At 56.5% G+C, this 60,948-nt stretch overlaps 2 protein-coding genes and 4 long non-coding RNA genes across 13 annotated transcripts; 4 read left to right on the forward strand and 2 right to left on the reverse strand.

The window, feature by feature from the left end:
- Positions 1 to 2,060: 2,060 nt before the first annotated feature.
- On the reverse strand, positions 2,061 to 4,496 carry LOC123386189. 2 transcript variants are annotated; one of them, XR_006599945.1, is made up of 3 exons: positions 4,376 to 4,496; positions 2,567 to 2,710; positions 2,061 to 2,355 (listed from the first exon to the last, which is right to left on the reverse strand). It is a non-coding gene; the product is annotated as an uncharacterized LOC123386189 (long non-coding RNA). The 2 variants fall into 2 exon arrangements; XR_006599946.1 differs by having other exon boundaries at positions 4,398 to 4,493.
- Positions 4,497 to 4,536: 40 nt separating this feature from the next.
- On the forward strand, positions 4,537 to 16,535 carry FAM181A (family with sequence similarity 181 member A). 5 transcript variants are annotated; one of them, XM_019833577.3, is made up of 3 exons: positions 4,537 to 4,673; positions 7,510 to 7,690; positions 12,175 to 16,535. In XM_019833577.3, the coding sequence occupies exon 3, from the start codon at positions 12,262 to 12,264 to the stop codon at positions 13,138 to 13,140; it is 879 nt and encodes a 292-aa protein (XP_019689136.2). In that variant the 5' UTR covers positions 4,537 to 4,673; positions 7,510 to 7,690; positions 12,175 to 12,261; the 3' UTR covers positions 13,141 to 16,535. The 5 variants fall into 5 exon arrangements, with proteins under 5 accessions (XP_019689136.2, XP_006933133.2, XP_044916401.1 ...); XM_045060466.1 differs by lacking the exon at positions 4,537 to 4,673 and adding an exon at positions 5,127 to 5,146; XM_019833578.3 differs by lacking the exon at positions 4,537 to 4,673 and adding an exon at positions 5,459 to 6,897.
- ASB2 (ankyrin repeat and SOCS box containing 2) lies at positions 16,429 to 45,186 on the reverse strand. Of its 2 annotated transcripts, none has more exons than XM_023255984.2 (9): positions 44,981 to 45,186; positions 38,241 to 38,330; positions 35,012 to 35,178; positions 34,046 to 34,201; positions 31,484 to 31,729; positions 28,393 to 28,564; positions 20,319 to 20,883; positions 19,333 to 19,486; positions 16,429 to 17,080 (listed from the first exon to the last, which is right to left on the reverse strand). In XM_023255984.2, the coding sequence occupies exons 1-9, from the start codon at positions 45,184 to 45,186 to the stop codon at positions 16,944 to 16,946; spliced, it is 1,893 nt and encodes a 630-aa protein (XP_023111752.1). In that variant the 3' UTR covers positions 16,429 to 16,943. The 2 variants fall into 2 exon arrangements, with proteins under 2 accessions (XP_023111752.1, XP_023111755.1); XM_023255987.2 differs by lacking the exon at positions 44,981 to 45,186 and adding an exon at positions 39,540 to 40,015.
- On the forward strand, positions 35,172 to 46,128 carry LOC109500995. The gene is made up of 2 exons (XR_002158938.3): positions 35,172 to 37,041; positions 43,865 to 46,128. It is a non-coding gene; the product is annotated as an uncharacterized LOC109500995 (long non-coding RNA).
- Positions 46,129 to 50,590: 4,462 nt separating this feature from the next.
- Positions 50,591 to 54,543, forward strand: LOC109500996. Of its 2 annotated transcripts, XR_002158942.3 has the most exons (3): positions 50,656 to 51,103; positions 53,888 to 54,034; positions 54,273 to 54,543. It is a non-coding gene; the product is annotated as an uncharacterized LOC109500996 (long non-coding RNA). The 2 variants fall into 2 exon arrangements; XR_002158941.3 differs by lacking the exon at positions 53,888 to 54,034 and having other exon boundaries at positions 50,591 to 51,103.
- Positions 54,544 to 58,821: 4,278 nt separating this feature from the next.
- Positions 58,822 to 60,674, forward strand: LOC111560917. Its single transcript, XR_002743247.2, has 2 exons — positions 58,822 to 58,960; positions 60,210 to 60,674. It is a non-coding gene; the product is annotated as an uncharacterized LOC111560917 (long non-coding RNA).
- The last annotated feature ends 274 nt before the right edge of the window (positions 60,675 to 60,948 follow it).

Below are 60,948 nucleotides of genomic sequence, written 5' to 3' on the forward strand. Positions count from 1 at the left end.
AGCAGCAACTCCAGCCTGCTCTCAGAGAATGCTCTCTGGAGGAAGTGTGTGTTCGGAAGAATCAGAGAATTACAAACCTGGTTAGGCATGGCAAGGCAAGGAGGGAAGACAAAACCAAGTGTTAGGTCCTGCAAGGACCACGGGTCCTGGAACGCGAATGTGCTTTCTGTGATGTCTAGAGCCGTCCTCTGAGGCTGTGGAGGGGGGCTGCTGGGGCGTGCAGGGGGCTCACCTCTCACCCCACTGTCACCCCAGACCCGGAGGACCCTGTTTGGAGAGGGAAACTTGGAAACAGCTTGTCATTTGTGTTGTCTGACAAGATGGAAAGGGGGGGGACCAGGCAATGCCAACATACAAACAGCGTTCTTCACCGCAGACTCTTCCTGGCCAGCACCCTGTGGGAGCAGGGGGCAGTGTGCCCACAGCTGCCTGGGGTCACTTTTGCAGATTTCAATCTTCCAGGAGCTCCGAGATGGCCTCCAGCGTCACCTGGCTTGTCTTCCTTCTGGCTCTGATTGTAACAAGCCTTAGGCAAGGACCTGAAAAGGACTCACGAAAACCAAGGTAAGGAAGAGGGGAGGGTGGCCCTGGCAGGGCCAGCAGCAGGAGCCCCCTGGGGACTCTCATCAGTCACCCAGGAGCTCGAGTGGCAGATGCATCTGTGAGCGGGTCAAGCGAGGGACTGTGCATGTGGGAGAATGTGAAGTGCGAGCTGACTGGATACAGCCAACGGCCAACCAGCGCTTGCTGGGAAGGGACAAAAATGCTGGTGCCGAAATATACACCCCGCATGTCCACATGGTATTTCAGCATCCAGCCTGCTTCCATTCTTATTCACACCAGAGCTTATTCTTTCATTCTTTGAGGGAATGGAAGAACAGGTATTATTGTCCCCATTTACAGATGAGAAGACTGTGTCCAGCATTGGGGGTGGGGGTCCCTCCTTCGGAAATGTAGGCCATCTTTGCCCAGTGTGAACCAACTGCTTGACAAAAACAACATGGGGTTTCTAAGGATCCCACATCTACTCAGGAAAAGGGGGATACATAATCCTGGGATGGGGGGGGCGGGTGGAGGGTGGAGACAGGGGAGAAGAATGAGCAGGGGCTCTGGAATATCTTCAAAGTGCTGGGGTGTGGAAGGGGGGCTTTGGTCAGAGTTCTTGAGGGGCAGGAGCCTCGGGCTGCAAGCCAGGGAGGCCATGAAGGTTGAAACTGAAAGGCTCCTTCCCTGGGAAGCGCAAGAGACCCCGAGGAATTCCCACGGCGCCCTCTTGTGGCCATTTGAGGCCAAGACTGGGCGCTCAGAGGAGAATCCTGCCTTTTCCTCTTAGCCAAGGTCATTATTGAAAGAGGGGGTGGGAGCCCTGATCTGGGGAGTCAGGATTTTAATCCTGACCATACCACTAGTTCACCGGCTTGCTTGGGCCAGCCACTGCACCTCTCAGCTTCAGTTTCTTCCTTTGCTAATGAGGGAACTGCTCTCACGAATGGAAATGCCGACCACAGGTGAGGCTAGAGCGGTGGGAGGTGGCGGGGGAGGGGGGGGGGGGTGGTGGTGGCGGATGGGAAGCACTCCCACCTGTTCACTGGGCCTCCTCTAGGAAGCTTCTAGGTCTCAGGTCTGCCAGTTCCTAGCTGAATGAAACTGAACAAATCACTGTGTGCCTCAGTTTCCTCCTCTGTGAAACAGGGGTACTCAGAGGAGCCCTAGAGTATGGCTGGAGGATCTGGAGAGTGAGCATGAGCCCCTCTGTGTCTCTTTCCAGTATATAAAGCGCTGGCCAGGGCTTACTGGTCTCAGAGAGCATCAGCTCCCGGTGTGGGGCTCTAGAAGCTTCTAGAGCTGCTAGGGGCTGGGTGTGGGGAGAGAAGACGATGCTGTGGCAGACCCTTCCCTGCACTGCCCCCAGGATGCTCACAGTGGGTGTTAGAAGGCGGCCCCACATTGAAGGTTTGTGCTCTTTTGGGGGGTGGGGAGCAGACTTCCGACACTCCCTCCACATGAGATGACCGTTTGGCAGAATTGAAGGGGGAAGAGGAAAGAGTGACTCTCCAATGTTCACTTGTGTCCTCCTGGGCACTGTTAATTAATATTTAAATTAACATTATATCCAGGGCAAAGCTTGGTAAAACTTCTCTGCGTGTGGGGAGGGGGACAGAGAGCCCAGTTAGGAGGCTCTGGAAGCGTCCGGGTGAGGCGAGAGACGGTGGGAGATGGGTCCAGGGTAGAGCAGAGGAACTGGTGATGAGGGGTCGGATGCTCGATATAGTTTGCGAGCAGAGTCCAGGGGGCGAGCTGATGGAAGGCTATGACTGCGGGGTCAGGGATGACTCTGAGGTCTGGCCTGAGCACCTGGGAGGAAAGAGCCGCGGTTATTTGAGAAGGAAAAGCCTGGGGAGAAAACCCGGAGCTCAGTCTTGGGTGTAGAAAGCTGGAGGATCTGGAAGATCCTTGGGGAGAGAGCAAGAGAGCGGCTGGGTGGGACTCTGGGGGTTAGGGGAGAGGTCCAGGCTGGAGACGGACGCGGGGAATGATCGGCTCACGACTGGTGCTGAAAACTCACGAGACGCATGGAGTTTTCCGGGCTGTGAGTGCAGAGGAGAGGAGCACACTGTTCCTGGAGCTGTGGCCGACGATCCAACTCCAGGCTTCACTGGGTGAATACCGAGCGCACATCTGCTGCCTCACTTCCCACTCTGGGCAGGACCTGCCGGAAAAATCCGCATCTCTGGCCCTGGGAGTGGCCTGCATTGTCCAGCCCTCGTCTCATGCTTCTTACCTCCCTCCTCTGCCCACACTCTCTCCTCCCAGAATCCACTGCATCCTGACAGAGATAAAGCCACCCGACACATCCTTTAGCCTGCGGGAAGGGATCGGTGGAGCTGGGGTCCTGTTTACATCACCCTTATCATCCATTCAAGGTCTGATGGGAACTGTCATTGCCAGCCCCTCACAGATGTCTTTGAACTGGAGCTAGATGTGGTCAAGCCCTTGGGCACTATTCGGGGTTCTCTCTCCCCCTCCACCACGCCTTGGTGCGTCTTAGAGCCCTGTCGGACCCAAGTCTTTCTCCAGGGTCCCAGCAAGCCAGCAGAGTGAGTAGAATGGCCCCCATCTTACAGATGAGAAAAGTGAGGTCCAGAGAGGTGAAATTATTTGCCCAGATTAGCAGAGGCAGGACTGGAATGTAATTGCCTGACTCTTAAGGTTCGTGCATTATCTCTGCTTCCAGGTGAGAAATGTGCTCCCAGGAGCACCTACCATGTGCAGGGCACTGAACGCCACCTGAGTTTGGCAGTGTTTGGCCTGAGCAACCCTGTCAGCCTTGTTACCCCAGAGGAGGTGAGGGGGCTCCTGAACTCACTGTAGTAACTCTTCTTATCTGAGCAGGACCGTGCTGGGGAGCCTGGGAGTTACTGATTGTGCAAACGTCTCTCTCTCTCTCGACAAGACAGTGTGTGGTTTGGGCTGGATTTGGGCTACAGACAGAGTTGTGATCAGAGGTCAGGAAATCACGAGTTGGCACTGGGACGGGTGACCCAGGGAGTAGGCCGAGGGCTGGGCTGTGAGGCCAAAGGCGACAAGCCAAGAGGGACAATATCCCCTGCCTCCTCTGAGGGGCGCTGAGGTATAGACACAAACTGAATCCAAACCCCAGGTCCTCTGCCACTTTGCTCAGAGGTCAGAGGAGAGCTTTTCTACCTCCTGCAGCCTCAGTTTCCTAATCTGTCAGATGGGAAGGATGACGCCCCCCTCAGAAAGTTTTATTTATTCAGTCATTGGTTTGTTACGGATGATTACGTTCTATCTGAGATAGCAGCTATAAAGCTCTCAGTGCATCATGGTATTTGAGGGGAGTGGGGCTCCTCCCCTGTCACCTTTCTCTTAGGAAATCCCAATTTGGGGAGGCAAGGGCTCCTCTCTGATGAGAGAGTGCATTGTTTATGTGGAACTGCCGGGGGACAGCTGTGGCCGGGAGGGCCACGGAGCATATGCTGTTCCCAGGATGTTTTATGACTGGCTACCGGAGCCCCCAACAGGACTCAGAAGCCAACCAGTCATTTTGCTCCATGTTGTGATTTGTTCAGCAAACCTTTATTATGTGCCTACTGCATGCAGAAGTACAGGGGGGATTCAACCGTTCTTCCTAACTTTATCTCTGCCCCCACGCCCTGCCGTGGCGACCTCCCCTCTCCATTGTCCTAAACGTCTCGGTGCCTCTATTCTCCAAAATGCCTACCCACTCTAGTCTCTGTGTACTGCACTGAGTCAATGAGCTCTGGTCTGGGAAGGGGGAGCGCTTGAGGACTTGGAAAATCAGTCTCTCTCTGGGACTCTGTTCCCTTGATTAAAATCCCAAGGGTCGGGTTACCAGAACGCCAAGCTTTGCACACCCTGGCTTCGCAGCCTGTGACTGGGAGCTGGAGGCAGGGACACCTGGCACCCAGCCAGCCCATCTCCATCCGCACCTACAGAAGGCATGACTAGCTGATCAGGGCATTCTAACTGCCGGGCCTGCGGGGCCCTCGGAATCCTTCCACAGGGCACCTGCCAGCCATCACCAATCAAATCCGAGGTGGCAGTTGAGATTAAACGGACTTTTCATTCCTGGCTGTGCCCTGCGTTGGGTGAAGAGACGCACCAGAAAGGCTCCCGGAGTCACAGGCAAGGTGACAGACATGTGGCACAGTAGCTGGGATCAGTGGGGGGCAGTGGTCCATGGGGATCACCCGACAGGGGCGTAAAGGCATAACTGCTGTGTTATTCCTGCCACATCAGCCCCTCTCTATGGGTGAGCCGTGCCCAGGCTGGGCTTCCCTGGGCAGCTGTGGACCCAGCCCAGAGGGGCAGAGCTGGGGGAAGGGCACAGACTCTGAGCCAGGCACTGTACTGGGCTTGGTCACAGATGATCTCTTTTTTTTTAATGTTTTTTTTAAATTTTTAATTTTTAACATTTATTCATTTTTGAGACAGAGACAGAGCACGTGTGGGGGAGGAACAGAGAGAGGGGGAGACACAGAATCCGAGGCAGGCTCCAGGCTCCGAGCTGTCAGCACAGAGCCCGACGTGGGGGCTCGAACTCAGGAACTATGAAATCATGACCTGAGCCAAAGTCGAACGCTTAACTGACCCAGCCACCCAGGTGCCCCAATGTTTCTTTCTTTTTTTTTTTTAAATGTTTATTTATTTTTGAGACAGAGAGAGACAGAGCATGAACAGGGGAGGGGCAGAGAGAGAGGGAGACACAGAATCTGAAACAGGTTCCAGGCTCTGAGCTGTCAGCACAGAGCCCGACGCGGGGCTCGAACCCACGGACCGTGAGATCATGACCTGAGCCGAAGTCGGACGCTTAACCAACCAAGCCACCCAGGCGCCCCTGTTTATTTCTTTTTAAGAGAGAGAGAGCACGAGCAGGGAAGGGGCAGAGAGATGGGGACAGAGGATCCGAATTGGGTTCTGTGCTGACAGCAGAGAGCCCAAGGTGGGATCCAAACTCACAAACTGTGAGATCATGACCTGAGCCGAAGTCGGATGCTTAACCGACCGAGCCACCCCGGCGCTCCCCAGATGATCTCTCTTAATCCTCATTGTCCACTCTGCCAGCGAGCTGCTATTAGCTCGACCTTAAAGACGGTCACACTGACACTTGTCTCTGCCACTGCAGTCGGGCCACGGCCAGGGGCGCGGGGACTGGGGAGCAGGGCTGTGAGGCATCACGAGGTCTCCGGCTGCTCTGAGGGCACCGCCATGCTGGTGCTCAGCCTTGGCTGTGAGAGGAGGTCACCAGGGCAGGAAGCCCCCAGTCTGGCGGCCTGGCAGCCAAAGGGGTTTATTTCAACCCAATGCCTTTCTTTCCAAGAAAAGTGGAAAGGCCTGTCTGTTCTCATTACTGCTGACAGCCTGCCTCAGGCCAGTCTTTGATAGAAATACTCCCATTATATAAGGGGGTTACATAAATCATCTTGTGATGTCTGTCACACGTCCGCGAGGTGCTGGCCGTGCCGCTGTGCCTCTGAAGGCGCATCTGTGTATTTCCGGAGTTGAGATGGTCAGGCCCAAGTCGCCAGGTCGGGAGGGGCGTGCCTGGCTCTCTGGGTTAGCTAAGCCCCTAGGAGGGAGTCGGGGCCTGCGAGTTAGTTAATAGTCAGCAGGGAGCAGCATCATACAATGGTCACGACCAAGCGTCTGGACCCGGCTGCCGGCATCTCAGTCCCTGGTCTGCCATTTACTGACCAGACGACCTTGGGCAAGTTTCCATGCTAATTCGTGCCTCAGTTTCCTTATCCATTGAACAAATGGCTCACTACGTGTCATATACCTTGATCCAGTGGTGAGTGCTGGCTAGGGCCGAGCTCTGAGCAGACGTCAGGGTGCAGAACAGCCTGACCTTGGGTGAATCATCTCCCCTGCCCGGCCTCTCTTCTTCACCTCTAAAATGGGAAGATGGCCCATCTCTTGGAACGGAACTTTCTACAGAGGTGTGGAAACGTAAAATTGTCTTTAAAATTTATTTTTGGCGATTGAAAATATTACGTGCTAAAAACTGTACTAACAAACACACACTCAAACGAGTTGTAACTCACAAGCCAACACACTAGACCCGTTAGCCCGGGCAGTTAACCGGTTAACGCCCCAGGGGACTAGATACTAAAGCTTCTCGGGGAATCGTTTTCATTTGATGACTATCCTGAGATAGCAAGACAGACTTTTAAAAATTTACCATTTTAGCCTCTTATCTCTTTATGTCAAGATTTCTATAGGTTCTGCAACCGGAGCAAAATATGGCCAATACTAGACTGTAATCCACAACTCCTGATTTTGAAGTTCTAGGTCATCAAAACACTCTCCTGGTGTGAATCTGTTTTCAAAATAAGTGGAAATTATCGCATTTGGGTGTGTAAAAGAAATCTGCCCTCCTAGCACGTCCCTGTCACTGTTTCATATATCGGACTCCCTCAGGAGTCTGTTTAAGGGGCTTCTTTGTGTAAACACAGTTTGAAAGCCCACTGCCCCAGGTGACCTTCCAGGTTCCCCCTCTGGCTGGGTGGTTCATGTCATTGTCACCTGCCTCCTCTCACTTTTGGTTCCAATCTGCAGCTGTGTTGGCTGAATTCTAGAAGTGGGTTATGTCAGATGACGTCCAGGAATTCTGGATGGGGGGCTCCAGGTAGTTTGGGAAACCAGGGAAAGTTGGGGTGTTTGTCCCAGTGATGGGTGGACAGAAGATGGCTGTTAAGTTGTCAGGACAGAGTTGGTCTCCCCTCCAGCACGTTGCACTGGGGACAGAGGAGCGAGCAAAGGAAGCCCCCCTCCTCCGTGCCCTCTGGTGTCCGCACGCAGGTGCTGAGTGGAGTTACTAGAACCCGGAAGTCCCTGACACTGAACCATGTAAATAATCTTGAGGAGGGGTTAGCGCAGCTGGAAGGTCAGAGACCCGCATCCGTGACGGATGATGGGGAAGGAAGTCTCAAGTTCAAGTCAGCCCCGCTCCTGTGCCTTTAACAGGTGCTTCAGTGGCCCCGTCTGGTGCGGAGAGATGCAATTATGAAACGGTGCTCCCTGTTCTCCACACACCCACAGTCCAGAAGGAACACCGAGGATTTGTCGTCAGGTGCAACCGTAGCCGTCACCAGGGTCCTTCACTAAGTCCTACTCTGTGCCAAGGCCGTTCTACAGAAATTCGGAGGTGAATGAGCAGTTGTGCCCTGCTTTCACGGAGCTCACTCAGGTGGAGGTAGATGGGTGGGTGGGGCAAATAGTAAACAAATAAACAAATAGAGGCAGCAGTTTTTCCATTCGGTGGAGTGGGCAACATATGTGATTCATGAAACATTTAGTGAGAAACTACCCTGCACCAGGCCCCGGTTAGGGGTCAGATTACCAAAGGCTTTCTGGGTTAGGCCAAGGAGGTTAGACTTCATTTTGGATCTATAAACATAGGGATGGGAGAGGGTGCACGGAGACCGGCCTGGCTTCAAGTTCAGTTTTGCCAGTTATTGGCTGTGAGGCCTTGAGAAAGCAGCTCAGTCTCATATCCTTCATAGCAGTACTCCCCTCAGTGAGCTGTCGCGGGGTCAGGTGGGGTCTTCTACATGTGATCACTGATTGCAGCTCTTGGCACATATAAGGTGCTGACCAAGTATCAGTTTCTTCCCTCCTCCTCTCTCCCTCCGCCCTCTCCCTCCTCCCCCTTCCTTCCTCCCTCCCTCCTCCCCCTTCCTTCCTCCCTCCCTTCCTCCCTCCTCCCTCCTCTCCCCTTCCTTCTTCCCTTCCTTCCTTCCTCCCTTCCTTCCTTCCTCCCTTCCTTCCTCCCTCCTCCCCCTTTCCTCCCTTCCTCCCTCCCTTTCTCCCTCCTCCCCCTTCCTTCCTTCCTTCCTTCCTTCCTTCCTTCTTTCCTCCCTCCCTTCTCCCCCTTCCTTCCCTCCCTCCCTCTTTCCTTCCTCCCTCCATCCCTCCCTCCTCCCCCTTCCTTCCTTCCTTCCTTCCTTCCTTCCTTCTTTCCTCCCTCCCTCCTCCCCCTTCCCTCCCTCCCTCTTTCCTTCCTCCCTCCATCCCTCCCTCCTCCTTCCTTCCTTCCTTCCTTCCTTCCTTCCTTCCTTCCTTCTTTCCTCCCTCCCTCCTCCCCCTTCCTTCCCTCCCTCCCTCTTTCCTTCCTCCATCCCTCCCTCCTCCCCCTTCCTTCCTTCCTTCCTTCCTTCCTTCCTTCTTTCCTCCCTCCCTCCTCCCCCTTCCTTCCCTCCCTCCCTCTTTCCTTCCTTCCTCCCTCCTCCCCCTTCCTTCTTCCCTTCCTTCCTCCCTCCCTTCCTTCCTTCCTTCCTCCCTCCTCCCCCTTTCCTCCCTTCTTCCCTCTCTTCCTCCCTCCTCCCCCTTCCTTCCTTCCCTCCTTCTTTCCTTCCTTCCTCCCTCCATCCCTCCCTCCTCCCCCTTCCTTCCTTCCTCCCTCCCACCCTCCCTCCTCCCCCTTCCTTCCCTCCTTCTTTCCTCCCTTCCTCCCTCCATCCCTCCTTCCCTTCTTTCCTTCCTTCCTTCCTCCCTTCCTTCTTCCTTCCCTCCCTTCCTTCCTTCCTTCTTTCCTTCTTTCCTTCTTTCCTCCCTCCATCCCTCCCTCCCTCCCTCCCTCACTCCCTCCCTCCTTTCTTTTCTTTCTCCTCAATAAGTAGGAAGAACACACAGGAAAAACAGCCCATATAAGAGCACTATGGAATGAGTTTTTAAGCTATGGACTCAGACCCCACAAGGTTCACTGGCCTCGGGGGTTTGCTACTGGCAGAGCAGTGAGGGGACGACGTCACCGGCGAGCAAAGCCCGGTGGGCTGCAGCAGGAACAGACCCCGAGCCTGCAGGAGGCCACAGTGGGAATGGGCCGGGATGGTTTGAAGCCAGCGTCCCAGCAGAGAATGATGCAGAAGGCGGTTAAGTGGGCCAGCGCTGGGTTACGGAGGGATTCGAACACTAGCCGAGCCGTGTGACCTGGCCCCCAAGCAGGGGGCCCACCCCGGTGACCTCAGGGCAGCCCTGTGCAGGGCCAGTTCGGAGGAGCAAGGATGTTCCTGCCTGTACCGGTCAGGCTGGGCTCGGTTCTGCTGCAGAGACAACCCTCGGCTCTCAGCGCTTAGAGCAACGATGACTTAGCCGTCGTGCGGCCGCGGAGAGGGGCCGCTCTCCAGGGCGGGGGATGGCCAGCGGTTGGGAGACTCCAGTCCAGAGACACCTCCGTGCCAGCCCCTGCTTCCCCCGCTGCCTCAGCAGGGGGAGGGGCACGGGGGATCCCACGCCCGATCCCCGATCCCTAAATTAAGTTCCGGCTTGTGGGCACAGGGCCCTCTCCTCCAAACCCTTCATTTGGCCTGCAGGGACCCTCCAGCCAGAGAGGGAGGCGGCTTGAAGCCAGGCCACTGTGGCCGGCGGCAGCAGTCTATTGGCCAGCAGGAGGGGGTGGGACCATCCTCCTGGGTGAGTCCCCTGGGCCTGCCCTGCAACCGCTCCCATGCGGGCGAGGGGACCTCAGAGAGGAGTCCTTGGCATCACAGACCGTGCTACAGAGGTGGGGTGTAGGCCGCCGGCCCGGCCGTTCAGCTGAGCGGAGGACCGGAGGAGACGCTGGAAGAGGAAGGGGGGAAAGGACGGGAAGGGGAAGAGGTGGAAGGGAAAGGAGGCCGAGCAGAGAAAGGCAGGAGGCGCAGGGCCCGCCCAGGTCGGCCGGCACGGAGGCCGCACCGATCAGCCTGCCTCCGCCCGCGGCCTCACCTTCCCTCCGGCCAGTCAGTGGGCAGGGCCAGCGGCCAGCGCAGGGCTCCCTCGCTCGCTCAGAGCGGCCCGCTTGCGGCCCCGCCGGCGTTGGCACGGTGACAGTAGCCAAGTGTGCAAACTTGTGCCATTGTCCCCAGGCCAGGGGGAGCCATGGAGACTGGCTAATATGACACAGGAAAATGTTTGCTGATGGCAATTCTATGGGCTTTGTCCACCTCTTTCTCCATCATGACGACTCGATTTAAGTCCCTAACTGTTTGACTACAAATGCAAGGGGACCGTGCAACGCCAGCCTTTTGTCCGGCCGCGCTGAATGGGCAATTCAGGCTTTGTGCAGCTCAATTGAGGAAGCAAACATAAAGACAAGATTCCTGAGAGCTCCGGCTCCCTTCCCATGGATATCCCAGCACCTCGTTAGGGAGTCCTTCCCCGGCTACCTTTCCCGACATCAGCGAGCCGCCTGCCCTCACAGGCTGGCCAGTGGCCGGTGCCTCCGGGAGGGGGCTGGGAAGAGGGAGACAGAGACAGACAGAGACAGAGAGGGAGCGAGGAACGGGGCGGGAGGGGGAGAGGGAGAGACACTCAACACTCAAGGACAGAGGGGAAAGAGCCCGCCCCGGCTTACCCCGTCCGATTGTCTGTCTGCACTGGGGCATGGCAGCTGTAGGCCTGGAGTCTTTGGGGGAGGTATGCAAGCCCATCTCTTCTGGGCCCAGCCCCTCCTCAATCCTGGACTTTTTAAACACACGCACGCACACACACATGCACACACACACACACACACACACGCACACACACACACACGCACTGCCCCCTCGAGAAACCAGGGAACCGAGGTCAAGGGGAGGAGGGGCTGAAGGGTAGAAATTTACCGGGAAATGATTGCATTTGGGAGCTGTCTTTTTTGTGATGGTCCCCATGGTGACAATTTGTGACGGCAAAGAATGTGGGAACGGGGCGCTGCCGCCTGATTGGGATGCTTTGTATCTGGAGAGGCGCTCCTGATTGGCCTGAGGGGCCCCCCAGCGCCGGGGACTCGTCCTCCATCCAGCCCACTCGAGGGCTGCACGACTGCTTCCAGCCGGACGCACGGAGCTCGCCGGCCACGCCGGGCCTGGCCCAGGTCTGCCGCGGGGAACCTGCCAGGCCACGTCGGCGGGGGGCCCGGGGCCGGCCCGCACCCTCGGTCAGTGTGGAGGCTCAGGCGGCTCCCGCCGGCTGGGTGGGGGCGTGGGGCCGGCTGGGGCCTGGGGGAGGGGCGAGGGGCCTCGGGTGGTGGCCCAGGAGGCATGAAATTGCTGCAGATGCTTCTGCGGGGGAGCCCCGCTGCCCACAGTCTGAGATGAGCCCGCCAGGCAGGCCCAGGCTTGAGTGCCAGACGGGGGTCCTGCCTGTCCTGCGTGAGCGCCGGGGGTGGAGCGTGGGCGCCGAAGAGGGGGGGCTGAAGCTAGCAGGCCTGGGGGCGGGGGTGGGAGGGGGAGGGCATCACCACTGGGGAGAGAAGGGGCCTGGCCTTGCTCTAAAGTGGAGCGGTGGCCTCGGCTCAGAAAATAAAAACCTCGCTGGCAAGTTGCGCACGTTGGCAGCGTGGTGTGTGGGAGACACGGTGCGCTGGGCACGCGGAGACTTGTGCTCGGGCCCCAGCGATGCCACTTGTGGCTGGGCCGCCCTGGGCAAGCCGCCCAGCCTCTCTGAGCCTCGGCTGCAGGGGAGGGCCAGACTTGGGAGGACTGAGTGGGCCCGCGTGTTCCCTCCCAGATGCTGAGGAAACGCATGCTCAGCGGCCTGAATGGGCAGCCCGGTGCCCAGGACTGTGTCTCAGGATAAGGGGCGCTGGCCCTGCGGCCTCGGGGGAGAGGGGGGGCGGCGGCTGGGTGCTGGTGCCCGGAGAGACTCCCAATGGCCTGTGTGTCCCCCCAGGTCAGCTCTGTGCCCTCCCCTGGAGCCGCCAGCCACGAGCAGAACCCACCCGCTTCATGGAAAGCCCCATGCAGTGGCCTCCTGGTGATGGCAAACGACAGTGACGTAAAGATGCTGCTGAACTTTGTGAACCTGGCGTCCAGTGACATCAAGGCGGCCCTGGACAAGTCTGCACCCTGCCGCCGCTCGGTGGACCACCGCAAGTACCTGCAGAAGCAGCTCAAACGCTTCTCCCAGAAGTATTCCCGGCTTCCTCGGGGCCTCCCCGGCAGAGGGGCGGAGCCTCACCTGAAAAGGGGACCCGAGGACCGGCCAGGGAGGCTGCCCCTCGATTCTGGCCATGATTCCAGTCCCGGCGGGGGTGGGGGCTGCAAGGAGAAGGCTCTGGGGAACCCGTACAGGGAGGAATGTCTCTCTAAGGAGCAGACCTTACAGGGGCAGAACCCAGAAGCTGCCAGGCCTGGCCAGGTGCCCATGAGGAAAAGACAGCTGCCCGCTTCCTTCTGGGAAGAGCCTCGGGCCACCCACAGCTACCCGCTGGGGCTGGAGGGGGGGCCGGGCCCCAGGGAGGGACCTCCCTATGAGGGTAAGAAACATTGCAAAGGTTTGGAGCCCTTGGATCCTGAGACGGCCCCAGTGCCGGCATCCCCAAGGGCACCGGCTGAAAAGGAGCCACTCAAGATGTCTGGGGTCTCCCTGGTGGGCCGTGTCAATGCCTGGAGCTGCTGCCCCTTCCAGTACCATGGACAGCCGGTCTACCCAGGTCCTCCAGGGGCCTTGCCCCAGAGCCCGGTCCCCGGCCTGAGCCTATGGAGGAAAAGCCCGGCTTCCCCCGGGGAGCTGGCCCACTTCTGCAAGGATGTGGATGGGCCGGGGCAGAAAGTGTACAGACCCGTGGTCCTGAAGCCTATCCCCACCAAGCCGGCTGTACCGCCACCCATCTTCAATGTCTTTGGCTACCTCTAGCCGGGCTGGGAGGCCCTCGGCTCCGACCTCTGGCCTGTAGGGGTGTTGCGGGCCCAGGGAGCTCTCCACTCGAGGAGCGAGCTGGGCAGTGGCGTGGCCTCTTGGGAACCTTCCCTTTGTGTGTGTGGATGGGAGGGGAGGACAGGATTGGGGCAGTGGCTTCTCCGGCAGGCGCCAAGTCAGCCCTTGCCTTGGGAGCCGTGGGGCCGGGCTCCGCCGGCCCCTCTCCAACCAGACCAGAGCCCGACAGAGCATCCCACTGTCCTCGTGCCAGTCTGGCGCGGCGGGGCTTTGCCCCGGCCCGCCAGCCGCTCCAGAAGCCAGAGTTACACGTCTGTTCACCTGCCACCCACTATGTAAGCCAATCTCAGTTCTGTTCTTTTTGAGGTGTTTTTTTTTTTTTTTTTTTTTTTGTAAATATTAAGAAGGTTAAAAGAATAAAGACATTTCTTTTGCAGTTTCCACATCTTGATGTCCTGAGGTTGAATGGTCCCCAGGTTAAGAAATGCTGGCTGGGCCCGGGGAGAGGGCAGCTTAGGGAAGGCGGCTGGCTGTGGGGGTGGCCGGAAAAGACCCAAAGACCTCTGAGAACGGACACTGCGGGCCGGCAGCTCCACTCTAAGGAAGGAGGGTGGAGAGGAGTCACCGGGCAGTCACCTCTGCTTGCCAGGTCCAAGAACAGAGGGTGAGGGAAGCCCGTATCTCCAGATGGTCCCCAGTGCTCTAGAGAATAAGGAGGCCGGTGCCAGAGGAGGTGGGGCTGGAGTCCCGGCTCTGCAATGGGATGTGGTGCTGGACCTTTCCTCCGGGGGCCTCCTTGCCCCACCTGCAGCGTGAGGGGTGGGATGAGAGTGGTCCCCCTCTGCCATGCCTTCCACTCTGATTATGGCCTCAGAGCAGAGGCTGGGCCAAGGCAATCATGCCCGACCCTGGCCAGAGAGAAAATCAGGACACGCTGGAGCTTGGCCCCCTGTGGACAAGCCAAAAAAAAAAAAAAAAAAACTCTGGCTAAGTCAGATTCCTGGGTAACCTGCTGATGGCCCCCTTCCTGGGCCTGGCACAGAGCAGGGTGCTGGTGGCAGGGAGTGGCCCTGGGTCTTGCCCTGATGCTGCCTAAAGGGCAAAGCCATTGGAGAGGCATGCGCCTCCATACCGGCCCAGGGTCTGCCCTGCTGCGTGAACCTGCTCCGTGGCTGAGAGCACACAGACCTCATCAAAGCACAGCTCTCACCACTGGGACAGGTGCAGGGCCAGCCCTGGCTGGGGACTGCAGCCCCCTAATTAGCAGCATGATGCCGGAAAGGTCATCTCCCTCTGTGCCTTGGTTTCCCCACTCTATAAAGCCGGGGACTAGGTCAGTGATAGCAAACTGAGGTACCTGCCATTTCTGCACCCAAGGCAGGTGTCCTCAACTAGTCACAGTCACTCTCCCTCGGGGGAATCCTTTCTAACACAAGGCTCCAGGATTAGCGATTGTGAAGGGCCCTTCCTACTCTGCCTGGTTTTGCTCTAGGATTCCCCTGGAGTGGAGCATCTCTATGGGAGGGCGGCCTGCTCCCTGGGAAGCCAGTGGGTTTCTGGTAGTTTGTCTGATGGTCTGGGAGGACTTGAGAGCCACGGAAGCCACGTGATGCCGGCAGACTTGTTCTGAGTCGTTATCCAGCACACAGGGTAGGGCATCAGGACGCTCGCCGCCGGCCGCTCCGGTCTGCTCTGCCCCTCCACGCGGTACAGCAAGGTGTTAGAAGCTCTGATCCACCTACCGGCTCTGTGACCTCGGGCAAGTTACTTAACCTCTCTGGGCCAAAACTTCCTTATCAGAAAAATATGACCGAAAATAGATTGTCGTAGGGATGATGGGAGCACCTGGTACTCTTGAGTGTCACAGACCTGACAGAGAGCCGCACCCGCCAAAAGTCGCCTCCCCTAGTCATCTGGGCCATCCAACTGTCCTCCCCCCGGGGGAGGAACAGAGCCCAGGGAAGCGTGTTTTCTCAGAAAGCTGCCCCAGCCCCTCTTGGGCTCCTTTCCCCAGGGGACACCCTAGTGATGCACGAATACAAACGCAGGGAGGCTTGTCTGGAAGCAGAAACCTTTACTAAGGAGCGGCTGGACAGAAGCACACGGCTCCGGGACTCCCCAGGCAGAAGCAAGTTGGGGGCAAACACATGTAGGACAGCTGTGGTTAAAAACATACAGCCGCAGCAGAGGATTCCCTGAACAAAAAAGTAAGTCGTGCTGGTTCAAAGTGAAACCCAGGAACTCACCTCCTAGCCTCACATCTCCAGCACTAACGTCCCACGTGCTGTGCGCACAAACCGGAACCACTTGCAGGATTTTTAGTGTTTGGTGATGCTGTTGAGACATCTCTGCGGCCCAAGTATGGGGGTGGGGGAGGAGGGCTCTGCAGAGGGCTGTGGCTCCAAAGTCGTTCTCTGGAGCAGCGGTGGTCAAGAAATGGAACAACCAAGCACAACCCGAGCACCGGCCAATCACAACCGACCCTTGGGAACAGGCCCCAGCCCAGGCCTTAATCCTTAAGCTTCTGGGTTGGGGGGCGGGTGTGGGGGGTGGAATAGGGGCCGGGATCTGAGAAGGCCAAGGCTGGGGAGAGACACCTGGCGAGGAGGAGCCCTGACCAGTGCCTGTGACCAACCAGTACTGACGAGCACTCGTATTCTAAGAACCCAGTGCCTCCCAGCATCCCAAGAAGGTGTCCCAACCATGCCCACCTGAAAATGGGCTGGGGGCTCCCGAAAATGCCTGGCTTCCCCCACAGAGCCACGTGAGGATCCCGGGGGGCAGCAGAGGGGACAAGGCTTCGTGCCTCCGGTTCGGTGCCTTTGCAGGGGTTGACAGTGGCCACCCCTCCAGCACCTTCGCTCACGGTGGCCCGTATTCAGATTTCTTTTCCTTCCTGGTATCTCAAGTTTTGTGGCAAACGGGTGAGCAGGACGCGAGGACAAGCTGCCAGGAAACGTGTGTGCGAGGCCATCCCAGGTGTCAGGAGGCTTGTAGACACGGAGCCCTGTTTGCGATGCTGCTCCCGTTTCCACGGTGATTGAAGCAGGACAGAAAAACCAACCCCAGGCCGCTCCGCTCACAGAGCAGGAAGCTGCCCCCTCTCCTCCAGCTGCCGGCTCTCCTGTGGCTTTCAGAAGCCCAAAGGTGTCGTGCACCCTGTCCCAGCACCTGCCCCACCCCTACACCCGCCAAGAGCAGCGCCGAAGACCCCAGGCCCTGTGGGAAGGAGGGGGTCGGGCGAGAGGGACCTCGCGGGGCAAGGTGTCATCTGTGCAACGTTTATTGTACTTGACAAGTGGGTCCCCCACCCACCCCCGCCGGATCACACCTCCAGGAAAAAAACTCAGGAGTCAAGTGGAGAGTTTTACAGACAAAGCGGGAGGGGACCGGGACAGCCCGGTGGCAGGTTGTCTCCGAAAGGCAGACTCATCCCTGAAAGCGTCGGGGGCGGGGCTGCGGCTGCCCTGCTGGCTCCCACCTGCCGCCCCCCCCCCAACTTCTGCCCTTGGGGCCTCTGCCATTCCCAACGGCAGAGAAAGTCTGGGCTCCGCTCATCAGGTTGAAAACAAACTCGGGTTTTTCTCCCACTTGACACGTTGTGTTCTCTGGTCCGGGCAAAGCTCTGGCCCAGAGACCTGGCGAGGTCACGGCAGCTGCCCCAGCTGCCACGGAGGCCAACCCACGGCCTCGTTCTGTCATCAGACCCCCTGGGATTTGGGGACACGGCTGTCCTGAGGCTTAGTGACAGTCCGAGGAGCGACTCCTCCACGCGGCCTTGGTTACTGGGTATTCTCGTGTTTCAGGTACCGAATCAGCCTGCCCGGGAGGGGCAACGCATCCAGGAGTTTTATGCGGTGCTTTCCAACCACCTTCCTCACTTGCAGCCGGCACAGGTGAGCCAGGGGCCTCGGGAGTTCTGGGAAAGGGGAGAAAGAGAAGTGCCAGCGTGTCGTTTGCAAGCAGCGGAGTTTGCCTGTGACTGCTGGCAGGTAGGAGACACCCAATCGATATGACTGGATAAGAGGGGGGCACCCACCACGCTCTGAAACCCCGGCCCCTGCCAGCTGAAAAGGTCTGGCGAGGCAGCTCCCGCCTCGTCGCCCCTCATCGATCCGCAGGGCCCAAGGCGGCAGCTAGGGCAGGTACAAACCCATTTCACGGGTGAGGACGTAGTGGGGGGCACACCTGGAGCCGGAGCTGCCAGCCCCCTCGTCTTGTCCTCCTTCCGGTATATACACAGCCTGGACCCCCCAACACGGTCTTAGCGAAGGGGTCGGGGAGTTCGACCTCTTAAGTGCCCCCATGCATGGAATTAAGCTCTGAGCTCTGGTGGTGCAGGCAGGCCAGCGTGGGGGCAGGGATGGGGCATCTCCCCACACGTCCCCAAATCCCACTTGGCTGCCGCCTCCTGGGAGGCCTCCCGGGATATCTCACACAGCGGAGTTTTCTCAGCTGAGGGGGAGGGGTGAGGTAGGAACAGGGGTTGATGTGTCTGGTGATGGGGCAATTTATTTCAGTCCTGGGCACAGGGTCTGGCACAGGCGAGGGGTTTGTTGAATCAAAGGATGCCATCCATTCACTCAACAAACACACGCTGACCCCTTGGCTGCCTGGCCCCGTGTTCCCGCCAGGGATGCAGAGGCACCAACCCAGGACCGTGGGGAAGGCTTCCACACCAGATGGTGCCATCTGAGCAGGGTCTTGGCGGGTGGGCAGGTATTTGCCAGGCGAAGAAGGGAGGTAGGGACATTCCAAGCAGGGGAAACAGCAACGCCAAGCCGAGGAGGCCGTGGCCATCCCGGGAAGATCGGGACGCGGAGGGAATGTGGAAACAACGGCAGAGGGGCCAGGTGGCTCAAATGCCATCCAGATGCATTTCTGGCTGCTTGGTCTCGCTTAGGACAGAGCCTCCCCTCCGGGAAGCTCAGTCCCTTTCTCAGCTGAGTGAAGACTGAGTTTGTGAGGAGGAAGGCAAAAGGCCACTGGCGAGCAGAGGACAGGGCCGCTGGCCTGGCTGGCTTCGGAGACTCTGGGGTACCTGCCGCCTCTTAGAGCCTCTGTCCACCCTCCGTCTGGTAAAATAATGTCAACATCACAGCATTAAACAAAAAAGCACATGGAGAGTGTTCTGTAGATGGAGGGTGGGCTTTAAAGTTACCACAACAGGTGTTGGTTAAGAACTATTTGTACTACCTGCTAATAAATGTTTATAGCACACCGAAGGGTTCTGCACATTTGTCCCTGGGACTAGGTCTCACGAGCGATTACCCTTCTCTAGGGAGGGCAGAAGGGGACTGGGAGGGGTGGGGCCAACATCTAAGCAGGGACTGCTCCGCGGTCCTCTAGTGGCCGAGGATCACCGTGATAGCAGCCAATGATTCACAAACTCGGTGAATGTTTAGAGAGCCTCTAGAGCTGTGCCCTGGGTGAGTGGGCAAGTCACCACCACCCTCCGCTGTCGCTGCCCCAGTAACTCGATCAAGGGTCCAATGCAAGTGCTTCCCAGGCATTCGTGCAAATGAAAAATCCTACAGTGCGTTTGGGTTCATCGGGGCACGGGGATCAAGGAGGAAGGTGGCAAGGGAGAGGTGGAGCACTGCGGGGTGGGGCACCTGGACGGTCAGTGGGCAGGCCACAGTGTTGCTCCCGGTGCGGTCTGTGGACCAGACCTGGGAGCACGCTGAAATGCAGCCCTGCCCCACACCTACTGAGTCAGAATCTGCATTTTTAACGAAATGCCCAGGTGCTTTGTATGCACTTTACCGTTTGAAATGCCCGAGACCACTGTTCCCTCCTCTACCCCGCCACACTACCTCAGTGGCCCACAAACATGGGCAACTTACTCTGAAAGTCCCGGTACCCCTCGGTGAGCTGGAGCCATTTAAAACGTGCTCGATTTGGCAAAGAGACCCCGGGGTTGCTCAAACTTAGGTTTGAATCCCAGATGCCACCAACTAGCGGGCAGACCCTGGCTCAGATGACGACATCATCTCTCTGAGGGCCAGTCTTCTAGTCACAGAACAGTCCTGGAGACCCTCTATGTGACACGCGGCACAGAGCTTGCCACATAGTAGGTGCTCGTTAAATGTCAGTAACAGTCACGTGCCCCGAGTCCTGGGCCTGAATCGGGCAGGGTGCCCCGCCGGCAGCAGCAGCAACGACCCCTACCTGCCTTCTCCTTGATGACAGCCCAGTCCTCGAAGCTGTCGATGTGCTCTTTTAGCCGCGAGCAGAGATGCACGTTGCCTACGTAGTCCAGGAGGACGTCGATGATGGGCCCTGCCCAGCGGCTCATCTCCGGGGCAGACAGGATCTCGCAGAACTGGAAGACATCGCACACTGTGGCCGGGGCACCCGGGACCAAAGGCAGCGCCTCTGTGAGCACATCGGTCGGGGGACCCGAGGCCGGGGAGAGCAGGGGTGTATGCGAGGACGGACACCGGGCACGCCCGTGGCAGGATCTAGTTCTACCGGCCCTCGCCCCTCTCCTCAACACAGCCTCTGCTGCCACAAGCGGAAGGCGGGCAGCTGGGACATCGCCTCTCTAAGCCTCAACTTCCTTGTCCGGAAAATGGGACTATGACAACTGGAGGGTTATTTTTTTACGAGAATTAAGGTAACGTGAACATCACCTTCTTTGCACGCAGCAAGTGGCCCTGCAATGATTCCCATTAACCACTACATTGATCTCCAAGAGAACGGTGTTTCTCACCTCCTTTTCATTTCAAGTTCGGACTTTTTAAGTCACCACCACGGCCACGTCCTGCCTCTGGGTCCCTCTTTGCACCTCGTCTGCTCTTAGCCAATCTGCTCTCACCTCCATCCCCATCGGGGTCATTCAACATCATATTCCGGGCGCAGGTTTGCTGTGGGTGATGAACCCCTCAGTCTCCCACATTCCCCTGCTCCGCTGTTGTCTCCTTAAATCCCCCCAGACCGGGGAGCAAACAAAGGACGCAACCCGTGCACGGGAGCCACTGAGCTCTGCTGCCTCTGAAGCACGCCGGCCACGGGGTTCCACGGCCTGCGGGGTGTGCGGACCGCGATGCGTCCCCCCCCCCCGTCCCCCCACCCCGTCCCCCCGGGCTCCGAAGGGCATCCGCCACCAGGCCACCCTGGCGCGTGCTGGGCCTGGGAAGCGCGCCCCCGCCTACCTGCACCGCGCCGGGCGCCTTATCGGTGGCGGGCGCGTCCCTGAAGCGGCTGGAGGGCGGCGGGACGGGCGGGTGCGGGCCGTTGCCGTACAGGCACGAGAAGCAGGGCTCGCCGTCGCAGCCGAGGTCCATGAGGAACTTGAGCAGCGACAGGTACTTCATGGCGAACATGATGGTGGCGGGGAAGGCGGTGGGGTGCGTGGCGATGTAGGCGTCGATGTTGGCGCCGTGGTCCAGCAGCAGCTGCATGGTGCGCAGGCAGCCGTGGCGGATGGCCACGAGCAGGGGGCTGATGACGTCGCGGTTGGGGTCGGCGCCGGCGAGCAGCAGCAGCTCGGTGGCGTACACGTTGTTGTTGACCACGGCGAAGTAGAGCGCGGAGCTGCGGCGGTCCTCGTAGAGGCGCGCGCGCTCGGGCGCCAGCGGCGCGTTCACGTCGAAGCGCGCGCCCAGCAGCGCCTCGAGCACCGCGTCGTGGTTGCGCTCGGCCGCCAGGTGCAGCGGGCTGATGCCGCTCCGGCGCACGCGCGTGCGGCTGGTCACCGGCAGCAGCATCTGCACGATCCTGCGGGTGGGGCGGGCAAGCCGGGGGTCACGGGGCGGCCCGGCCGGCAGGGGGCGCCGAGGGTCCAGGCCGGGCCGCTGGGGACTACCGTGTGAGGAGGCAGTGGCCCACCAGCGGGGGGCGCCGGGGAGCCAGCCGGTCCCACCATGACCGCTTTGGGAAGGACGGGTCTGCGGCTATCCCCGCTTTGCAGATCAGGGAAACTGAGGCTCCGAGAGCTTCGACCACCTTCCCGGAGTCACAGAACCAGGAAGGGGTGGAGCTAGGCTTCACTCTCAGAGCCCATGGCCTCCGAAGTCCTAGTTCTGAAAGACCTCAGGCCGACTGGCCTGTGGTTTCAAGAATTTCCTGCTGACTTATTTCAGGGTGAAGAGTGTTCCCCATTCCCAACTCATTCCCTGAAGGAATGGGCCGGAAGGCCCACAGACCTGATGCAGGAGGCAGTGGAGCCCGTAGTGAAATTTGGAGCTAGAAGTTTGGCACCTGCCCTGCCTGGGTGGGGCGGGGGAATAGGGGGACAGTGACAGTCCTATCCGAGAGCTCACAGCGTCCCAGGAGACAACTAAAGGATTTACAAACACATTTTGGTTTAATCTTTTCCACAACCCATAAAGTCCGTCTCATCATTCCCATTGTGCTGATGAGAAAGCTGGAGGCTCAGAGAGGTTGACGGACTTGTCCAGGCCGTATATCGGGAAAGGCAAACCAAGAAATGTACCCCCTTCCTGCCCCAGGGCTGCGCCGTCCTGCATCTCTGTGGAGCCGCCAGGTCCTGGGGGACAGGAGCGGATGAATGTATTTGGCGTGGACCACTCCTGCGCTCGGCCCCGGTCAGCCCTTGGTGACCACAGAGTCCCTTCCCCTCTCCTGTGAGTCTCAACACCTCTTTCCCTGAAGCCTAACTCGAGTCTCTCCCAGGCTGTCTGCCTTGCCTGTGGCCTGGAGAGGGTTGGTCAGGTACTGCTGAGGCTGGAGATTCCTGTGACCCCTGGCTTTGCTCTCTCCTGAATCAGACACTGCTCTTAACATTTCATCTGCATTCATCTATTATATCTTCCCAGTAGCCCTGTGAGCTAGTACGTGTGCTATCTTAGTTTACAGATGAGGAAACAGAAGCCCAGAGAGGGTATGTGACTTGCACAAGAACACACAGCCAGTCAGTGACGGAGCCAGGGTTTGAACCTAGGCAGTCTGATTCCCCAGGCCACACTCTCGACCCCTGCCGTACGTCTTGTGTCGCAGGCAGGGTGACAGCTGATAGGTCACAGAGCTTGGCCTCACCGCGCATTAACTTGCCTGCCCCAGTTTACCTTCACCGCAGCCCTGTGGGATAGCCTGAGGTCTGTGACCTTCCTTTTGACAGATGTGATTCAGAGAGAGGAGGCAACTCATCAAAGGTAGTCAAGCAATTCTGGGGGCTCTTGACCCCTTGTATTACTCTCTTCCCCTAGACCACTGCCACCTGCAAGAACAAGCTTCCGCCACTGACCCCAATCCATCCAACCCTTGCTGACAGGTGCCTTCCCAGCCCCATGTGGCCACCAAGGAGGTGGCCGCGGTGAGGCAAGCAGGTGCCACCAGGCCTGTTCCCATGCCTCTCAGCCTCCTGGCATGCTGGCTTTGCGGCTTCCTGGAAATCTCATGCCAGGGATCTCCTGCTAAGATCTCAGCGGAAAGTATTATTATTGTTAGTGACGCCGTGTTTGCCTAAAATCTGCCCCTAAAACCTCAAAAGGAAATTCACACACCCAGGGGGGCTAATTGCCTCCTAATTTCTATTTGTGCAGGCGCAGGAGGCCTGACCTCACTCTGTAGAGGTGCTGGTCAAAGGCAGGGCTGGGGCCTCGCCCTGGACCACAGCCATCACCAACAAATGCTCCCTAACAGCCGTGGCATGCCCGAGCCCGGGAAAGAACAGCGAGAAGAGACTGCCCTGGGGCCGCTGGCCAGATGGGGCTGGCATCCCCGGCAGGTCACAGCTGGCCTCCAGCAATGCCCTGCCCAACCAGGGGAAAGCGGCAGGAATGTGGGAACATGACCAGCGTCGCCTACAGTCCCAGAAACGTCATCTTAATAACACAATAAAGTCATCTTAATGTACGCTTCCGTAGGACTTCGCAGAGTAACTAATATGCCCTGCAGGACGGGGTCTGGAGATCAGCCTGTCTAGCCCTCCCATTTTATAGGGGGTGAAACTGAGGCCCCGGGCATGGGGTGAGGAAGAGGGTGAGATTGGATTGGAGGCGGATGACAAAGCCAGGGCAGAATGTAGGTGTCCAGAATTCCCAAGGCCAGGCCTTTCCGTGATGCCTCACTCCCCCAGCCCCAGGGAGTGGCCGCGTTGGTGGCCCTGCCACAAATCATCACTCCTTTGCCCCAGCCCGTGTTGTGGGACAGAGGGCTGGAGGATGAGGAGGTGACCCCATTGATCTGAGTCTCTCTATTTCTCGCACAGGCAGGTCCTGGGGCCACAGGGCTCAAAGTGTACCTCATGAAGAGGAACAAAGCTGACCACGGCCCAGTAGAACCTTTGGTGTCTGGGAGGCCAGGTTCCCTGCGCCCCCCCCCCCCCCACTTCTCCCTTCCCTGGGGCAAGAGCCACACCCACCAGCTTAAGCCCTGAGACCAGACCAGACCCAGCTCAGGGCTATTTCAAGGAGGCCTAGAGCAGCAGCTGGGCAGGTGACCTTGGACCCCAGTCACAATAACTGCCCCCCCCCCCGCCTTGTTTCTAGGACCCACCAGTAAACGAGTCCAACTTTCTCTGTCCCAGACAGCCTCACTGTCTTTTCTCCAGGCCCCGGGTCCCCACCCAGGATTCTGGTGTCCTCAAGGCTGCTGCCCTGGTTCCAGTGTCCTGCCTGAATTTTAGCCCAGTGATAGGGAACAGAGCAGAGAGCTTCGAGTCAAAGCAAGCTGCCCCTGGCGGTGTGGGGTCCCACATGGGGCTGTGGACCTGGGTTATACCACCGGTGTCGTCTGTCGGTGCTGGGCCATCTCAGGCCTGTCACACTCAACCTCTCTGAACCACGTGTGTAACAGGGAGGTAATTAATCACGACAAGAGTGATGATGACGATGGTGACGATGATAGCTGCCCTTTAGGGAGCCCCTGTGAATTGTTGGGAGCACCCCACCCTCCTAAATAATATTACTGAGCATTTGCTCTGTGCCAGGCACCATTCAAGGTACTTTACTCACTGACCTCATTTATCCTGGAAATGACCGTATGAGCTAAGGACTTTATCGCATTCACTCGTCGTAACAACCCAGCAAGGTGGGATCCCTCTGCCCCGGTTACAAAACGCAATTGGCTGATACCTTTCCCTGAGGCTGGTCTTCAGGATAAAATGAGATCACTCGAGTAGTAGGGACCCCATAAACGGTGGCCGTTGGTGTCTTGACCACCGTGGTGACTGCAGCCCACTTGCCCTGCACACGCAGCACGCGGGCATTCTGGGTCACAAGGTCACGGTGGCGTGACCTTTGTCAGCGTTGGGTGTAATTTGATTGCAGACTAGACCTTCGCAAGGGAGCCAGTCACCCACAGATGGCTCGGCTGCCAAAACCACCGGGCTGCACTGTGGTGACCCTGCCGTGTGTGTGTGTGTGTGTGTGTGTGTGTATTTTGGAGGGGAGAGACTGCCTCTTCTCTGAGCCCAGGTGATGCTCATGCTGAGCCAGAAAAGACTCCACCAGTGGAGGAATCTGCCTGTGGACATTCCCAAGGGCACAGCAGGACTCTTGCCCGCGAGGGACCCTTCTAGGTGGATGTGTACCTCTTGTCCCGAGGTACTAGGAGCTGGAGCAGGGATGCAAACCGCCAGCTCTCCATCAGGACTCAGAACAGCTCAGCGGATCCCCACGATGCAGACTTCTGGGCCCTGCCATCCAGGGCCTGATTCAGCAGGTCTAGGGAGGAGCCCCAGAGTTCCCTTTTAATTAATAGGGATACTAACTTGCTTGTGAATGTGCCTTATAATCTGCCTTTTAATTTAATGTGTTTCATGTTCTCTATCCTCCCTTTTTCCAAAAAGAAAAAAAAAAGTTTTAAGCGGCTTGCAAAGGTGATAGAGATTAGAAGCAAAAGAGAAAGAATAGTTAAACACAAGGGCATCAGAAGCGAGGCCCAAAAGGTAAGTTGTATGCCAGCGACAAAATGCACCCTAAAAGAATGGTTCTGTCCCACACTGTGCGGTGAAATCGTCTGGGCAACTTTTAGAGACCCTGAAGGCTCAGCCCAGCCGGCTTATATCAGAATCTCTGGGGTGAGTGAGGCCCAAACATCAGGGTTTTTAGAGCCCTTTAGTGGGGTGTGGGTGGGGCTCCAGTATGTAGCCAAGACTGAGAATCTCTGGTCTTAGTGCTATTCTACATTCAGTTTGAAAGATGTCTGGGGCACCTGGTCTTGTCCAACACAAACCATTTCTTAATAGATCTGTCTTTGGTGGGGCGCCTGGGTGGCTCAGTGGGTTAAGTGTCCAACTTTGGCTAAGGTCACGACCTCACCGTCCTTGAGTTCGAGCCCCGCGTCGGGCTCTGTGCCGACAGCTCAGGGCCCGGAGCCTGCTTCGGATCTTGTGTCTCCCTTTCCCGCTCATGGTCTGTCCCTCTCTCTCAAATACAAAAACATAACAAAAATTTTTTTTAAGTCTATCTTTGGTGTTGAGCTTTAATCTCATAAGGTGCCTTTGCTAAACTGGAAATGAAATAGAAGATAAAGCCTCTGGTTAAATGTCCTACAGAGATGGCATCATCTGGCGAGCACAGAGACCAGCTACTGGGCGCTGCTTTCCATGCTATAGGTGAGCAAGGCATTTTGGCAGGTGGCTGAGAGCGGAATGCCCATGGAATGTCACATCAAATCCCTGAGCGGCTCATGGGAGGTCAGCGCGGAGAGGGCCATTAATGCCGCATGCCCAAGGAGTGAAGTGCCCGGGACTTGCCTGGCCATGGGCCCTGCGGCAGAAGCTGCTGGGAACACGGCTTTAAACCTTTGTTGGGCAGCCCTCCAAAGGGGCCTGGCCCCTCTCAGTCTTGGGGAACAGAGGGAAATGGGGCCTGGGAATGGAGGGTGGGTAACCAGGGAAATCGCTCTGAGAGTCATGAATCCGAAGCAGATTTGGGGGGAACACAAACTGTCCATATAGGTGGTTCCGGAGAGGACCCGCCTTGCTCCCTAGTCATCCTTAGGTGCTCCTTCAACCTCTCCTCCAGCTGGGGCCAGACTGCCAACATCGGGGTCCACTTGAGGCATCTGGGTGTGATCGAAGGATGCCAAGGGACAGTCCCCGCCCTGCCACTCTCTGGCAAGCCACTTCCCGTCTCTCTCCTCTACAAAATCAGGAGTTGTATGAGATCAGCGATTCCCTCAAAGGTGTAGATGGGCTGTATCTGGTCGGCTCAGGGAGCTTTTCAAAGGTAGAGGCTTAGCAGTACCCACCCCCCCCCCCCCCCCCCCCGCCCCCACCCCCGAAGATTCTGGTTTAGTGGTTCTGGGATTTGTCATTTAACAAATAGCCCAGAATGACTGTGCTCTACAGGCCAGTACAGGGATCCCGTGGGCCTGGAGATTCCAGCCCCTTCCTTCTCTTGCATTCTTGGGATCTCTCTCTCCAAGATAAACCATGTTTGTTTCCCGGGGCAGAAGGGAAATAACGTGTCTTGCCTGTCACCACTGCCTGACTTGGTGCTTTCTCCTGTCTCTTGGCTTCACTAAAAACTGAAGCCTCCTCCAACCTGGGAGAGAGTGAGCACAGACCTACCGGGTCCCTGCTGTGTGCCTGGCACTCTGCTGGGCACTTTATTTCCATTCCATAAGCCACATATATCCATTGCACTAGTCCTAACAGCAACCCCATGAGGCAGCTGTAACTATTTTACAGAAGAGGAAAACCTTTCTGAGGTTCAGAAACATGCCCCGTGGCTTCAGCAGGGATTCAAACCCAGGTCCCTGTGACTTGCAGCCTGCCCTGTGGTCCAGAGAAGGCAGGGTCTCCTCTGTGGGGGCAGATTGGGTGGAGAGGGCATCTTTGGGTGGCCTTAGGTACAGACGGCCTGCACAGCAGGGCCTCGGGCTGTGGGGGTCCGTCTCTTCGTCTCCACTTCATTCTCTGGGATGTCACTCTCACCCCCTTCTCCCTCTGCCTCAGCAAACACAGCCAACACCCCCACCAACGCACACAGTCTGTGTTTTCCCCTCTTCTCTCTGTCTGATGGTAGGCTGTGTTTCCCAGAGTGTGTCGTCTGGGGTACACGGGATGGAATTTTATGTAAAAAGCTTTTTTTTTAAATAAGTGGTAAATTGGCAACTTTAGCAATTTAGTAGTGTGATGGATGTTTCCTTCTGAAAACAGATTTTCGGTAAACATGTCTTCAGAAGAAAATACTCAGCAATGAGGGTAGAGATGCCTGAGATCAGGAAGGAAGTCTGTGAACGAAGTTTGGAAAATGCTAATTGAGTGGCAACTGCCGAGCCCCGGCGTCCTTCAAACGCAGCTGGGGGTCTCTTGCCTCCTTGGAGAGTCCTCTGTGACCCCACCAGCTGGGGGTGGTGCACGTTTAACAACTGGCTCTATGGGGAGCAAAGGGGGCCCTGATATGTTGTGGCCAGCAACTTCCGTGGTGTAAACATTCCCACCATGGCCAATTTCCGGCTGCCCGTGTGCACAGTCGGCTCCCGTGAGCGGGTTCGAGTCGGCTCTAGCGCACCTCTGCCTCCGGGCCCCCTGAGTCCCTCTCCTCCAGGGCTGCTGTGGAGCCCAGCTCTCCACACTCTTCCATTATGTCATGAGTTCGTGTGTGTGTGTCTTCCCTCCCCGGAGATCACTCCCGGAGAACTTAAGCTTCTCTCATCTTAATTGAAGTGTGCAGCAGATAGTAAGTGCTCAATAAAGCCTAGCTACTATCATTGGCACTGTCTGTGTTATTGTATCATTGGCACCATTCAGATTATTGGATGTATCCCCTACGTGCTTGCTAACGGCCTGAGAGGCTATCTTTTTCATTTTTATTTTTTTAAGTAGGCTCCATGCCCGGCGTGGGGCTTGAACTCCTGACCCTAATTTCAAGAGCTGGATGCTCTACTGACGGAGCCGGCCAGGCACCCCCTCAGAGGTTACGTCTGCACGCCCAACAGAAATATCCCTTGACCCCGACTCCTATCCTTCCCCCTGAGTGCAATTCCCGTAGAAGCGACTTTTGTAGCGGGTCAGTTCTCGCCGCCTGCAAGATGTGTGACCTCGGGCAAGTCACTTGACCTCTTTGTGCCTTAGCTTCCTCGTGTGATGAAATGGAGGTAAAGGCGTCTACCTCCGGAGATGTGTTAAAAGGATTGTCAACAGCAGTCAGAGGGTGAAGAAGGCCTCCTCCTTTCCACCTGGAAGGCGCCCTCCACCCTGACCCCTCCTGAGCCCCCCTGGTCCCGTGGGCGGGACGCTCGCGGCCCCCGCTCCAGCGGCGTGGGTGAGGCGGGGAAGCCGCGAGCGTCGGTGGCAGGGCCCGGGCTGACCTGTAGTTGCCCTTCTTGGAGGCGATGTGCAGCGGGAGCATGCCGTCCTTGTTGGCCTTGTTGGCATCGGCGCCCTGCGACAGCAGAAACTCCACCACATCCTCGTGTTCGTTCTTGCAAGCCTCGTAGAGGGCGGACGCGCAGTCGCTGGCCTGCGTGTTGATGTCGGCGCCTGGCCAAGGAGAAGGCGGATCAAGGAGTGACCAGGGCGGTCACTGTCAAGCACGGTGCCAACCGCCGTGGCGCATTGGATCATGTAACAACCACTCTGCGACCCTGAGACTGGGGGGGGGGGGGGGGGGCGCTCTCGGAAATGAACAGCTGCCTCGCTGCTGCCGGCATTTCCTGAGCACTTACTACGCGCCAGGCACCCTGCCGTAGGGGAGCTCTCTCTCTTTGCATCCATGGCGTCACTCCACGCAGTCAGTCACAGCTCTTACGTGCGTGTTGCAGACGAGGACACTGAGCACAGAGGACCCACGCAACTTGCCCCAGGCCGCCGGGGTCATAAGTGCGGAGCCCAAACCTGAACCCCGGGGGGTCTGACAGCGGAAGCCCCGGCAGCTGGTCTGATGGCAGAGGCCATGCTCTTCCCCCTCGCTCCATGTGAAAGCATCCAGACCCTGTTCTGAGGAAGCCACCCAGCTCTAGGAGTGCAGAGCCCCCTAATAAAGAAAGACCCCAAGGACCGCCTTAATTGGGATTTGTCCTCCTCCGCCCTCCACCGCAAGGAATACGAGAGGGATTGCTTCCTGTCCCCTCTGAAGAGGGCACTACAGCCTGCTGAGAGGTAAGGACTCGGGGACAGACCCTATCAGCCTCATTTGCAACTTCCCCATCTCCTTCTCAGAGCCCCATGGGTTTCTCTGAGCAAAGAGGTACGGTCTCTTCACCAGTCCCTCCGTATTCTGGAAGGAAAGAGAGCTGAGACAGCAGGAAAGTGTCAGTAAGGGCCGAAGTCAAAAGCATCCGTTAACCACAGCTCTGCTCTGCCTGGGCATTCTGCTTATCTCGGGCTTTCTGGTACTTTTCAATTTGGGTAACTGATTTCTGGTCTGGTGGAAAGAGACAAGAACTAGCTGCCGTTTCTTTTCAGGGCTTGCAAGCCCTGTGGCCTCGGGCAGCCCCTAGGGGCCACACTTTTCCCATCTGTAGACCAGGAAGAATAGTGCCTACCAGTCAGTGTTGCTTTAAGAAGATAAAACATGTTACTACCTGCTATGGACTGGATGTTTGTGTCCCCTCAAAATTCCCAGGTGGAAACTTGATCCCCAGCGCGATGGTGGTAGGAGGTGGGGCCTTTGGGAGGTGCCCCGGTGACGAGGGTGGAGTTGTCATGAGTGGGACTAGTCCCCTTACAAAGGAGACCCCAAAGAGCTGCCTTGCGCCTTCCACCACGTGAAGACCCAGGGAGAAGGTGGCCGTCTGTGAACTAGGAACAGGCTCTCACCAGACACCGAATCTGCCGGCACCTTGATCTTGGACTTCCCAGCCTCTGGGACCGTGAGAAATTAATAAGCACCTGAGGCTGTAAGCCCCTCGGCGTATGGTATTCTGTTACAGTGGCCCAAACAAACTAAGACGATCTCCCTGCACAGTGCTGGGCACAGAGAAGGTACTCAGCAAAGGCCAGTTCTCCAGCACGGAAGGGCTGGGGCACAGAGGCTGGTTCTGCCCCCCCACCCCCCCACCCTGAGGGAAAGCCAGTGAACGGGTCCAAGCTCTTGAAGTCAGTCTCCCTGGAAGCCTGGACCCCGCCAGCAAAGCCGCCCGCTCTCACAAGAAAAATATTTGGCCTTAAAAATGGACTCAGCCCACAAAGGGAGCGAGACCCTGACTCAGACTGTCGGCAGGAGAGCTGGACAGATGTTCAGAGTTGGCCGGTTCCCCTTGCCGGCTGAGGACCCTGCCCTTTGCCCAGCCTCCTTGCCTGGGCTCCCAGGACCCTGCCCGTGCTCCTTTGTTCTCATGCGGGTCGGTCCAGATTTGTCCCTGGCTGCAAGGAAGGGCCCTGGGTTTGTTTTCTCAACTGCTCAGGCGCGTGCTGAGTGAGTGGATGTTTATCCAAGCAAAGTCCCACGATGGTAATTCTCGAGGCCTGGGGTAGCATGGCCAAGTGAAGAAGCATGCAGTTTGGAGTCGAATGCGTGTGGTTGGAACCCAGGCTCTGATGTGACCAACCATTTCACCCCTCTGAGCCTCAGTCTCCTTATCTACTGAATGGGATGAGGACACTCTCCACCTTGTACGGCTATGGAGAAAATCCCATTAGCCTATCCTGTGCTCTCGCTTAACACAGAAGGTCCTCAACCAATTACTTCAGCTCAGCCCGAGGGTCTGGCTTGCTCCTGGCCTCTCTGTCGGGAGGGAGGGAGGTTCACCTCCCACAGAGAGAGAAAAGAAATCGAAGGGGTTCTCTCGGGGAAGAACGGAATGACAACACCCTTTAGCCAGAACAATGCCTCCCATTGTCCCGGGGTCTTCTGTTCACCATGCGGGCAACATTGTTTTATTTTCTCCCGATAACGTGACGAAGATTTTCCCCGGGCAGAGAGTGCCAAGACCCGGGTTCAAATCCCAACTCCTCCACTACTTCGCGGCGAGACCTTGGACAAATCACTTGCCCATCCTGGTCCTTGGTTTCGCCACATGTACACTGAGGAGGTGACCTAAATGCTGTCTGAGGTTCCTCCTGGCCTTGAGGTGTGATGTGGGTGGAAAGAGTAGTTGAAGTGTCAGGAGACCCGGGGTCTGGCTTGTTCCACCACCGGTTTGCTACGTGACTGCAAATAAGTCACTTCCCCTTCCTGGGCCTCCGATTCCGCATTCGTAAAATGAGGATGTTGGGCTAGATTAGCGACGGCACGTGTTTCACGCCATTCCTCCCGCCCGGGCCTGTGCCTCGTTGCAGGCGTCGCTGGCGGATCTCAACACGCTTCCCACCGAGCTTCCCCCTTCTCAACACAGGCCTCCAAGAGGATGCTATTCCCAGGTCAGAGTATGACCTAAGCTTGCCTCCCCTTAGACGTCTGAGGTCCTCCCCGGCGCTGCCCCTCGGGGGCTACGTGACCCGGGGACCCTTAGCACTCACCGTACTTGGCCAGGAACCTCAGGGCCTCCAGCTGCCCGCTCTGGGCGGCCACGAACAAGGGGGTGATGCCATAGGCGTTCTTGGATTCCACCTTGGCGCCTCTGCTCACCAGGATCTCCATGACCTCCAGGTCGTTGCGAGAAACAGACTCGTGCAAAGCGGTCCAGCCTCGGTTGCAGCGGTGATTGGTGTCCGCGTTGTACTGCACCAGCATCCTCACCGCCTCCGCGTTCTTGCGCTCACAGGCTGCAGCCCAGGCACAAAGAAGCGAGGTGGTCAGCAGGGCCCTGGCCGGACCCGGCCGGCCGAGACTTCATTCATTTATTTGTCCATTCACCCGTTCGTCTGCCAGACGTTCTGTCAACAGACATCCACTGGGTCTGTCCCGAGTTCCAGTCCCTGCACTTTACCCAGGATGCACACCTAAAATAACAGTCCTACTCATAGCAGTAATAGTTGCTGGTGTATGTAGCACAGATTAGGTGGCAGGCACTCTGTTCAAAGCACTTTCTGGGCCCCTCCAATATAATTCTCCCAGTCACCTGTAAAGGATGTGGTGCTATCATCCCCCTTCCAACAGAGGAGGAAAATGAGGCACAGAGATGTTAAGCGACTTGCCCAAGGTCACACAGATAGTGGCAGAACAGGGATTCAAACTCAGGCAATCAGGCCCAGCGTCTCTGTCCCTTGGAATGTTCCAGGGTGTCCCTGACTCCTCTCCCTCTCCAGCGCTACAGGCTGCAGTCCTCTACATCACCAGAGCCAGGAGAGGTGGAGGGTCCCAGAAGCCCCGCTCAAAGCCCTTCCTCAGGCTACACACTTAAACTGAGGTAAAATCTGTCTTCTGCGTACAAGACAAAGTCTTGTCGAGTCTTCTCGACCTGCTCACACCTCCCTCTTAAGCCTCATTGCTTTCTATTTTTTTTTTTAATGTTTATTTATTTTTGATAGAGACAGAGCACAAGTGGGGGAGGGGTAGAGAGTGAAGGAGACGCAGAATCCGAAGCAGGCTTCAGGCTCCCAGCTGTCAGCACAGAGCCTGACACGGGGCTCAGACTCATAGACCGTGAGATCATGACCTGAGCCCAAGTTGGTTGTTTAACGGACTGAGCCACCCTGGCGCCCCAAGCCTCATTGCTTTCTAGAACCTAGATGCACTGTTGGCTCTGGTCCAGGGTTATCACCAGGGAGGCTGCTGGGCTCTTGTCTAAATTTACCACTTCTTCGAATCAGGCAGGGGTGAGGGCAAGAAGAGAAAGGGGGCTTCCTGGGTAGTGTTTCAAACAGCACCCCAGGCAAAGCTCCCCACCTCTCGAAGCCTTGGTTTTCTCGCCTGTCAACCAGAGATAATAAAACCTTCCTGAGAGGACCTTGCGAGAGTACTGGGTGAGGGAGTGCATGGAACACTCTAGCACAGTACTTGGCGCGTGGGAGAAGTGCACTCAGCGCCAGGACCCAAGCCTCGGCTGAGAATTGCCCAGTGCTCTGGAAGCTCCCTGTGGGCAGCTCGGCCTCTAGGTGATGGCTCTGGTGCCCGAGGAGACACGACTTCTGAGAAACACTCCCATCTTGGGTCTACAGTGGACCCAGTTACCAGCTGCCAGGCACCTGCTTCCCGTGGAATATTCCAGGTACTGGATACCAGTCACACGGGAAAGCAGGGATGTCTGTCGTTTTTCAAAGTGTAAAGGCCCTCTCATATTTGTATGTGCAAGACCCAAGCCTGATTGCTTAAGCCCGTGGGCATGAACTGGACGCTTTATAATGTCGTAGTTCAGCATATGAACTGTGAGGCAGCTAGCTTGCTGAGTTTAAATCCCAGGTCTGCCCCTTGCTAGCATCTGTGAAATCCTGGGTGCCTCATTTCCTGTCTCTGTGCCTTAGGTCCTCATCTATAACACGGAGATACCTCCCATGTAATGCCCGTCTCCTATGTAGACGGATATTAGGGTTAAACTGAAGAACAGTGCGTGGCACAGAGTAAACACTCAGTAAATACCAGCTATTACGATGATTCAGATTTTGCAAGAGATGCCAGTGTCCTCGGGTGATGTACTGAATGAGCCAGGCTAGGTTTCTGGTTTGTTTTAAATGTCCCGGAGGTACAGATTTCCTTTCATACCTCTTTGCCTCTGCCTATGCTGTTCCCTCCGCTGGTCCAGCTGGACACAGCCTCCTGTTCCAGCTCAGCTCCGACGCCCCCTTTTGTGGGTGCTCACCCCCAACGCTAGAGCCCTCCCTGATGCTCCCGGTTGCATCATGCTGAGATCTTTGTTGCCTGGCTGTTTATGTTGTCTGTGTGTCGCTGCCCACTGGGCTGGGAGAGCGCTGGGGCACCGATCATAGCTTTTTGTTTCTGGGCCCTCAGCGTTCCTCGGCGTGCCGGGCCCACAGGAGGACTTGGGTAGCGTGGCCCGTAGACATCCGCCCTTCACAGGAGACCCCTGGCTGGGGAGAAGGGGGGCTAGGGAGGGAGTTATGCACTTCGGGAGCAATGTTCCCAATTGTCCACCTGCCCTCTGGACCCTTCCCCAGGGAAGCCCACTGTGGGGGGGGGCTCACCTTTGTAGAGCGGGGTCTCTCGGGACTTGTTGGAGATGTCAGGCTCGGCGCCAGCCTGGAGGAGGGATTGGAGGCAGTCCAGGTGTCCCCTGCACGTCGCCAGGTAAAGGGCCGTTTCCTCCTGCAGGGTGCGCTGGTCGATGACTGCAGGGTATGCTGGGGAGAACAGACAGGGAGTTCGTGAAGGGGGAAGATGCTCCCACCTTCCCAACACAAAGGTGGCCCCAATTTCTGCCCAATTCCAACGACAGACATGCGTGGCATCCACCTAAATATACCATCCATCCTTTGGCCCTGGACTCCGTTGCTCTCACGGGGCTGCTTCAGCTTCCCACTTGTATTATCTCGGCTTAGATGCCACCTCCTCTGGGAAGCTTTCCCTGGTTGAACCCCTCTCCCTCTCTGAATGACCCTCTCTGAATTTCCCACCAGCCACGGCCAGAAGCTCCGTCTCCTACAACTGGTTCTGCCCTAGAGTATGGCGGGCTGTCTGGGGCTCATTCTCCTTCAGGGCAGAGGTAAGTCCTGCCTGCAAGTGTTACCTTATCCACATCTGGCTGGGGGGCAAGGCGAGGCTCCGAGAGGAGGCACGATTTGCCCAGGTTCCCACAGCTGTGGGGGACAGCCTTGGCGGGGCATAGGCACAGCTGCAGTATTTTCCACACCACATCAGCCCCTGGAACATTCTGGAACAAGCTGGCAGTGGCTCTCCCAAAAGTCAGCCCTCCCCCACTCCTTTTCTAGGAATTAGGCTCTGCTGTCCTGAAAGGCCCAGAGCGGTGGCAGCAGGGCGGGTGGGGACGAGCCACTTTTCTCTCCCAGCGTGGTGACTTTAACTCTGCCGTGGGGGTAAGAATCTTGCCTCTCACCCTCCCCCTGCCCAAGACAGTTGACGCTCCGGAAAAGAAGGAGCCCCACCCCCAGTCCTGTTCCCAGCCCTGGCTGCACCCGGAGCCGCGGCCTCACCTTGCTGCAGGGCCTTGAGGCAGCTCAGCTGGCCGTAGTAGGCCGCCTCATGCAGCGGCAGCCAGCCCTCCTTGTTGGGCTCTGCGAGGTTCTTGCCCGCCTTGATCATAGCCTTCAAGGCCTCTTCATCACCTTCCTTGATGGCCTTCAGCACCGGGTCCACAGGCCTGTGACAGCAAGGGGCGGGGCACTCCTCAGGACCCAGGCGGCAGAGGAGGGGCGGGTCGTTTTTCTCCCCACAGGGAGAGGGAACGCGGGGCTGCTGGTGGCCGGGGGCAGTGCTGGCTGTGGGACCACTCGGTCCTGCTTGGCCCCTGCTGGTCTGGAACAGGTGCTCAGCCCCCTGCCGGCAGTGTCCTCCTCAATAAGGAGAATAATCCTTCCTAAACCACATGGGCGTGCCCTGGAACTCAGCCCCGACCTTGGCCCTGACCTTGGCCCCTCTGGCTTATCCATCCACCAGCTATCCATCACAGCTTCCTCAGGCCTGTCAAGCCTGTCAGGCCCAGGTCAGCCTCTCCCTGCCTCCGGTCATAAGCCCTCATGTAACCACTGGCCTTTGCGTGTCTCTGAACAGTTATTTGATGCTATCTGTGTCCCCCGCTGGACTATGAGTCCCAGGAAGACAGGGACAGCACCTTTATTTCTTCCATCTCTCATGATTTCATTCTCAGGGCCTAGCTCAGTGTCTGGTCCATAATAGGTACTCAGTAAATATTCAAAGAAAGGAAAGAAAGAAAGAAAGAAAGAAAGAAAGAAAGAGGCAGAGAGGAAAGGAAGGAGGGAAGGAAGGAAGGAAGGAAGGAAGGAAGGAAGGAAGGAAGGAAACTTCCAGAAGCTAACGATTATTTCACTCCTTCATCTCTTCTATTTCCTCCCATTTCCAAAAAGATGACCTCTCCCCTACTAGCATTTTGCTTGCTTCTTTGGGAATTTTATTTGTATCTTGTTCAAAACATTCTTTGCAACGGCCTCCTTTGTGCATTTGGAGGACAAGCTGGCCTATACAAGTAAATGTGGGGGCTCCGGTCGAGCCTTGCCACTGTTTGGTCCCCCTGCGAGCAGCCCAGGACCCGGGGTCCTTCCACGCCTTTATCTCCAAGTGGGCACCATGTAGGGAAAGTCTACGACACATGGCAGGCTCGTTCACTTCCACGGATGGAAACCGAGGGTCTCTTTTAGACGGGGCTCCTTGGTGGCCAAAAGAAAATTAGGGAAGGAAGCCCTCTGTCCCTGCGCCTTGCAGGGCTGCATTTAACGTTACACCGAGACCACGTCTACCAAGAGGATTCGGGCAGACAGTGCCGGCCCCCAGACGGATGGGTAACTGACCCCGTGGGAGCTGTTTCAGTGCAGCGTGCTAGCACTTACCGGGAACCTTTGGGGCCAGTTTGCACATCAAGCAGCTCTGAGACCAGAGTCCCTCAGAGGGGGGCTCTTTCCAGTGAGCATGTCTCTGGGGTCTTCCCCTCCTTGTTCCTCACCCTTTACCCTCACCCCTAGAAGCTTTAGCTGCTGAAAGACTTCCATCCTTGAAGGACTAATACGTGTGAAGCCTGCACAGTCTTAAACTTCTGAATGTCCGAGAGATTTCAGGGCTACCATGAATGACAACTTCTTTGCTACTTCACTCATGCATTCATTCATTCACTGAGCTCCCTTCCCTCCACCCTTGCGTCAGTGAGGACCAGGACAGCCGTGAGTGAGAAGGTGAGACCGGAGGCAGGCCTTGTTCCCAGGGCGCTCACCCACGTCAGGGGGCAGGATGGGCCCCGAGGGTCCACGGGGCCGGCCCCTTGACCCTCCCAGCTGCTTCCTCCGTCGTGAGCGGCACTTCCTCCTGACTTTCAGCCCCTCGTGTTATTAATAGCTTCAGAGCACAGATGCCGGTTAAGTTACAGACCCACGAGCGAACTGGGCAACTGACCAGATAAGCCCCGAAGTCCCCATCAACGCCATCACTACCACCTTGGTGAGTTCTTACGAGCGGCCAGAGCAGCCCCTGCTGGCGTCAGGAAGAGCCCGGCTGGGTATGTATCCCGGCTCCCCTGGCAGGTGTCCCGTGGGACCCCAGCTGAAGGGGAAGAGAGGAGGGCTGGCTGTTCTCGTGGACGGGGCGGGGGGTGGGGGTGGGGGTGGGGGATGCGCAGTCTCATGAGAACACTCCCAGGACCTGCCGCCCAGCCTGGCTCTCGTCCAGCTGTGGTGCAAGGACCCTGAAGCTCTCGGGCGCACATGCCAACTGCTGCTCTAGGAGCTCAGCCAAAGCCCCGCCCTGAGGTAGGGGGAGGCTGCTGGGGGTGTCAGACCCTCAGAGACCGAGGAGCTAGACACGACCCCGGAGGCCGCTCTGTCCTCTCCAACCTTCTCTCACAGAGAAGGGAGATTCAGAGAGGGACAGCGACTCACAGGCAGCCACACAGGAAGGGGCAGCAGTGCCGAGACCAGAGTCTGGGGCCCCCTTTTCCAGACTGTCAGAATTCCACCCACAGCCCCAAGGAAGTCAGGGCGGCAGGGTTTGAAAAGAGCTGGGAAGAGACTCAAAACACTGGCCCATTGCCTCCTCCCCTCTCTGCAACATAACTGGAGCAAGGAGATAGGGGTTCCCGCGACGGGGGGCCCCTCTTTTGCTTTTAGCTGCTTCTGGGGTCGATACAGGGGGGCGGAGAAGGGGCAGCACGGATCCGTTTTCCAAGGACGCACCTAGCCCAGCACCCTGGTGCCAGGCACACAGAACCCCTCCTGCAGCCCAGATTATTTCTGGATTTTACCGCCTGGCACTGAACAAATACAGGCAACGAGGCAAAACAAAGACCACAGGCGTAAGCGTTGTAGATATGCTCAGATACACCCATGGTGACGCAGGGGGGAAACTGAGATAAACAGAAGGTGCAGCTGACTCATCAGCTTCGGCTCAGAGTTCCTCTGGGCTTTTGTGGGGGGGGGTCCTAGGGCCATCTTCCACGGGGCTGTTCCGTCCCCCGGGGCCCACGTGGGGGGCATTGCGGGCTCAGTCACAGGCACAGCCCCACTGACAGTCTTGAACTGAGTCTGTGACTGCTAAGCTCAGCTCAGCTGGGTCTCAGGGGGGACACACGTGAGAGTGGTGTGCCCGGGAGGTCCCTCCAGGATGCCCCCCTTCCTGGGGTCTGCTTCCCACTCCCCACCCCCCACTAACCCTAGGCGGAAGAGTGAACTTGCACGGTCTCGGGGGCTGGGGGTCACTTACGCCAGCTGGGAGTTCCTGTATTTCTGCATGACCCCTTGGAACAGGCCCATGGGGCCCGAGGCAGGCGAGTTCTCAGGAGGCACAGTCGACCTGGAGGGTGCAGGGCAGGAGTGAAAGAGGGAAAAATACTCTGCATAAGAGAAGCGGGTCATGGCCGGAGGCAGGATCCAGGATGGAGGGATCGCAAGGGGAAAGACTGACAGACAGACACAGGGCTCTGAACCAAAGCAGATGGCCGGGTCCTCTCTGTGTGCTGGACACAGCTGCTGTGTCTCCGGATTATTTTTGGCCCTTGGAGGAAGCCCTGGGAGATTTAAATGACCATATAAGACAACAATGAGGTTAACCTCATCCCCGCCCCCACGGCCCCCTCCCCAGCCAACCCCGCAGGAGGCAGATACGAAGCAAGGTGACATTCTTCACCAGAGAGGATGTGAGAAGAGTCAGCGGCAGGTCCCTGGATGGAAGGGGCTCAGTCTCGGGCTGGCCAGGCTGGGTCCCAACAGGGATGGGCAAGAGGTTCTTGGAGGTTGTCGGGGGGGGGGGACAAGGGAGCGTGGCTGGGAAGCCAAACCAGGTCTGGACTCCCGCATCCGCCTCGCCGGGTCCTCGTTAGAGGGTCCTGCTGTCCCAGGAACACGCAGGACAGCAGTTACAGCAAAAGGCCATCGGGGGGGCCAGGGCTTGGAGTCAGACAGACACAGGTTCAAATCTAGGCTCTGGCACTCTCCGGCCCTGTGACCTCAGACCGGTTGAGCTTTTCTGGGTTTTAGTTTTCTGCATAACCCAGTGTCGGAAGCCGTGAGGCTGGAGCGAGTGAGCTCAGCTGGGGTCCAGGCACGGGGGTGCTCGGCACATGTCCACCACTAACTTGATCATGATTTCACTTCTCCGAGCCTCAGTTTCCCCACCCCCTTGGGCTTTGGTGAGGATGGGAGGGGTGAAAGGGGGTGTGGTGGCCACGCCACAGATCGAATTGATTGGGGTGCCAGGTGCCATGGACACTCCAGGAGGCCTGGCCTGGTTCCCCCGCACCCCTCGGGGGTGCCCCGTGGGACTGAGGACATTGCTATGTGTGACCAGCACCCTGTGGTGTTTGCAGGTGCTAGAACTGTGACCCTGAGGAGGCCCACGCTCCTCCAAGATAGGCCAGAACCTGGAGGGGGGGTGGAGGCAAGACAAGGAAGCCGGCCCGCCTTGCTTTGGCCATCTCCGCGCGGGGGTACCGCCAGGCCGGCCACCTTCATTCTCCTCACTGTCACTGCCTTCCTCCGTGCTCTTCTGAGTGTTACTACTCACCTTTCCTGACCACCACCTGTGTGCGCCCATCCATCAGTCCTCTAGAGCGGGTACGAACGTCCTCACCCTTGACAGACGGGTAAACTGAGGCTCCGGGAGGTGGGTCACTGCCCCGGGCTCGCACGCAGCTGAGCAGAGCAGAGGCCGACTCAGGTCTGTCTGCAGAGGTCCTGATGCCCCTGCCTCCTGCCTCTTCATCCTGTCATTGGCTCTAAGGGCTCTACTCTGACCGGCCCTGCGACTTTGAGCAAGGCCCCGCCCCCCCTTTGTGCCTCAGTTTCCTCATTTGTTAGATGTGGAGGCGCGACCGGACGGGGGGGTTTCCCCACTGCTTCTGTAGCTGCGGAGCCTTTGCTGAAATGAACTCACGTGGAAACTTTGCGTGTCAAACAGATCTAAGAGACCACATCCTGGGAAGGGGGCGGTTGTGCAAAGCCTGGCCCTGCCGAGGCCCCTCTCCACCCCCCGGAAAGCAGAGCATGCTGGGCAGGGTGGAAGGCGGCCTGGGGCCCAGCTCACAGCACCCCCCCCCCACCCCGCCCCGCCACTGTGTGGTCCTGACAAAGCTCTGCGTCTCTGTCTGGGCAGGATCCTGGAGTCCCAGCCACCTTCATCACTGGCCTGTGTGTTACTGCTGTCAGGATGTTTTTAGCAAGACGATAAGCGCCAATAAAAACCCATCACACCACCCTAAGACCAGGACAATCTCTGGCAAAATAACTACAGCAAGACAGGGACGGCGAGGCGGCTGGGGGTGACAGCTGTGGTGACGGGGATGTCCCTCACGACCATGCAGGGCCTCGCCTCACTTCTGTCCTCCCCACCAGCTGGATGTTGTTCCCGCTTCGCAGAGGAGGAAGCAGGCAGACCGAGTCCCGCGCAACAAGAGTTTCCCACTCCCTGCTCCGTCCCAAGCCTTGTGCCAGGGCCTGGGATGCAGACCATAGAGTCTCCGGGGAGGGGGCGAAAGAGAGCAGGGACTCCTCCTGGAACCCTGTGGTCAGTCGTGAACTCGGCTTTAGGGGGATGGGCAGGGCAAGCGCTCAGAGCAACCGAGTGCTGAGCTGAGCCTCACGCTACATGGGGAGCCGGTCCAGTCAAGGCTGCGGGCCCCACTTCCCCTCAGCCCCGAGGCAGGGGGGGAATTCCCAGCAGAGAAAACCACCGGGGTTAGTCATCAGAGGTAAGAGAAACCTGGCAGGATGTGGGCAAAGGTCGTGCCCTGGAAGAGGCCCAGGTAGGGCCCCTGTCCTTCACGTAGGCGGCAGCTCGGGGGGTCAGGAGTACAGCACTGTCACCAAAAGTCCTGGCCCCTACTCCAGACACGGGTCAGGCTCAGGGAGAGTGGGGACCTGGGCTGCAATGACAAGGCTCCCCAACTTCTCCGAGAGCTGACAGCCCCAGGGAGGGCATTAAATTCGGCTGGACCCGGCTGAACACCGGTGGCTCCAACCAGAGGTTCAAAGAGGTTTGCTTCCTCCAGCCTACTTTGCGAACTCCTATTCATCCTGCAAAACTCACCTGCTTGACTAAGGGAATCGACCCTCTCTGTGTCCTCCTGAAACTGAGGCAAGCCTCTTTGCTGCGCCCTTCCTGTTGGGCCATTGTGTACATCTGGGACCCTTGTTAGACTGCAAACTTGGGGAGGAGAGGGACGAGGCCTGATTCACATCCAGGTGCCAAGAAGGCACCTGGCACCTCCTAAGAGCACGGTCGGTGTGGGTGGTTTGATTTGAATTCTCTGCAGTTGTGCACACATCAACCCAAACAAATTTCTACTTTATGCTTTCCTCCATTGTCGTCTTAGAAATGTAACCTTAAAAACGCGCAGAACTTTAAAGACTGGGAAGACCCAGATTCCTGGGCCCACTGTGGGCTGGTCCATCATCGTAACCTTGGGCTCTCTGGTTCGTGGCTGCATGAACCCTACTTCTCCATGGGATGGGAAGTTGGGTCTACCTTTCAGGGAGCCCTCAGGGGGCCAAAGTTCAGCAGATGATCCCTATGCATGTTTCTGACTTCATCCCTTACATCGTGGTGGGAGAGAAGCAAACTGGAAAAAAATGGCTTTAGAAGGGGACGTTATATTTTCTCTGGGATGTGGATCTGGCTTTCATTTCTAGGACCCCGAAGTCTCAGTTGACCTTTGCGTCCACAGTCGCCATTTTGGTCACAAGGTGAAAACAATAAATTATATTTATAGAGCATTTTATTGGTTTTGAAATGCAGTTATTTGCCTCAAAACATTTCTTGGGCACCTACAACAATCTAAGCCCTTTGCCGGGCACTGAGGATACCAAAGTAGGCAATATCTGCTCCCTGTCCCTAAAGAGGTTGTATAGTATAGTTGGGGACACTCTCAGGAGGCCAGATAATGCCTTCCTATAGTGACGCAAAAGCTTGTCCATGAAACAGAGGTGGTCATGACGTGGGCGCTCTGGGTGCTCAGAGAGGAGGTGGGGGAAGGTCAACTCAAGCCGGGAGATGTGAAGAAGGTGCCATTTTTATTTGCTTTTCATAAGAACACTGCATGTCGGCTAGGCAAGTTTTTGTTATTACCATTTTAAGGATAGGATTGTTGGGACTCAGAAAGGTTAAGTAACGTGCCTAAGGTCACACAGCCAGTATGTAACAGAAGAAGGATTTGAACCTCCAAACCCACTTCTCTTTCCACTCTACTCTGCTACCTTTCTATGCATTCCTTTATTCACCCAGTAGTCGCTCACAGACAGCCATTTGGTGGCTGCTATGGGTCATGAGCTGTGTGCTAGACAAGAGGCTTCACAGGAAGGAAGATGAGTGAGGCCCCTGCCCTCGTGGCCGAAACAAGTACATAGAAACTGTAAGTCATAGTTGGGGCGATGAAGGAAACAGCCAAGGGAGCGAGTAAGGGGGAGACCTGTTTGACCTGGAAGGGTGATCAGGCAGGATTTGCTGAGGAGGTGACCTTCCATTGAGAAGGAGCCAGCCATGTGGAGCCCTGGGACATGTACGATGTCCTGTCCCGACACCTGCTCTGGGCTTTGATGGCGACTCTGCTCTTTGGGGATAAAAGGATTCTACTGGGTCCTGTGCTCCTTGAAATGCCATGTCTGGGAACGTGGGCACAAACCAGTGTGTCTCTTGCCATTGGGGACCCTGAAACTCTGTGGGTAGGAGGTGGCTGTAATGAGACCCAAACCCCACTTCAAAGCGGAGGAAGGAGAGGCATGGAAAGAGGCCTTTGCAGGATGGGCAGAGCTGGTTAAGCGTCCGAGCGGCAGAGCGGGACAGACGTCGGTTCTGTTCCTGGTCCTGCTGGGTGCACGTTTATAACATCGAGCCCAGAAATGTCCACCTTGCGCGGCTTTTGGAAGGATTAGCTGAAAGGCTGTGTGCTGGGCGCATGGAAAGCACTCAGTGTGCATCTGGGGCGGGGCGGGGGGTGGGGGAGGCATGGGCTTCCCCAGCAGGACCCAAGCCTGCCCGTCTTCCAGAGATGAAAGGGCAGAGCTGAATCTGGGAGATTTCAGCTCCCATCAGGAGTGAGAAGGTGCAGGGTCAACCCCCTCCCCTGTATTACTTGTGCCTGGAACTTAGGTGATGGCTGTGTGACCCTGGGTAAGTCATTTCCCTTCCTCTGTGAGAGCTTTTGTCTCAGGAGCCTGGATAAGGGTTTGTGTCCCATGGTGGGTCTGTCCTTCCTTGCCCACCAGAGGAAAGAGGAGGTCAGGGTCCGGACCCCACGAGCCCACTCGGTTCTAATGTTTGTAAGTGTCCCCAGGAGGCCGGGGGGTGGGGCCCCCCCCACACTGGGGAGAAGGCTGCAGATACCCCAGGGGATGTTCTCTCTATCTGATCTCCTCTTGAGAAAGAGGAACTTGTGGTCTGACTTAGGATGAACCAGCCGGAACAGGAACCAGGGCCTCCCAGAGCACCGGCCATGAAGTCACTTCTGTTTCTAAGGCTGGGTTCCAGCATGGGACACCCTCAGGTGCAGCCCAGTGACCTGGTGCCTCCTACTCCTTCCCGCCGCCCAAGGAGGCTGCCCATCTTCCCCCTTAGAAGGGGTTCCTCGGTGCGGGGCAGCCTGAGTCCTTGCCCAATCTGCCTGGCAGAGGAGGTCCAGCCTCAGCAACGGCCAAAGTCACTTTGGGGAGCGCCTGGTGGCTATCATCAGGACAGGGCTGGGAGGTACCACCACCCACCTTCAACCCTGTCAACTGAGACCGGATATTAGAGACGGTCTGTCCCCTGTTGCTAAGAGAGCTTACAGGACTTGCCCAAGGCCACACAGAAAGTCAGCTGGCTGCTGGAGACGATGAGATTTTTTTTTTTTTAAGTAGGCTCCATGCCCAACCAGGGGCTCGAACTCACGACCCTGAGAGCCGCACACTCCACTGACTGAGCCAGCCAGGCGCCCCTGGAGACAATGAGATTTGAGGCCCGTGTCCTGAGGCCACAGAACATAACTGTTCCACCCACCACCACCACCCCCAAATACGGACTTGACCTGGATTCGGTGAGGAACAGAGCATTTTTAAACACAGCTTTCCTCCCTAAGAGCATCTTAAGATCCAATGCTTGATTACCTCTCTGGTTCCCCCCTCCTGCAAAGAAGGTACCCTCTGGATCTGTGCTGTCCACATGTGGCTGGTGAGCCGTGGCGATGCGGCTAGCCTGAACTGAGATGGTCTGTGAGGGCGAAGCGCACACTGGATTCCAAAGACTTGGTAGGACAAAGAGAACGTAAAAGTCTCCTTCATAATTTTCCTATTGAGGACACGTGGCAATGATAATATTTTCCACCTAAATTAATTTCACCTCTTTGTCTTTCTGTGTGTAGTGTGGCTGTGAGGAGATTCAGAATTGCCTGTGTGGAACTTCGGGGGTGGCTCGCATCATATTTCTACGGTGCTGCCCCAGGAGGTCCTGCCATTGAGGTCCTGCTGAGACAGGGGAGCCAGAGCCAAGGAGGAATGGGTGACTTTGCTGGGCAAATGTCCCTTGCTTCTCAGACGTGTTTTCCCAGGAAGACTGCATCGGTAAGGTGGGGAGCTCTGCTCAGGACTCAGAACATCAACCCCACCGCATTCAAATATAAAGCCAGTGGTACAAAGCCGAGCCATGATCTTTGGAACCGGATCGTTCCAGTCTCCGCAACACCATCCACTAGCTGTGCAACCTGGGACTAGTTACCAGCCCTGAGCTTCCGTGTCCTCCTTTATAAAATGGGAATATAGCAGAGAGCCTCCTGGAAGGTCTGTAAGAGGGTTAAATGAGGTGAAACGAGTATAGCGCCTACTAGAGTGCCTGGCCTGTCAAACCTCGGTAAGTTTCGATAACAAACGTGAGTCTTTAAGCTGTAAAAAGGTACCCTACAGACCGAGGCTTTGGTCTTGGGTTAGCAGCGTTTGGGATCTGCACCTCACGGGTATCCTAGTTGGCTTCTCCTCGCTCACCTGGTCCATGGGTAGAAATGGGCAGGTTGGCGATTGGCTCGTGTGGACACAGTGGCCTCAGCCGTGGTTGGGCCCCGAGTCTTGTCAGCCAGGCTCTGCTCAATGGCCATCTGGACCAGCTCGTCCTCGCTCAGGCTGCTATACAGGCTGTATTCCTCATTCCCAATGGTACGCTGTCCGCCCCGAGCGCTGATCTCCATGGTCATTGTCTTCTGCCTCTCACCCCGGCCTCCAGAAGAGGCACTCCGAGGGGAGGAGAACGCAGTAAGTCAGAAAGCCCTGTGACGAGACCGAAACCATCCTGGTCACTAACAGTTTGGCAAGAGAGTTATGTTTACCAGCAGAGAAGGCTGTGCTTTCCTCTGGCAAGCTCACGATCATTGTTTATCTATTCATTTTGTCACGTGATCCACTCAAACATCCATTCAGCTCCCCATCTCTCCATCCACTCGTCTGCTCATCAACACACCCACCTATCTAGTCATCCATCCGATCGTTCGCCCATCTGCCCGTTGATTCATTCTCCCGTGCAGCCATCTGTCCACCCACCTACTCATTTACCCATCTACATCTGTCCATTTATCCAACCGCCTAATCATCCATCCAACCGATCGTGACCCGTCCCCTGATCTATCTGTCCACCTACCCGTCCATGTATCCACCCACCTTCCCATTCACCCGCTCTTACATCTCTCTATGCAACCAACCATCCGTTTGCCCACCATTCATTTTTCCGTCCCAGACAGCTTGTCTACACGTGCATGCATGCTTCACTAACTGACAGAGTATTTATTGAGCACCTACTCCGTGTCAGGTGCGCCTCTAAGCGCTGGCGATATAACAATGATGCCAACGGACAAAAATCCCTGCCGTCACCGAGAGTACACAACAATGTCTATGTTCCTTCCTTCCAACAACCTCCCATTCCAGCACGTCACCTGGTCTCTGTGCTGGGCCGGGGCTGAGAATGTTAGAGATCAATCAGACATGGGCCTGCCCCTTGGGTCCGCAGGATCTAGTTAAAATCAATCATTAAAACGATTTGCCGTGTGAATTCCAAGGACTCTCTTCTTGAAAGAAGTTGCCTCGGGGAGAAGTGGACTTTGGTTGAATCAACTCATTTTCGGAAATAAAGTCAAATCAACGAAGCCTGCTTTCTGTTTTGACCGGCGAACAGGCAGTGTGACTGTAGGTCAGTAGTTCTCAGCCCTGGCGGAACATTAGAACCCATGAGGCCGTTTGAAAACTACCCCAAATACCAGTGCTATAATTTGGTTTGTTTAGCAAATATTCACTCCCCACTCCCCGGAGGCAAGGGTATCCCTGTTCCCGCTGAGATCGGGCTTGGCCCTGTGACTTCCTCTGGCCGATGAACGTTGGTAGACCTGGTAAAGCAACTACTGATATGTGGGTCTGTGTCGCCCCGGAGCCGCTGCCCATTAGCTGGGCCCCAGAGTGGACCTACTTGGGGCAGCCTGAGCCCAACCCGCACAGGGGAGCCCCTCCCAGCCAAGACTGCAACCGGAAGCCTACGTCAGCCCAGCTGCCGTGACCCGCAGACCCACAGCATGAGAATAAGTGCTTAATTGGGGTGCTTTGTTACACAGCATCCTTGCGGCTCTAGCTAACCGATGCCCAAGGATATCCAAGTGGCCAAGAACCAGATGGAAGGATGCCGGACTTCCCAAGTGTTTGGGAGGCCGTTCAAATTAAGATCCTAATACAACACCACTGTCTACCCAACAGAATGGCCCCCATGGAAAAGATGTGCAATAGCAAGTGTTGGGGGGTGGGGGCGGGGCACGTGAAGCGACCAGATCACCCACCACCATTGGTAGGAGTATCAGATGGTAAAAAGCCCTTTGGAAAATTGATGGCATTTGCTAAAGCTGAACAAATGCATCCTGTGACCCCCAAATTCCAGTCCCAGCTCTAGGGTCAAAAGAACCAGGTACATGTATTCACCATAAAACAAGCCCCAAAATATTCATAGCAGTGCCATTCATAAGAAAACTGAGTGGAAACTACCTAAGTGTCTCTGAACATTTGAATGGGTTGAGTGTTGAATGGGTGACCGCGTTGGGGTGTATTCCCGTGATGCACCAACAAGATAGACAAACCACCACTCCACACAATGGGACGATTCTTACAAACCATAGCGAGTGAGAGAAGTCGGATCCTAAAGAGCATCTATCCATGACTCGTTTATACAAAGTGCCAGCACAGGAAGACTAAACTGTGGTGACAGGAGTCACAACGGTGACCTTTGGTGGCTACTAACTGGGAAGACATATGGGCCAGACTTCTGGAGAGCCAACCACACTGTATTTCTTTTTTTTAATTTTATTTTAATGTTTATTTATTTATTTTTTTTTTTAATTTTTTTTTCAACGTTTATTTTTTTGGGACAGAGAGAGACAGAGCATGAACGGGGGAGGGGCAGAGAGAGAGGGAGACACAGAATCGGAAACAGGCTCCAGGCTCCGAGCCATCAGCCCAGAGCCCGACGCGGGGCTCGAACTCCCGGACCGCGAGATCGTGACCTGAGCTGAAGTCGGACGCTTAACCGACTGCGCCACCCAGGCGCCCCAATGTTTATTTATTTTTGAAAGAGAGACAGAGAGACAGAAAGAGAGACAGAGACAGAGCATGAGCAGAGGAGGGGCAGAGAGAGAGGGAGACACAGAATCCGAAACAGGCTCCAGGCTCCGAGCTGTCAGCCCAGAGCCCGACGCGGGGCTCGAACTCACAGACCGCGAGATCATGACCTGAGCCGAAGTCGGACGCTCAACCGACTGAGCCACCCAGGCGCCCCTGGTATTTCTTGAGCTAAGTGGTAACATAGTTGGTGGGTTCTCTTTGCGAAGGACCTGTTCAAGCGTGATCTTTATTTACACACCTCTGTGAGCGCATCATACTGCAATAACACATCTACTTAAAAAGTAGGGGCGCCTGGCTGGCTCTAGTTGGTCCAGAACACGCGACTCTTGATCTCGGGGTCGTGAGTTCAAGCCCCATGTTGGGCATGGAGCCCAACAATTTTAAAAAAGAATAAAGAAATAAAATCATTAAAAAGTATACAAACTAGGTTTTAAGGAGTATTGGTGCTTGGGACCCCCTGTCTCAGACCAATGAAGTCAGAATCTCTGGGAGTGTGGCCCAGGGATGACACCTCTCTTGAAAAGCTCCACTGGTGACTGGAAACCACCACTTAGGAGAAAAACTGAAGAATAAAGAATAAAACAGGAGGGGCGCCTGGATGGCTCAGTCGGTTGAGCGGCCGACTTCGGCTCAGGTCATGATCTCGCGGTCCGTGAGTTCGAGCCCCGTGTCGGGCTCTGTGCTGACAGCTCAGAGCCTGGAGCCTGTTTCGGATTCTGTGTCTCCTTCTCTCTGACCCTCCCCTGTTCGTGCTCTGTCTCTCTCTGTCTCAAAAATAAATAAATATTAAAAAAATTTTAAAAAAATACCCTGATATTGATAGATACCCTTCTAATTCTGGTAACAGCCCTGAGGGTCACAACGACTGCTCCATCCGGCACTAGCAAAGTTATTATTAAGCAGGTCTGGGCTTTTCAAGCACAGCTAGAGGAGGCTGCAGGTCTGAAGACAGCAGATCAGCGAGCGAGCGTCACACAGGCATTTGGGAACAATGACTCTGTGCCCTGCCTCAGTCTCGCTGGTTATCACTCCCCTCTGTCTGCCTCTCTCCACCCATCCTGGCTGGCTCAGGCCTGGATCTCCTCCTGCCTGCCTCGGCAGTGGCCTTCATGGCGGTATCCCAGCCCCACCCACCCACCGTCCCCTCTGAGGACCCACACCCCAGACTTCACCAAGTCCCTCCTCTACCTGCACCTGTTGCCCGGGACTCCCAGCCCTTTGAATCCATTTCTTACTCTCCCTGCACCCATTCCCCCAGCACACCTGACCTTCCAGGTAAGGTGAAGACGCACCTTTCCCCCAACCCACCTGCGGCTCCCACCCCAGCGCCCTGGCTTGGGCTGTGCCGACTCATCTTCCTCCTTTCTGCACTCCTCAGGATCCCTTGTCACTCCTCAAGGCCCAGATCGAGTGTGCCTCTTCTTCCAGGATGCCTGCCTAGTTTCTTCCAAGAAGTGTTCTGCTGCTATAACTTCTCCCTCTGGGCTGTGGTCAGTAGTTCATGTGTGGACCTGACCTTGGGTCCTCTTCCCGAGGCCATGGGAAGAGAATGCCTGGTTAAAGTTTACTGTACCCTCACGACCGCCTACCCAACAGCCAGTTGCCCCATCTCCTCTGACAGCAGAACAACAGACAACAGAGCAGTGCCCGAGCAGAACTCTTCAGACAACAGAGTGCCCTTTCCCATGGATGAATCATGATTATTCCAAGCCAGTTGAAATGATCTCACCCCCTTGGCCAGTGACTCGTTTAGGGTGGATCTATAGCCTAGCTTTGTCCAAAGACACATAAAGAAAATTCTGCTGGGGCCTCCTAGAAAGAACTTCATCTTCCTAATAAAAGAGACAGCAGTGGAGAAAATAACTCCTCACCCACACCCCTGCTTTGTGTTTGGAGGACTTGATGCTTGGAGCAGCGGCAACCATCTTGTAACCATGAGGGGAAAAGTGCCGGTACCATGAGTTTGACAGAGTGAATGTTGTTAGGTCTTCTGGGTCCTTCATGGTATTGTTGACCTCCTGAACCAATGCTGGTCTGCCCTCTCTGGCTTGATAGGTAGAGACTGGAGATCCTTCTGCTTTAAGCAAATGTTAGTTGGGCTTTTTTTTTATGCAGTCAAAATCATCTTAAAGTATGGTTCTCAGGTCTGGCCAAGAGTCTTGAAAACATGCCAAGGCCCTGGTCTCACCCGAGATGGATGGACTCAAAGCCTCCAGGGCCGGGGCCCAAGCACTGCAATGTTCAAGGCTTCCCTAACGATTGTAGTGCGTAGCCAGGGCTGAGAACACTTTTCTAGATCAACATGTCAGGTGGCCATGCTGGTTTTCCACACTAGAGGAGGGGAAGGGGCATTGTGACCTCAGAATCATTTTGTGCCTGATGTTTGGGATGTTGATTTTTTGTAGCAGCATCAACATTAGTTTTGTGTATCGTAAAAATAGCCAAAGACAGGGAATCAAGAGATTTAGGTTCACATAACAACTGACTGTGAGCACCTCTCTTCCTCTCTCTGGCCTTCGATTTTTCCACCTGTTAAATATCAGGATGGCCTAGAGCGTGTCCTCTGATCCTTTGGTCCCCACAGGGGCGCTGTGCAACCAGGTGGGTCCCCAGCCCAGCTGACCCAGGCGCCCTGCTTCCCTGTGCCTGAGGTCTGGGTGGGCCCAGCTCACCTTCGGGAGGGTGGGGAATGGGCTCTGCCCAGTGAGAGGTGACCCCCTTGGCTGCCCCAGGGCCAGGGTCAGGCTTCGACCCACCCCAACCTGGCACAAGGCAGGAATCCCCACATGTGGTGCTACACTGACCGGAAGTGCTGGTGCCCAGCGCCTCGCCTGGCATCGTTGTGCCCCCATCTGAGGGCATCTGCTCCAGGCCAGGTTGACAAGGGGGAAGACACTGGAGAGAGACAGAGACCTGGGTTATAGTATCCATGTTGATGCTAGAGTGCTGTGTGACCTTGGCCAAGTCCCTGCCCCTCTCTGGGCCTCAGTTTCCCTTTGCAAAAAGAGAGTTTTGGGTTTCCAAGTGCTGTTCTAGTTCTTTAGCCTCTACAACTCAGTGAGACATTTGGTTTGTGTTTGTGCTATTAACCCCCAAACTCCCTGTCCCCCAGGGTCCCCTATGGCCACCTTAACAGGTCTACCATAGGCAAAGAGCTTAGCATTAGTCATGAGGAAATAAGGAACCCGGTGGTAGCAGAAGGGTCTCAGATCCGGATGTCCGAAGCCCCAGGTCTAGTTTCAATTTGCAACTTACTAGCTGTGTGACCTTATTTGAATCACTTCCCCTTGCTGGGCCTTAGTTCCTTTATCAGTAACAATGGGAATGAGACCACCCACTTCACCATGTTCTAGAAGCCAATGCCTGTGCGGGGGCAGTGTCTGGGTAGGAGGCCCAGCAAGCAGTCGACAGGACCCCCTCCCGCAGCCATTGGCCCTGCAGCCTGGCATGAGCTGATCAGAGGTAAGGACAGCAGCTACTGGGCCCCTTTCCTGACCAGACGCCTGTGGGAGGAGCCAGGTAACCATGACCTGGACCTGTCAGTCCCCTACAGCCAATTCCAGACTCCCTCCCCAACAGGTCTGGCCCAGACCCTCCCCAACAGGTCTGGTGGCATCCAGAGACTTGTCAGTTATTTCAGGGCATTGTCCCGACAACAGCTCTAGAAAGTAGGAACGTCTTCCCTCGGCTTGACGTTAATTCTTCTATACCTCCGCTCCTTCTGAAAGGACTTGATGCCCCTGTGTGGTTGCTCCCATTTTACAGATGAGGCAGTTGAGGTGCAGGAAGGGGAAGGAAAAGGTTCACACAAGGAAGGACAGATAGCTGGAAAGCTGGGATTTGGAGCGCCGGTGTTCCGGGAACGCCATCCAAGCAACCAGCGCACGCATCGGCTCGGAGCAGGCGGGGGTGACACTGCCATGTTCATCCAGCCAGGATGCCTGACCTACACCTGGGCAGGGAGCCCGCATCAGGCCCTTGACCTACCCAGAGGAAGGGGCACATAGACAGGCGAGGTAGAAAATGGCCTTGAAGGGACCCCGAGGGAGAGGGTCTCAGCCCCGGAGAGGGCAAACTCCCCCACACCCCACTGAGCCTAGATAGCTCTTGCTCTTGGGAAAGCTATGTATCTTCAGTTTTCTCACGTGCGAAACGGAGACACGAGGGAGTAGTATTAAGGGGTTGGTGGTAGAATCAGGGCCCAGGGGTGCACAGGCTTAGCTCTGGGCCTGGCCGTTAGGAGGTGACAGCAGGCTGCTTCAGGAGGGGACTCTGCAGCCCTGGGCCTAAGCAGTTACAGGCCCGGGATGCCTGCCAGGGACACTGGGGTCTGTCTCCTGGAGGAGGAGGTGGGGGTGGGGGGTGGAGGCGGCTGGCGCTGCTCGGTCTCAGAGGCAGGGGCAGTTATAAAGCAGCCTGTGGGGTCAGCTTGACCAGATTCAAGTCACAGCCTTGCCAGTGATTAGCTGTGTGATCCCTTAGAATCCCAAGCTCTCTGTCTATCAAACGGACATAATAAGAGTGCCTATGTCATGTCAGAGAGAGGGACACTGATCCTGGGAGATGCCCTGTCCCTCTTTTGGCCTCAGTTTCCTTTCTCTGCATGCTGCCCAGCTTGATTTCTGAGGCTTCTGCCCAGGGCTGGGCCACCTTCTAGGCCTGAGTCCTGGAGAGAGGCCAGCCGTCCCTAGGGACCTTTTGGGAGGCTGGTTGGGATAACAAATAGCCCTTTCCCAGAGAAAGCAGGAGGCAGGTGGTTTTACCCGGGGAAGCGAGGGGCCTGCAGAGGGAGGGGAGTTCAAGGGCAGCCAGTCCAAGACCAGCTTGGAAAGGAGAGACCGGGGCCACCCCTGGAGCCTCCGGGGGCCCCTCTCTTGCCCCCTTTGCAGCACCCCAAACATTGGCTCCAGTGGAGCTCTCTCTCCAGGTGGATTCTGTAAAATGGGGCAACAGCGACTCTGAAGGTTCCTTGACTTAGCACATGCAAAGCACTCTGAGCAGCACCCGGCCCATCCATAGTCAGTGTTCCTCTAAGCTGGGCCTCAGTTTCTCCATCTGTGAAATGGGCACACAGACATGGGCCCTTGCAGGGGCTGAGGATGTGCTGAGGATGAAACAATAGCATTTGCAAAGTGGTCCTTCTTGCCCTCAGTCCCTTCCCTCCCACAGATCCCAGCTTGCTGCCAACCAGGGGCTGCCTGGGCAGTGGCTCTGGAGCGGAGGGTAGGGACCCGGGGCTGTTGGGAGCTGCAGTGGGAGGAGTGGCTCCGTCGGTGTCTTATCGGAAAACTGGTGATGGGGGCATGGTTGGGAGGGCATGGGCCAAGGAGGGGAACTGGCAGTCATCATCCAGCACCCCAGGCTGCCTCTCAACCAGGGACCGGGGTCAGGAGTATGAGCCGGGACAAGCCACTTCCAGACGTGAGGCTGTTCGTAGACGGAACCCGGCTCATCCACCTGCCCGGCCCTTCCCTGCCTGTCACATGGCCAGTCGTCCTTCCAGATGCCATTCAAGCATCTCTTCCACCAGGAAGCCTCCCTGATCTGATGTCTGAAGCATCCAGAGCTGCCTCCATTGCTCTAATGGCCTGCTCTGGGCCTATCTCCCCATAGAATCCAGAAACTTCCAAATTGCATGACTCTATCACATTCGTGTCATGACCCCAGGACATAACCCAAGGCCAGATGCATAGTAGATGTTTATTAAATGCTGGATGAATGAATGAATGAGTCAAACCTTGGAAGCGGAGCTGTTATCAAGATCACTGCACCGGCAGGTGGTGCCGCCACGGGTGTCCCACTGCCCGGGTTCAGCCCCGGCCCTGCCACCTATTGGCTGTGCGACGGGGAGCAGGTTACTTCCCCCACCCCGGGGACCTCACTTGGCCCATCTGTAAAATGGAGATACTCAGAGCATACAGCCCCTGGAAGCGTCATCAGATGAAATGAGGTAACATGTATACATGCGGAGAATAGCACTTGGCACGCAGCCAGTGGCCCAGGAAAATCGTCTAATGTCATTCAATGGCTCCCAAGATGCCGTGATTCTCTGCTCTGACTCATCCCTGCTGGGACGACGTTCGCTTGGACCTCGTTCCCAGTTGGCAGTTTCCAAGGAGGCTCCTTCTGAGGGGCTTGGATTCTCCTACACCGTCCTCCATTAAAAAGACCGGGTGGCTAGGTCAGTGATGGGGTCAGCACCCAGGCTGGATTCTGTCCCCTCATTGCAAATCCTCTGCTCCCCAGGGTCCCTCCTGCCCCCTCCGCCCTTCCTACTCACGTCACCCGCCGTCCTAGGAGCTTCGGGAAGGAGTCACAACCTGTTCCACTCTCCTCTCAATCGCGGGTTTGAATTTATATACGAGGCGACAGCCTACAAATGACAGGTGTGGCGTAAGTATTCCTCGGTGTCCACAAGCGTCTCTCAGGTGTGAGAGGGGCGTGTTCACCATTCGGTTTAGCTCGTACACAGCACACTGTCGCGTACATCTGTCACTGCAGATCGCAATGTGTGTTTGCAAAACCACCCCCTAATGCCTTCCCCTGCAGTTAATTTATGGTCTCGCACACGTTGTGAGTTTGAGCCGCCTGATAAATCTGTGATAAGAGTATTGTTGTTCCCATTCTACAGATGAGGAAACAGAGGCACATCAGGGAGAAACTGACAAGGAAGAGACGAAAGCCTACAGCATCAGACTTGACCGTTGTCCTCCCCCCATGTAGCCGACAGCAGCATCCCTCTGTTCTGTGGGTTTGAGGAAAGGCCGGAGTCACACTGAAGGCCCCATGTGTGTAATCAGAAGGTCTACGTGTTTATGTGTACATGGGGATACGTGCACATCTATCCTACAAGCGTATACGGTATATGTAATACATAATCTACCCATCTGCCAATTGCAAAAGTTTCAGGTTCTTGCAAAGATCACATGAGCCTCGGCCCGAGGCAATCCTGACGGCCCGGGGCCATGCGAGGAAGCGGGGACTTGGCCCCCAAGGTCTTTGACCCCACTCCATGCAAAGCCCAGTAAGTTTCTGTCAAAACTTCTCTCTCCGATCTGCCATTCCGTCAGGCTGTAGAGGGTTCTAGAAAATCCAGACACACTTCTAGCTTGAGGGCTCATGGCTGTAAATCATTCAAATGTTCTCTCCCCTTCCTGGGTCCTACTGCTTGAAAACCTAAATCCTAAAGGGAGCTGGTATTTGTGGTCCACTGCACCATTTGACCTTCCCAGTACCTGGTGGGGTGGGGTAGCACTCTTCCCATAGTGCAGAAGGGAAGACTGAGGCCTGGGTCGCAATTGGCCCAATGGGTTGAGAACTGGCCTCCCTGCCCTTCTTTTTCATAGGACCCTCTGACAATGAGTATTCAGGGCAGCAGCCAGGGGTCACTTACTCTGCAAGTTTCTGCCGGGGGGTGAGCCAGCCCTGAGGAGATGGGGAGTGGAATCCAGGCCACTTCGTTGGGGGCCCCAGGAGGGGCTCAGGTCAAAGCCCTAGGGTAGGTGTCTGCAGTGGGGCAGTGTTGACAGGCCTCTGGCTGCTGGCTCTCGGGCCTCACAGCTGCTGGGGACTCTGAGCCTTTTGTCCAGACTCTTAAAGATTCTAAGAAGTCCCTCCCAGCTCTGCTAATCCCCGACCCTTTGATGCAGTTTACAAGCCCCTGGCTTCCCTCAGGCCAGGACTTTTAGGCTTCCAAGGTTGGGCCAGGATTGCTGGAAGTTACCAAGGGGAACTGCTCGGGGGGGGCAGCAGGTCTCCCCCACCCCCACCATACAGGCTCTCTCCCCATTGTATGGAGGGGAAGCTGAGGCTGAGATAGGGGTGGGCACTGGCCCAAGGTCACCCAGGTAGGAGGTGATGACGGGAGATTTGAACCCGTCCAAAGCTGGCTCTGTTCCCGCTCAGCCATGCCACCCGGCTCTGCCCATCCGATGGGCCAGGGAGACCAGGGCCCCGTCTGGTCTGGAGGTGAGCGCCCTTTGCTGACCTCACTCTGCGTGGATCTCTGACAACCAGTCTTGGGGGTTTATTTATTTATTGGTGTACATTGAGGAAGCCACCCAAAGCAGGAGGAAAGAGGGTGAGGAGAGAGGGAAGTAGGAAAAACAATGGAAAAAAATTTTTTTTGTTGTTTGTGGGTGGAAAACCATCTGTTTTCCAAGGAAAAGCATTAATTCCACACAGACCCAAAGGTCCACAATCTGAGGCGGCGCCGTGAGCACCAGCTTAGAGGAGCATCAACGAAGGCCAGGTTTCCTTTTTATTTCTTTGGGCCCCAAGCTTGAACCTCCGGGCCCTTCGGTCACCTTTGCCTCAGTCTCCCAGACGGAAGGCTCTTCCCTCACCTGCTGGCCCTGCAGGGGGCTGGCCCTAGCCCCCTCCGCACGCCTCCTGACCCATCATCCTGTCCCTCTCCTACTGCAGCCAGACCCACCAGTGGGGCTCAGCTGCAAACAGGTCTGGGTGCTGGATTCTAGGCCCCAACCCAGTTTCTGCCCAGGATTCGGCAAATGCCAGGCCCTGCCATCTGTGCCGGCAGCCTGCGGGGGTGGGGGAGGGGGCCTTCCGGTCTAGGTCCGAGACTCCAACAGCCATCGCCCCTGCCCTTCTGCAACCCAAGTGCTGCCTTGCCCAGCCTGGTCCTGGGCAGCAGAACATAAGCCCTCACCTTGGCCCCGGGGGGCCGGGGGCTCTGGAAACCCTAGCTCCGGTCTGCACATTGGGAAGTCTCAGCGGGGCAGGAGGGCCCTCCCAGACCCCCTCCTTACCTGGATCCAACCGCAGTACTGCCTGGAAATCTTTGAATCAGGGTCCCACCAAAGTCCTTCTCCTTTCTGTTTTTCGCTCCCCACCCCCACTGCCTTTATTTATATCTTTTTCTTCTTCTCTCTGTTTGCCTGCTTTTCCTGTTTCTCTACCCCTCTCCTTTGTGTCCCTTTCTTTAAAAAATCAGGCAAGTTAGGAGCCAATTATATTCCTGGGCATTAATTAGTCCAAAAGAAGGTGCTAAGCATAAAAGGTAAAAATACAAACCAGTCCTGCAACCGGCCACCTCTGGGCAGCCTGACCCTCCGTAGCTCAGAAATGGAAGGACATTGGGCGGGTCCAGAGATATTTTTGTGACTCCTTTGGGAGAACTCTCTTGGATCTAGCCGGTCCACCATATACAGGGACCTTATGATGCCTTGACTGTGCCAGGGGCGGGTCTGTTTACCGCGGCTGGGCCCCAGGGAGGCCGTGGCTTTGAATGTGAACCCTGGAGGCCAAGAGGTCAGGGTTTGATCCCGAACTTAACACCTCCTAGCTGTCTGGCCCCAGGCAAGACCCTTAACCTCTCAGAACCTCAGTTTCCACATCTAGAAAATGGGAGTCATGATCACCTCTAACTCAGGATGCCCCTGAGAAACAGCAGTAAGAGAAATCACCTCAAGCCCTGGGCCAGTGCCTGGCTCCCAGGAGGTGTCCGACGAGTTGCTCGCGGATATTGATTGCCATGTTATTCGTCGTGAGGTCACGGGAGTGGGGGCAGTGGAGGACCTGGGGCACTCAGGGCCTGACCTGTTTGTGCAAGAATGGATGATGCAAACGAGAACAGCGCCAGGTGGGGGCCACCGCCAGCTCCCGGAGGAGGCCGAGCTGTAAACAGGCCTGCCACCAGCTGTCGGGACCCATCCAACTGTTTTGGAAGTGACTGGGGCATCTGCCTGGGGCTGCCTCGCCCCGGCTCTACCCCAGGCCTCGGATGCCGAGGGCAGGGGCCGTGGCTGCTCTTCTGGCCCCAGCCGGCTCTGCCCCGGGGCCCCGGGAGCTCTCTCCACCCCTGCCTCACACCCCAGCTTTCCCTTATGGGCGGAGAGTCCTGCTACCCTCTGCAGGGGGGTGGCCCCTGCCCTGCCTGCTGTCTCCGTCATTTACCTGTCCTCCCTAAGGAGCGCTGCCCCTCTTCTTCCTCATTCCCCTCCATTCCCCTGGCTTCCGAGGAGCTACCTAAAGTCAGATCGCACCTGAACCGCCTTTGCTCCAACGCAATCAGCAAACGTGCCATCTTCCCGCCAGGCCGGGGGTATCTGCATCTCCCTCTGGCTGCCCTCCCCACCACGCCAGTGTTGCCCCACTTCATGAGCCTTTGTTGTAGCCGCTTGGCACTTCCCGACACCCCAGACCCACCCTGACTTGTCTGCCTTTGCCCCAGCTGCCCCTCCACCTGGAGGTCCCTCGCCCTGTCCTTCTGCCTGGTGACATCCAGCCATCTTTTCAAAAGCTGTCCCCTCCCTGCATATGTCCTTGTGCTCACACACACACACACACACACACACACACACACACGAGGCACTCTAGCGTCTCTGCATTCCCTCAGCGCTCTGTGAAATCTCACAAAGCATTTCTCATTCTTTACATGGTGTCAGTCTCTGTTTGCGGACTGGATTTCCTCTCGTAAGCCCCGAGCAGCTTGGAGACACAGCTCACCGCACCGGGCTGCTATCGCCCCACAAAACTGTGCACACAGAGGCACGCCATGGACGTACGTGACACTGATGCCCCCATGCATAAAAATAGCTATCTATTCACCTGACCTGAAAGCCTTTCTGAAAGTCACTTGTCCCCCCCGGATACTGCCCAAGACCTACGGAACCCACAATAGCAACACCGATAACCCCATTTCATTTCCACGTCCAGAAGTGCACGGCAGAGTGAGACTCTGAGTGAGCGTCCCCCAAAAGAATGCGTACGTGTGTGCACACAGCTGATTCCACGTCCCCCAGGTCCAAAGTGAAAGTCACCAGCATGCTTTGTGACACAAGAGACTAGAGAGAGGGACGCAGGCAAGCGGTCTGATGATAAGAATCACGACCAAGCAGCGCAGTGGTTAAGTCCCAGCCAAGCAACCTTCCCTGAGGTCTGTGTAAGAACGTTGAAAGCATGCATTACCTGTGAGGCTCTGAAACAGGGGCCCAATTCGGGGGAACTAAAAAGGGTTTTCTTGAGAGTGCCTTAATTCAGAACATCCTCCCTGAGTTTTCCTCCTGCCCTGGCCCTGAGCTTTTGGCCGCTCTGCCCAGGCAGTTCTGAAGCACTTTCCTTTGAAGCAGGGAGTTTATTTCGGGCCCACCGCATGACCAGTGATGGCAAGCCAAACTATAAGATGTTGTGCATCTCGGATTTCCTGTTTGAAGATTGCACCGGGGGAGGCTGCCATGCCGCCTTCGGTTCCTCCACGGCGGCGCGTCAATTACGGACCTCGCGGCAGAGAGCATCTCCGAGCGCTGGCCCTCACGTGACGTCGTCGTTTGTGATCCTTGACATGGAGGCCATATATGGGTATGTTTCTGGAACTCCCCAGGACGGAGAGAGAGAGAGAGAGAGAGAGAGAGAAGGGGAAAGAGGGTGGGGAACGGGAGCGAGTGTGGGGGGGGGAAATAAAAGAGACAGAGCCGGGGACACTGGGGGGCGTGAGAAGGGAGGCAAGTGCAGAGATGATGGAGAAGAAGGAAGAGGTGAAGGGGGGAGAGGATAAGGCATAAGTGAGAGAAGAAAAGAAAGAAGAAGACATAACTGGGGAAAGCGGGGAAGCAAAGGGAGAGGGACACTGAGATAATCAGGGGATGGAACGGAGCCAGGAGGGACTTGAGAGAAGGGGGAGGAGGGGGGAGGGGAGGGGGGGAGACAGGCGGCTGGAAAGAGGGGGAGGAGAAGGGCGGATAGAGGGAAGGCAGGGAGGCAGAAGATGGACGGAACAAGAGCAAGGGAAACGAGGGAGGCAGAAGGGGGTTTGGGTTTGGGGTAAGGGGCCTGGGCAGACGAGCAGAGCATGCCACAGGGGCAGGGTGGTTCAGGGATCCAGCTGCGGGGGGCCGGGACGCCGTGGGGTGCGGCTGGGCTGCAGAGGGTAGGGGAGCAAACAAGCAAGCATGTGGACAAGCCCCAGCAGGCACACAGCGGAGGGAAGCCTTCCTCCAGGGCCAGGGAAGAGGGCCCCTGTTTCTGGGATAGACCCAATGGCACAAGATGTCAGCATCATCAGGTGGCAAGGACAACACCCACGGCCACGTGCACTGAGCGGCCAGGATGCTCCTGGCACGTTGCCAGACGCTTCCATCCCCACAGGCTGGCGTGGGGGAGGGGGCTGGAAACGTCACTTGGTCCATTCTGAATATTCTTCTGAATTTCAATTTCGAAGGCCCTTTCGCCTCGGAGGATTTTGGGTTTCCGACCCCGTAGCATGATTTCTTCATGCGGGGCAAAGGGCCAGCCAGGCACCCCTCCACTAACAAATGACGTCATCCTGCTGTACCCACACAACCTTCCTAGCAGGTGCTATGTCGCAGATGAGGAAACTGAGGCCCAGAGAGGTTGGGGGACTTGTCCATAATCCCACAATGTACAAGTGGTGGTTTACATCTGAACCAGAACTTTCTGACCCAAAAGGCAGTGCTTTTAGCCACAGCTCCACCCGCCATATAACAGGGAATCCGAATGTTGGGGCCAAACAAAGAACGCCACCCACAAGGCTACGAAAGTAAATTGGTGGACATTTGCTTTTTTTAACCTTGGACCTTACTCATCCTAGCTGGGAGCATTGACACTGCAGTAAAGGTCCACAAAGCCCAAGACAAAGACAGGCCGGCCTGTCCGTTGACGTCACGGGTTGGTCACGTCCAGAACGAACGGGTCGGGCTAAGTCAGCAGTTCCTGCCTGAAGCCGCACAGTAGAACCCTATGAAACGTACCTGTGCCTGACTCTTCCCCCAGAGATTCTTCTTGAATGCATGTGAGCGGAGGGCCGAACAGCACTGACTTTTTAAAACTTTTTATTAACGTATCATACACACAAAAAGCACACATAGGTGCACAGCTCCACCGAACTTTGCAAACAGAGGACACTCAGCATCTGCAGCGAAGGGAGGATCTTAGCAGCCCTTCCCCACTTTTGTACCCCTCTTTAACCCCGTCTCTACACTACCACCCACCTCCTCCTGCCAAGAAGGGGTGACCACTCCCCTGACCTCTAACAGTAAAGGTTGTTTTGAATGTCCTCCGAACGGCCTCATCCCTGTGTCTTCTTCCCGTGTCGTGTGAGATTCGTCCACATGACGGGTGTCCCTTCCCACGGCCGTGCGGTATCCTGAGCTGCCGGCTTCTCTGTTCCACTGGTGGCGGACTTCTGGGGAGTTTGGGACAATGATGAACAGTATACCTCGAACATTCCAGCACACGTCTTTTGGTGCGTGCGTGTCCGCATTTCTGTTGGGCGTGCACCTCAGATGGGAGTCGCTGGGCCCCAGGGTGGGCATGTGTTCAACTTTAGT

This window comes from Felis catus, chromosome B3, assembly GCF_018350175.1.
Source record: "Felis catus isolate Fca126 chromosome B3, F.catus_Fca126_mat1.0, whole genome shotgun sequence".
Classification (NCBI taxonomy): domain Eukaryota; kingdom Metazoa; phylum Chordata; class Mammalia; order Carnivora; family Felidae; genus Felis; species Felis catus.

Bases quoted from the DNA above. Each gene is read 5' to 3' on its own strand.
- FAM181A (XM_019833575.3), top strand. From the start codon at position 11,231: ATGCTTTGTATCTGGAGAGGCGCTCCTGATTGGCCTGAGGGGCCCCCC. The intron at 11,441-12,174 runs GTCAGTGTGGAG...GTGTCCCCCCAG, and splicing joins GGGGCCGGCCCGCACCCTCG to GTCAGCTCTGTGCCCTCCCC.
- ASB2 (XM_023255984.2), bottom strand. From the start codon at position 45,186: ATGACCATGGAGATCAGCGCTCGGGGCGGACAGCGTACCATTGGGAAT. The intron at 31,730-34,045 runs GTGAGCCCCCCC...CCTGGGCTGCAG, and splicing joins AGAGACCCCGCTCTACAAAG to CCTGTGAGCGCAAGAACGCG. The intron at 28,565-31,483 runs GTGAGTGCTAAG...CTCCTTGGCCAG, and splicing joins GAGGTTCCTGGCCAAGTACG to GCGCCGACATCAACACGCAG.